The following is a 72,089-nucleotide window of genomic DNA, read 5'->3' as shown; positions in this document are numbered from 1 at the left end:
TTGGAGGGCAGGAGCATGACAAAGTTCACCACAAACCCGGCGTAGAGGACCAGGAACCAGGTCATGACGGCACACACGATGCCGCAGGTGTCCCGAATGAACCAGACGGGCCTCCTGGACGCCAGACACACCTCCTTTAGCCCCTCCTCCCCCTGCTGCTCCTCCTCCCCACCCAGCAAGGGGTGATGCTGCTCCACATCACGCAGCCGATGGCCCGTGGTCTGCATCCTTCCTTCCTTCCTTCACAGACAGGGAGGGAGGGATGAGAGAGAGAGAGAGAGAGAGAGAGAGAACGGAGAGAAAGACAGCCAGAGTAGAGTTACTTTATTAATCACAAAGGGAAATGAAGGTGTCAAGCAGACTACACATGGCACGCATGCAACACATTGACAGACAGGCACACAATCATACATTATATAAACACAGAAATAAAAAAATGAATTCGAGAGAGATGAGGGACTGGATGACAGTCAGAAAGATAGATAAATAGTGTGAGCTGAACATATGCAAAGAAAGTACTTATGTGGCAGATTTTCTGCCCTGCATGGCAGCATTTTTCATTCATAAATCCTCCTGACTGACAAAGACTTTATCAGAACAAAATGTCCACAAAGCACATTCTCCATCATTCTGGTGTGGGTGCCATAAAACACAAATCAATGACAGAGTGGCCCATTCCAGGAAATGGCTCCTGTAGCTAGGACTGGGTACCGAAATTCAATTCTTTGATGGAACCGAATTAAAAGCTATGGTTCTACTTGGTATTGAAACGTGCCTTGTCTGTCGGTTCCACGTTTCGGTTCCTGAAGTCTGACCATAGCCTTTCTACCTCTGGTCTGACTGTCAGAGCCATCAAATGTGTGTTTAAGCACGCGGCCATTTCAGCCAACCACGGTGTCACAAACTGACCACGCTCCTCCTCTTCCCGTTTCGCTAAACGATTGATAAGACAGCTGATTTTCAACCAGCTGATAGTACCACTTGAGAAACAAAAACATGCCGTCAAAAGCGTGGCTATATTTCAGGAAAGTAGAGGAGCGCGCTGCAATATCTGCGATAAACTAATATCATGCAAGAATGGCAATACACCCAACCTGTTCAAACACCTGCTCTTGCATTCGATTAACTTGCGTGCAGAGTTGCAGCATCTTTACAACGGCAACCCCGTCAACCTCAACTATGCCTGCTGCTATACCGTCAACCTCAACCATGACCTCGACTCTTCAGGAAGATGTCTCTGACTCCTTGGAAACATGTTTTTCCATGAAAAGAGCTGACTCAGAAATAACTGGTCCTGTGCTGGGTTTGGGGACGTACAAATCAGGCACGTGCACTCCAATACGGCAGGGGAGGCACGGCCTCACCAGCCAGATCTGAGAATGATGAGCTGCAGTAAATGTGAATAATAATAACAATAACAGCTATTGTTTTCGAGCATCTGCACCATAACTACCATTTGAGCAGTATTTAAACAGTTTCACTCATTTTCAATCATTTCCGTGGCCAAAATCATAATATTTGCCCATTTCATGTCAAATTGCTCCGAATACGGTGAATTTGGGGCAACTCTGAACTGGCCTCACCCCGGATTGCGCAATCCCTCCTTAACAAGCTTCAGCGCATGCGCCATTTTGCTCGTTCTGTGAATGCAACCTGGTAATATTGTATTAAACGTTTTTATACACTTAATAGAAGTATGTATGGTGTGCCCTCAATTCCTGATAATGTTCTACTATTTTCTACGTGTGATTATCATTTCTTTACTCTGAACGCTTTGGCATAACGCCCACTGAAATATACAATGGTGAGGCGAGGAGTAGCCTGGCCGCAGACTCCTTCTGGCATTGAGAGTATTGCTGGCCAGTTACGTCATAGCGAAGCTGAAGTTCACAGCCAGTCGGTGTTGTCATAGCCTTTCTACCTATAGCCGTCCCACATGCTATTCGCCTCATTATACAAAATTTGGCCGCAGTTCAATGGATTTGCATTAGGGGCGCTGTTCAGACAGAGCAGATTGGGGTTCCCCTATTGGGCTGGGGCTAATGGCCCACAATAAGTCCTCCCTAGCAACTGAAACCTGGACATATTACGGTCGTCTCTGACTGCAAATTAAACATTAAAATTTAAAACACAGTAACCTAGGAGTTATATCCGTCTAGTTTCTTACAGCTTCGACATTTGTGAGTCAGTCTTCACTAGCTTCTAGCTAAGGAAATGACGACATCAAATTGGTGAATGGGGAACTAAACCGGATGCTAACGTCGGCGAGACGTAGCCTAGCCACAAGCTAACTGACAAACGTGAGGCCAACAACTCGGCCGATCGTGATGTACGCCACAAATAGACCAATCGACCTCATATTTAGACACTACAATGTTGATTTCTGCCTTCGATTTTCATCAGTTAAGAAATCTAGCGTCGGATTAACACATTTTTAAGGTAGTAAAAGCGAGTTGGCGCCATGTTTGTTTTCCAGAACCACCCGGGTAGAGAGCTCACGTGCAGCATTCTGGGTAATTGAGTTTCACGTTATTCATGCACAAAATGCGTGTTTTTAAAAAAATGCAATGACTTTAAAAAATCAAACCAAATGCCATTTGGAAGGGCAATTTACACTTCCTTTAGGAAAAATAAAATGAAAACTGGTGACCTTCCATATCGGACACATCAGTTGCGTCTATTGTGGAGCTTCATAGGACCCCCATTCATTCTGACGGCTCTCCTCTGCTTGAACATCGCCGCCCCGTGGACAGTACCACCCGGAAGAAGCTGCCAGTTTGGCCTCTCCTCTATAAATCCTCTCTGGTGTTGTTGGCTAGCTTGTTCACTTTGTCTGCTACAAGTGGATTTCATAACGAAACTAAGAGCATTCTCAAAGTTGGATTTCCAAGAGGAAAATATGTGATAAAGAATGGAGGACCGACAGAGCTGAAGGGTTTGCTACTGCAGGTGGTCAGAAGGTTATAACTACCCGATCATTTCAAAGTGAGTTCTACAACAGAAACTATTTTTGTCTCCCCTGTGTCCCGTTTGCAACCGGCGAGAATGTGTGGAAGACCATTCGCATGGAATTGTACGACTTAACAATTTACTAAGGACTAAGGAGCCTCACGAAACACAAATCCTCGCGGCTACTCATATTCATATTCAATGCCAAATTGCTTTGGACGTTTGGGGCGTCTCGAATAGATGTGGCTTTGGATGGACAGCACAGGCTAAAGCAACGTTAGCATGCGCAACGCCAAAGTGGAAAAGAGCGGCGCATGGACCTGATGTACGAGATAAAGGTAAGATCAGTGTTTCCTATGTGTGTGAAGCCTGTGTTTGTGAGACCCGTGGGGATAGAGTGAATCCGCCGTGATTCTGTCTGGTGTGGTGGTAGCTTTTGTGATCTGAACAGGATTCTCATGTGCCCTGTAACTGTTTGTAAAGTTGAGTATGCGGCATACAGACTGAGACTCCCAACGGAGTTCGCTCCCGGACGTGCGGTCCCCGGTGTTTCTATCACTCCCGGACTTGCGGTCCCCACCCGATTATATTTCACGTATTATCATATACTGCCACATACAAGCAATTTAGGGTTAGGTTTAGGTTTAGGGTTAGGGTTAGGTTTAGGGTTAGGGTTAGGGTTAAGGTTAGGGTTAGGTTTAGGGTTAGGGTTAAGGTTAGGGTTAGAAACAAAAAACTAACATCAACAAGATAACTGGCTCCGTAATATGGCGGTGGTACCGTTAGTCTGGCTAGTGGGAGCGAGATGAAATGGGAGTGTAATGAGATGGGAGCGTGAATCTGGGAATCTGTGTAGGCTACAGGGTGCCGTTGANGTAAATCAAATATACCCGTGTAATTACAAGACTCTGATCTAATTCCAAAGTGTAGGCATAACATAAAGGACAGTCCCAAAATATTTGGTGACCATATCGAAGCTTGTGTAGTAATCTATGTTTAAATGTTGACATTCGCTTCCTGCCACACCTTTGTCCCACATCGTTTGCCATAGCCTCGTACAAGTAGATGTAGGCCTACATTTGCACGAGAATCCGGTGCTTATGTAACAGTGTGCTTTTAGCACCTTTCTTTTTTTTGTAGTATAATTACACAAAGATGGGTTTTTATTTTGACACACCCTGGTCACAGTACACTTACAGTAGACTTCTTCACTGTCATGGGTGTCTATGGAGCTTCCTGCCCCCCTCCTTCTATCCCCCTCTAATATTTCCGTTTCTCTGATTCATATTTCTATGCTTTCCATATCCTCTTCCCTGTCTCTGTATGCTGTGGGAAGAGGTATGTTTCTCCACTTTTCTCTTTCCCTAATCTTACTTAAATCTTCTTTCTATTCTGTCATCCACCAGTTTTATCCCTGTAATCCTAAACACTATTCCGTGTATTACCCCTTTTCTAATGTATTACATGAATATGATGCATGGTTTCCATGTACTTTGATGTGTTAGCGCCACCCGGTGTAATATAAGCCGGTGGCATCGTGACAATCCTTTAGCTTAGCGTTGCTAACGCTAGTAGTCACGAGTATTTAGCATTTCTTTTTATGGTCTCCTCAGGAGTGAGTGTGCAGCCCCAAGCCCCATGGTGATGATTGTACTGTCTGTGAAATTACAGGTGTGTGTTTATTTTCGTTGTCTCTGTGTATAATATGTTTAGAAATGGAAATGTGACCCTGGCAACTTAGCTAACTCACTTGTTATGCTAGCGGAGTTTTGCTAAGTTAGCTAGCCAGGGCACAGTGAGGTTTATAATGAGAAGCAGGCTAGGATTTTTGTAGCACTTCTATTAACTTAGTGAACTATTTGGTTTTATTAATATGTTTCACCATGTTTAGGGACACTGTTAAATGTTTATTATGCCCTGTCTCTGTATGCTGTGGGAAGAGGAGTGGCAGTGCAGCCCAAGCCCCATGGTGATGATTGTACTGTCTGTGAAATTACAGAGAATCACTAAAACATGGAATGAATCATCTGTCTCGGAGTCATCCTTTCTTGCAACTAAACACAACGCAGAGTGAAAGTCCAACCGGTTACACTTATCACAAACGCTATCACACCAGTTTGTTCGCCGTGGTGCTCAGCGGTCTATATGACACCATGTTTTGAATCCTGTGTGTGTGTGTGTGTCTTCCATTGTATTGAGCATCCGCCGTGATGTGGTTTATGTGAGACCACTGTTTGAATCCTGTGTGTGTGAGAGCAGTGGGCTGTGAAGGAGCGTACACTCTTCACTACTCTCCCCTCCTCCTCTCCTCTCCTCTCCTCTCCTCTCCTCTCCTCTCTTTTCCCATCTCCTCTCCTCTCCTCTCTTTTCCCATCTCCTCTCCTCTTCTCTCTTCTCCTCTCCTCTCCTCTCCTCCCCTCTCTTCTCCTCTCCTCCCCTCTCTTCTCCTCTCCTCTCCTCTCCTCTCCTCTCTTCTCCTCTCCTCCTCTCCTCTCCTCTTCTCTCCTCTCCACTACTCTCCTCTGCTCTGCTCTCCAGCTCTCTCAGCCGTGATGCTGCTGTTTGTCCACATTACTGCTGTGTGGTTTATGTGAGACCACTGTTTGAATCGTGTGTGTGTGTGTGTGTGTGTGTGTGTGTGTGTGTGTGTGTGTGTGAGAGAGAGAGAGGGAGAGATCTAATAGCATTTTCTCTACGGAAATGCAGCATGTTTTATTTTGTAGGCCTGCCTTATGTTAAGAAAGCTATGACATACGAAACTTATCGGTAGGCCTATTTGGTAAATTTACTAAAATGTACTTATACTGTAGCTGTAGTATTATATATTTGCCTCACCAGCCATAAAGTTGACCGCACCTCACTGGTACAAATGTATTTAGACCGTCGGTTTAATTCGAGGGAACAAAGAACACAGCGACAAAAAAAAATCCTCTCTACCTGGCTGGAGAATAACGCTATTGTTTACTTGAAGTAGCGGCCGCTTAAGGTTAAATAACTGTGGATTGAAAGAACATAAAAACGTTCCGTAAAAAACTGTAAAAAGCTAAGAATCTCAGCTTTCGAACAAGCCCTAGCATGTCTGTAGGTCTAGGTTAAGGAGATGGCGGGCTGTTAGGGAAAAAATGACGAGATAAAAAAAATGGTTGGAAAGCGCTATTTTTTCACTTGCAACAGCGGCCGCTTACAGTTCAATAACTTTTGATTGAAAGAACATAAAAACGTTCCGTAAAAAACTGTAAAAAGCTAAGAATCTCAGCTTTCGAACAAGCCCTAACACATGTCTGTAGGTCTAGGTTAAGGAGATCGCTGGCTGTTAGGAAAAAAATGACGAGATACAAAAAAATGGTTGGAAAGCGCTATTTTTTCACTTGAAACAGCGGCCGCTTACAGTTCAATAACTTTTGATTGAAAGAACATAAAAACGTGCCGTAAAAACCTGTAAAAAGCTAAGATTCGCAGCTTTCGAACAAGCCCTAACACATGTCTGTAGGAGAAGGACAGGTTGTTTTTACCACTAGAAAGTGGCAATCTTGGGTCTCTGTTTTGGTAAGCTGTCGACAGACTGGGTAGCGTAGGCTACATTAAAAAATCATGTCAGGCACGCTTGACATAGGATTGGTACCAGAAGTGAAGTTGCACCGTACAGCAGAACAATTTTAATCAGACATGAGTACATTTATCAGTATCAAAACCGTTTATTATACTTGCCAACCATGCCGAGAGGACAACTTGCAGCATGCAATTAATCACGAAACCGAAAATTGTCAATCAATACCCAGGCCTACCTGTAGCTTTGGAAATTACTACAGCAGATTATAAATAGGGTAGGGTGGGGTAAAACGCCCCCACGGGGCAATATGCCCCCTCACCTGTTTTCCCTAAAAAACCACTAGAGGGCTTAAATATACATTTTCACTGTTTCTATGCATTACGTTGACAACGGGGATATACAAATTGTCCAGAGAAAACGACTGAAACAAAGTATTTTTTGAAGGGAAACGATTTACATGGTATTGATCTAATTTTCAGATGTGAGTAAACACGTGTTTATAAAAATGTAGTTAAGCATTATATTGCAGTATTATATGATAGAAGAAGAGTGAAGTCTGTAGTTTCAGAGTATATAGGCTGTTTATAATGAATACAATTACATTTTAATAACTTGACCATTTTTTGAAAAAAAAACAGCTTGTGGGGTAAAATGCCCCCTATGCAGAGGGGCAAAACGCCCCCAGGGGACTATCACAAAATTAGGCTAATAACATTATTATTAACATTACTTTGTCAAAAAAACAACATTTTTTATATTTCATGGTGTAAACAGATGTTAAAGTCTGAATATTTGAACAAAACCTAAAATATTTAGGCTAAGTTACCTCATCTATTTAAATATGCTAGCAGAGTTAGCACAGTTAGCTCAGGCTAATAACTAGCCTATTGTATAATAGGCCTATTATATTTATTAATGCATGTATTCATTTTCATATATACATTTAGCCTAGTTATTGTGATATAGACCTATATTTATTCACAATATATGTTTATTCATGCTAAATTTAGCTTGTATTTTACATTTGACTGTTCAGATTTATGCATATTAGGCCTATATTTGTTAATTCATATCATCCTTAAATAAATATGAATACGATATACTGCACTGTTGAAAATATTACCTCTCTTTTCTTTTCAGAGGTTAAAATTCATACTCTGGTCACTTTGGTGATGATATATGAAGCAAACAGGCTAGTAACAAAGGGGGGCCTTTTACCCCATCTCAGGGGGCGTTTTGCCCCACTGGTGGGGTAAAACGCCCCCTTCACACCCAGTTTTGTTTTTGTTAAAATATGAATAAACTATTAATTTGTAACAATTTCCGTGATGGATTATTAATCATGTCACTGCCACCAAATACTGTGACAAAAACTAAATCATATGGCTTACTTCTGCTTAGAGAAAAGTTACACTTTCCTTAAGGGGGGCGTTTTGCCCCACCCTACCCTATCCCATCAGAAACAGGAGTGCTTTCAAAAGTGTACGTGTAATAAAAAAACAAGAAACATGGTTGCATGTCTGTGTATTGTTCAGTGTATGAGGGTGTAGGAGTACAAACACATTTAAACCTCCAAAAAGACAACACTCAATTTTTCTCAGTGAGTGCAATGATGCCGACAAGAGTCCAAATCTAAACGTAAATCTACGTAAGGCAAAAGTAATTTCATTGGGCTCGTTCGTGATGAAGCAGTGATGCTTTCTGATAGGCAGCTCACACTTTGCCAAAACTGACAAAGTGCGCAATGTGTAGCAAAAGCATCACTGCTTCATCACGAACGAACCCATGAAATTCAGTTTTATATGTGGACCTCCACATATACAGCTCCAGGCCACTTTATTAGAATAGCATGAAAAAGTTGATTTATTTCCATAATTCCATCAATAATGTTAAACTGTCATGGATTGTAGATTCATGGCCCAGTTGTTCAACTATTCCAATCATTCATTTTTTTCTTTTTACATATTTTGGCCTTCCAGCTCAAAAAAAACATGAATTGGGGAATTCCCATCATTAGACTATTGTAATAAAATCACAATTTTCTTCATCAAAATTCGGTTCACATCAAATCAGTTGAAATTTGGTACTTTCTACATAACATGCAATGTTCAATACTTGGTTAGGACTCTCTCTGTCTTAATCAATGCCATGATGCGTTTAACATTGAAGTCAATGGCAGAAACAGTGCATGGCAGTTATGGAAGCCCAGATATCCTTGATGCTTTGCTGCCAGCAGTTCTTGTTTGTTGACCTGGTGTCCCACACTTCACTCTTCAATATACCCGAAGATTTATATGCCACGTTTTGGCACTAACTCAGAAGTTTAATTCTAAATCACCAGAAATAAAACCCCATTGAAAATGAATGGGGTTTTATTTCTGGTGAGTTAAAAATAAACTGGTGAGTTAACACCAAAACGTAGCATGGAAATCTACAGGGTATATTGAAGAGTGAAGTGTGGGGCACCAGACAGTTTAACATTATTGATGGAATTATGGAAATAAATCAACTTTTTCATGCTATTCTAATAAAGTGGCCTGGAGCTGTAATAGAGGTTAATAGAGGATGAAGAACACTGGTCAAAAGTAAGTACAAATCAATACATGAAAAATAAATTCATTCCAGCAACAAAAGACTAGAAAAGTCTTATTATACCAGACCCTAGCCATCGATGGTGAGACAGTAGAGAGGGTGAAAGACTTTGAGTTCCTTGCTGTTACCATCACAGGTGACGTCACACTGATCTCATAGTCAAAAAAGCCCAGCAATGTCTATCCCACCTCAGGCGATGGAGAAAGTTTGGCATGCAACCCAAGGTCTTGAGGTCTTTTTTACAGAGGTACCACTGAGAGCATCTTGACTGGAACCATAAACGCATGGTATGGAAACTCATCTCTTCGCAACAGAAAGACACCTCAGAGAGTGGTGCCTACAGCACAGAACATTTGTGGTTGTGACCTACCCTCCATACAGTTTGTTATAAGGCAAGATGCATTTAGGAAGACCAAAAAAATCTTCAACGATCCTAGCCACCCCAACCATGAACAATTTGAGCCATTACCGTCTGGCAAACGGCACAGAAGACTGAAATCTCACACCACCAGACTACAAAGCAGCTTCACCAGGCGATTAGATTGTTGCACGCATGCTGAAAACAAACAAGGCACTTTTTTCTCTTTTCTCTCTCGCTCTCTCTCTCTCACACACACACACACACAAACATACACACCCACTTTCATTTATTTATCTGTTGAGGACACAAAACAAAGAATTTTACTCTATTATACACCTATAATGAGATGTAGTGAAATAAATATTGAATTTTGAATCCAAAAGGGATGAACCCTCCTAGAGGCCAAAATATTTTTTTCCCCAGGAGAATTTGTTTTTGTCATGTGTCAGGCTTTCCAGTCTAACCAGTCCCATTGAAGATGACATCATTGCTAGTGTCATTTGATGTCTCCATCTGATGCACTCCTGCAACTGCTCTCACAGAGTACACATTGGTGGTCAATTTAAATAATGCTTTCCATTCCTTTCAACTCAGCCTTTCAAAGTTTGCCTTTCAAATGCAGCTTTTCAGATGCAAATGTAAAGGACAAATTAAATGTTGCCCAGTACAGAGGAAAACTGGGACAACTTGCTGTGCTTGCCCTCCGAGCCAAGTCTACCCCTGGCCACAAGTCTGAGAAAAAGCTAAATGAGGTGGCAAATGAAGAAAAAACAAATTGTTTATCTTGGTGTCATCAGACCACAGCATGGTTCTAGCAGTCCATATCTTTACTCAGTCTCTGATGACACCACGATAAACACATTTGCTTTCAATTATGTCAATCACTTGGTAATCTGCAGAAATGTAAGGGGTGTACTCACTTCTGTGACATACTGTAAATATCAGTTCTATGGAATACATCCATATCTCAAGTCTTACTCCCAAGGTGGGTTGTATGAACAAAATCCATTATTAACTGGCTGTCTTAGCTGTGGTGACTGGCCAGTTCTAACAATGGTGCTGAGAAGTAGTAAACAAAATAACAACATAAAATCCTTTCTATTACCAGTAAGCTCTTTCCACAGGGTGATTTGCCACACCTACAGCAAGCTCTTGCTTAACGGATACTGAAGAAACTTCTACCACACACAACTCTTCGGTCTCTTATCTGACCACAATGATGAGAAGTAGATTTCAATTACCAAGAATCAATTCTGACTACATTTAACCTCCACAATACCACCAAAAAGTGTTTGTCACTAACAATCATATTCTGGGAATTTGGGTAAACGAGTATTTTGAGGACGGTTATCACTAGGGCTGTCACAATATTCAATAAGTCAATATATCGTACAATAGGCCTAACTTTTTATCAGCATGATAACTTTTTTGCCACAATAAGTTATTGCAAGCTTCTTTGTTTTCGGCGTCACTGTCTCTTAGACATAGACTTAGACAAGATTTGCATTTTTATCCCATTGCCATTTTATTTTTTGAAAATGACAAAGAAGACATTATCGTTTATCACAATAATTTCTAGGCCAATTTATCATCCAGCAAAATGTGTTATCTTGACAGCCCTAGTTATCACACAATATCTCTAACTCACATGCACACCAGTATGAACAAAACACATCTTGGTTGTCAATGGCAGTTTGGAGTAAAATAGCTAGAATCCATTAAAAAGTGTACGAAGTTTCTGTCACCATAAGAACAGAAAAGCGGTGTAGCTCAAAGGACGTGACATGAATTCTGATTTTATCCTGCATTTGATATGGCATACTCCAAAAGAAACATATTCAATATCTGGGGAAACAATACAATAGCATGTTGTGTGTGTGGTCAGACATCAGAGATGTCAAAAGTAAATTCATGGTGTAAGTACAACACTCGTACATGATATTAGATAGCTGTTTCACCAGTTAGTCCTTTCTAACCTAATGAGGTAGATAGACTGTTTTTGTTACAGAAAAAAACACTAGAAACCTAACAAGAACCCACCACAAATTTGATCCAACGAGTACAGAGTTAGCTGATCACTGACAGTACACAGGTCTACTGGTTACTCAGATAAGTTATGTTGAAAGTTTTTGATATCTCTGTCAGACATGAATTCTCACCTCTCCTTATCCACCCTACAGTCGCATAGTGCCTCCGATCCTCACGTCCTCATTGATGGGGAAACGTGTGGCACCCACCCCTCTCGACGGAACCACCTGCAAGAGATGCAAAGACGCACATTTTATAAATATGCACAGTTTGAGAGAAGACACAAGGGAAAACTATGTCAGTAGCTAGAGCAATGCTGCAAAGTTGAAGCGGCCTACCTACAGAAGTGGGTTGGCGTAAAATGCCCTAGACACCAGAATCAGCTTTTACTGCTACAGCTTTTACATACAGTAAAATGGATTCTAGTTCTGACTATGGAACATGTGCTTATGCTTCCTTATATACTTAGCCTACTTACCTGCTCTGCCTACTTCTAAAGCCTGGCTACATTCAAAATGCATATCACACTTGTTGTCAGAGCAAATAAGATTTGAAATTAGGCATCAAGACAAAGCATCAAGTATAACACAAATCAGAGGGTAAATAAAAAGTAAGATAACCTTAAGACAATAGACTCCAGACTGCAAGGTAATGACAACTGTGCATTGGTTTTCAGCTGTCACTTCTGCAATCTGCACCCTTCACTACTTGGCATTGGCAGTGAATATGTGTGACCATCCAACAGATCTATGATCTTAACTACAGTACACATTGGTACCTGGTCATCGACTGGTTTCAGAGGTCAGCACTTCGTTGTTAATCCTAATTAGTTGCATCCAATGACAAAGCGCTGAAAACAAAATGTAGCTGAACTGAATTCGACATTTATGGATTCATGAACTGAAATCGACACGGTTGTGACAAGAAGCCACAGGCCTATCGAAAATTGAGCATTCTCTAAACAAAATGTTCATTACACACGAATTGGACAGTTCAGTTAGCAATCATTAGTTCTACCTGAACAGTGCTCATGGAGTGTGAGACACAGACCAAAGAGACGAAACAAAAGACCTACTCATCCAAGTTAGGTTTCTACTTTGTATCGTTCACCTTCACAATAACAGAAGCCAGCTGTCATGTTGCCAACACCAAGCTAGTTATGTTTACCCTGCTGTCAATGTGGAATGCTACTGGCTAACCAAAACTCCAACAGACTGGTGCGAAGATCATACCCCGCACGTACAAGCATGTTATAAAGCATGAATAACTGTATCATCCTGGCAGCGACCTAACCTATATAATATTGATGTTGCCCACTGACTAGCTAGATAACATCCTACATTACTAAATGGATTAGCTAGCTAGATGGCTAGCCAATGTGCTTTGTGTGACTCCCTCCTTGGCTGGCACTCACCGCAGTAATTCCTGACCCACGCACAAGATTAGTCACGCTGTCTCCAACTGGGTTTCCAAGCGTTGCCGATAAACACAACATAAGTCGTACTACTAGTGTCCAGCACTGACAACATTTCAATCCTGCATAGTTGACTTTCTCCTTATCCAAATGTTTGACTTCCGGGAGTCCCCATCTCTTCCCGCACGCAGGTGTTGTCTCTTTGGTTTGCCCGTCAGTGAACACCACTCCTTGGTTTTGGATGTTGTACGCATGCGCGCGTCCACCCTACTGACCTCAAAAGGTTTGCCTGACTTTTATTTATTGAAATGTATAGATAACATCTGGTACACATGAGTCAATGCATATTTGAGGGTGAATTACACTAAAATTTGCACTCCACTGATTTCACCAGACACAACAATGTAGTGTGTCTTGTTGCTCTCACATCATACTAGCCTACTCATTATAGGCCTACATTTAAACATACTGGACTTCTTTATTGCTTATCCGTGAACTAAATTGTAAATATGCTTAAAATATATCTATTTGTAACCCTCTTAATGGTTATTTCTTTTAATATTATATTATTTAATATCAACAACACCATATGCCTAGTCTGCTGCATCAGCCAGGTCCCTGTATCAAAGATTCTTGTAAATCTAATAGACTCTCTGCCTGTATTCCACCTGTACCCACACGTATTCCTGCATCACTAGGTCTACAAACACATGAATAACTGTAATAATCCTACAATTTCTACAAGCCTATTATAGAAATACATTGCTTGCATTGTCACTTGCATTAGGCTATGTCAAACTGCATTGTGTTACCTTATGAAAGACTATTATATGCTATTTCTGCTCAGCATTTGGATATCTGACATTACCATTTTTTACCAAAAGGTGGCAGTATTTTCTGGAAATTGTTGACAGTAACCAAAAGTAGAGGTTTACCATCCAATTACTCTTCTTGTAAACACAAAATGTGAGGTTCTGCTACTGTGTATAAGTGACAAAAATCTTGATAGTGTGATACAAAATAGAACATTGACAAAATATTAATGTATCCAAATTAAGTTTTAGTTAAGAAAAATTAAGTTTTCTTATAAAAAAAAGTTGTAAAATTAAGCCTGTTCAAGTATTAATTTGCAGATGTTAGTAATGGTATAGTATTTCTTATGTGTGTAAATTATGCCTGAATCATTTCCTCTCTTCAAGTTATGCACATAGCCGTGCGCTAACATCACTGGCCCAGCAGGTAAAAAGGTTACCTTTCCTGCTCAGCAAAACATGTTTCACCCTCAAGAAATGTCACCATGTTGACGATCTCTTTGCTGTTGTTTTAACAAATGGGTGTTATTGTTAAATTGGCTACCTGCATTAATGTTTTAATCCGTCAACCTGCTTAACAGTCAGAAATAAAGACAACTTTAATGACAGGGAAACTGACACCAACAGCTGATAAGCGTGTATTTGCCTGTGAGCTCACACAATGGAGTGGTTTGAGCTATTTACCTTGTCTAAACAGGAAATACCTGTTCAGCAACACACCTTTTCTCATGTCATTTGCATTTGTAGGGCACTGAATCAACTAGCCTATTTTAGTTTGGAAAAAAAAGTTTCCCGGCCCGACTTCCTTTTTTTAGATTTGCTGTCTGAATTGCAGATAAACAACACAGGCCCCCATATCTAAAGATGAATCCTCTGAGGAGTCACCATACTTTTTTTTAAAATTCACCACTTGAAAGTGCCAAAGCAGTGGCAGATGACTGTAGTGTAAAAAGCTCACAGCATGACAATAACACCCGGCCTGCTGGGCAGACGTCTAAAGGGTGTGGTTAGTTTACCCATGGCTAAATGCCTACCTCACCCCAGGGGACTAATGTCAGGGCTGCCTCCTCTTCACTATTGTTGCTGATGAGTGGCCGAGGATTGCTGTCTGCAAAGTGCTGGGGGGGGGTAAAGGTGGTAGGCTACATGTTGAGGGACGTTATTTACCATCAACAAAGGGTGGTGAATGTGTGCCACTGCTGTGACACGGGAAAAGACAAACTGCTTTAGGGAACAGTATTCCATTAACACAAAAACTCAATCACATGCAACCTGTCACACACACACACACACACACACACACACACACACACACACACACACACACACACACACACACACACACACACACACGCGCGCGCGCGCGCGTGCGCGCAAAGAGAATGAGAGGAAGCGTCACTAGCATCTAGAAACACCCCCAGACTTGGAATCTGGAGTTGGATGACACTCTATTGTCTTCGCACTCAGTCCCGCTCTGTCGGACCCTGAAGAATGGTCCTGGAAGCACAGTTTCTGCGCCAGCAGCACTTTCCTGTGACATCACGGTCCAGTCGGGATGCACACACACTTTGTGGGTTGAAACTAAGCCCTGAGCCTGGAGCACCCGGTCACAAAACCATTTCATGTGTCTCTCTCTCTCTCACTGCCTCATTACACATTAGCCAGGGGGGAGGGAGGTAGGAACCGGGACTGTTTATGCTGTGCCGAGGGGAGGGGGCAGGCAGGCCGAGCCTAATAGCCCAGGTAGCCACACAGCTTTCTACAGTGGAGGTCCACCGCACATTCCAAAGAGGACACAAAAGCCCAGCTCAGGACAAGACAGGTCTTGTCTGACGGCGTCTGTCATCGGACTCAGTCACGTCCCTGACAGATCTGTACTTGCACCCTCGACCATTGCCAGCAATTGTGGGAGAAAGTGAGGCACTCACATGTGTACGGAAACACGACTCCATGAGCTAATACGATTTAGAGTATTATGCAAGCATAAACATTTCATGGAGCCTAACAGCCTAGCTTGGGCTTGATGGGCTTTTAAGGCAGCTGCTGGGAAGGGTCAAAGTCAATCAATGTACACTTAGTACATGCAGTGTTGCTGATCCCAGCATTTGTCACCCATTGCACTGTCCACAAGCATCTGATTTCTCATACAGATCAACAGTGCAATAATGGTCAAACTGAATATAGCCTGCAAATGGGAAGAAATAAGGGAAAAAACTGTATATAATTTTGATGCTCCTGCAGTAGTAATGGAGAAACCTTGGAAGTTTAATTTATTTTATTAAGAGTAGATAATTTCTAGAAATGCCACACGTAGGCTTGAAAACCAATTTTTGCCATTGGGGCCTCTTCTGCACAATACGAATGACTGCTTGCCTTACACAGACAAAGAATGTTTGCTTTTTTTCCCTGAGCTAGTTAATTTTCAACAGCTTTTCAGCCACAACCCTTTCCCAAAGCTAAAACATGCAGTCCTACTACTACTGCTTTGTCCGCTTATCTGCATGGCCTCCATCATTCATGTGGATGCAATGTGAAAAGTCTCATTTGGGAGACAAGCTTATCAATGCTAATGAGCCCACACACACACGCGCACACACACACACACACACACACACACACACACACACACACACACACACACACACACACACACACACACACACACACACACAACAGTGTCACAGGTAGGTCAGAGCCCCATAAATGAGAATACACAATGAGTCATCGTGTACACAAGACAACTGGCAAAATATCATCCACATACCAAAAATATATACAACTGGTTTGTAAACTCAGGAGGGACAACAATGAACCAGTGGATGACACTGGGCATAATGCACTTCGGCAGTGGACACAGGTGGGCACACACACACAACACCTGTGTTATAACATAATACAACAGTTCCTGTATTCGATTAATGTCTAATCTACTTGAATCTGTTTTTTTTATTGAAAATAGGGAGGGTGTTTTGAAAACATACCAAAGGCTGAAACCAGGCCATGTGGATTTCTTCTGATGACCAAGCAACGACATGTCTTCATAATTACACATCACACCCCCAGGCCATGCCTGTATGACAGCAGGCTGTGTTTGTAGTCACATGGTGTGCTGGCATGGTCATTTCCGCAGACACCCATAAATGTGCGTCATGGTTCATCATCCTCAAAACCAGTTAACAATTAATAGAAGATTTTCTTGGATTTTCTCGGACACCAACCTTAAGTAGGCTATGCTTATATAAATCATTTCTCATCATGTCCATTCCTTAATGCCACACTAGGTTTGGGCTTGTAGAAAATAGCCACAAAGTTAAACCACACTTTCAAATACATGCGCTGTGGGAGTTTGTTATTCATTCCCAAGAGGGAAGGGAGATACTGAAGTCTGCGCTGTCCAAGGAGGAATGTGGAAAAGAAACAATCACAAGGCCATTGCAACAAAAAAACGACAGCACTGAAGTCAATAGGCCCAAGACTACTGTGAAATATGATTTGCATAATGATGCTTTCCTGAATGTATGTAATACAGGCCTATAATTTAAAAATAATGGTAAAATAAATGGTTTATCCATGACTATCAAGGCACATTTTAACAAGCCGTTTATGTGGCAATGCCAGCTCTCTGAAAGAACTATTGTCCTAGTTGTTTGATATCTGTTAGATCTCAAAAGGCCAGGCCTCAATGCACTTTGAGTTCCTCTTAGTCATCCACTGTAAAATCTCCTCACTGAATAATGACACAATTCATACAGACCGGCATGTTGTCATGTCACATATGCCTGTTGTCTGAATTGTGTCAATGTCTAAGCAACATTTTTTAAATAGGCTATTACTTTAAAGGGACACTGTGCAGGAAATGGTCAAAAAAGGTAGGCCTACTGCAACTATGCTGCTCATTGAAAATGGGATGCCTATTGCCAAATTTGATCTTTTCATGAAAGTTTACTAACTAATAAATTAATATTTTCTAGTATGGTCCAAGTACACTCATTTTTGCAGCTTAAAATGGCTATTTTTGGAAATTCAAAATGGCGGACCATGGAGAAGATCCCCCTTTTCATGTATGAAAAGTTCCATTTTTCCACTCCTAATGAATACTTAGAATTTGATGGTGGTGATAAGCATTCATGAAAAAGTAACATTAGTGAATGGGCAGCATGAATTCTGGAAATAAACAAGTAAAAATCTCACACAGTGTCCTTTGAACAATGTTGCTTAGCCTTTTTTGTGCTCATTTAGTTGTCTATGTAAGTTCACATTTCATTGAATGTATCATTTTTATCAAATTAATTATTTTATTAAATAAATATTTAAAAAAATTTTTTTTAATATTCCCCCATTAGAGAAAACATTGTGACACTGACAACAATATCAATATCAATGGAATTACATTAAACTGTGATAAAATCTTGTAGAAAAAGTGGCGATATCAAGACCAGAAGTGGGGACAATCCTCCCCATCCCCCCCCCTACAAATCGCACCCTGGGCCTAAGTAACTTTGCCCATAGGATGTGACATTTGTGCAAACTTTGAACATAGGTTATACAAGTCAGTGGGCCTATCTTTCGAACAGAATTGATTTTATTGGATCTGACACATGAACCATTGCATCTGTACATAAATTGTTTCCTTGCGATATACCTGCCTAGTTTTCATAAAATGAAAAAAATGTGACAACCAACTCCAGTCTCTGCCAGTCTTGTCAACGTGAACTTGCACCCTGAGGGTGTTCCAAGTGGGCCTTGAAATAATTTTCTAAAAATCAAAATAATATTCCTGAGTGTGTTGCTTGTTGACTAGTGTTATTCTTTATTGGGCCAGAGGTGGGCCCCGAAAATTTTAAGTGGGCCCCAATTTGGAAAAGTTTGGGAACCCCTGGGTTGGATCATCCACCGACCCAGCTTCTTAGGAAAAAGCAAACCACATTCCAAATTATGTTCAGGTGCTTCTTCAACTTCAACTCAATGAAGAATGGAGCTGGTTGGAAAACCTTGAAGTTTCAAGTCGTATGATTATCACAGTTTGGAACCAAGGTACAAGGTACGTTTTGTTTTTAGGCCACCCACATTTAAAAACGAATCGTCTTGACCAACCGTTTTTGCAGAGATTTTGTTTACAGGAACTCTCTTTTTTGCAGTATGACGTCTTGCTATCACATTGAGTTAGCTATAGCCTTCTTCGGTACATTTCTACTATTAGCAGGTAGCCGAATGTATTAACCATGGTTTAAACATTTAATTCGGCACATCTGAAAGACAGGAGTTTTTCCATCCATTTTTTTCTTTTTTTTAACAAATGGGCCACTCACCGGTATTTTTTCTAGGTGTTCTTTATCCACATTGACCCCCATTTCTTGTCACTTAGCAGAGAAACTAGCCTAACACTTCCAAATAGTTGTCTAAAAAAATGTCTTTTCTTTTTTTAAATACTGATGTACTGGTGAAAAGCAATATATTATTTTGTTGTGATATCTGAATGTAAACACTGCGTACACGTTAATAGTAGTCTGACCGTTAACGAAAAGTATTGTGTAGATGGAGGAGTATTTGACCTAAAGATAATTTTGACCAAGAACTTGTCACCAGTTGCTGTCTACAGCTCAGCCCTCTCAAAACGCACTGCATGCTTTCTCTCTCAATCAGATGCTCATACATTACATACATTATCAGAGGAAGGATATGGCTATGCGTTGTGCAAGCACAGAGTTCATCCTCCTACATAAATAATTGATAAAGAACAAGGATGACTCGTCCAGTGGGCAGCTACAGATGAGTCTGATAAAGTGGTATTACTACTTCACTTGCAATTGCATGGATAGTTAGAAACCTATATGAACCATGGCATTTGGGTGCATTTGAGTTGATTTTGCACCGTGGACACAGCATAAAAATTTGGGAAGCCCAATTGCAAGAATCTCCGAACAGAGCCGTCTTCTTCAGGGGACTGCCGTTTGTGGTTTGGTCAGGGATGAATGACTCCTTTCAACGCCCCGGTCGCAGCCTGACAGCCTGAAGCTAGACTTGCGTGTGGGGGTCGTTGTAGCAACCCAATGTAAGTAGGCTGCCGGATGTGAGTGCCCGGATATCCGCCCGAGTATTTACGTCTATTTTACCTCAGCTACTCGATTTCGGTCGTGTATTTACGACAGTTTAACCTCAGCTATTTGATTTCGGTCCGATTTGAGTCTGACTGAATTTGGAAGGGACATAGGTGCCGACCGTGCGTAAACAGCCCACAGCACATCGCCGTTTCGGCGACACCAGAGAGTTCCTTGATCTCCCAATCAAAAGAATAGGCCCGGTGACCAATAACATCAAAATAATAAAAATTATATATAAATTGTATATAAAATTATAACTTAAAAACCGAATAGTTTTGGGTGTGAAAATTAAACTGTCTCAACCGGGCACCCAAAGGGAATCCATCAAAAGATAACGGCGTTACTTTCTCGTCGGCATTATTTTGTTTTTATTATCCAGGAGGACTGAGCTGAAAACTGCAGCAGTCACCTTCCACAGTTCTAGCTGCTCTGAAGCACGTGCGTGTCTAAGCAAATCATCCTGCCCATTTGCAATGTTAAATAAAAAGTTTTTCACAAGACTATAGCCCGTTTCGGAAGGCATTAAAGTCACGAGTTTACCCAGTCTAAATGTAGCTAGCACTCGAGAAGTTTCTGAGTTTTACTCCTTACATTAGTGAAACATAACATCAGGATATCCTACAAGTTAAAAGAATATCTGGGCATATCCTTCTCTCTGAGTTAGAAAACAGCAGCTATGCCGCATATTGTGTAGTTATTATTTTGGTGGTGCAAAAACAACACGCGAAACCATGCCGCATATTGTGCCATTATTATTGGTGATACCGAAACAACAATGCCAGATTGGAGCCTGCCTAGTACATTTAGACATAGCCTACTAATTTGATTGTGCCATGTGCATTTAAAAGTGTCAGTGCAGAATTAAACTGGGCGCTGAATATAAATATTGGAGCCATTCTCCCTCCGTGCAGTCAGAGGCGCGCGCGCACGCTCTTATTTCTGTATTATATGAAAATATCCCAAAACGGCCACAACATCGGACCTTCGTGGTGGAGGATAGCCTACTTGCGGCGGGGGCCGAGACCGAGTTGTTACGGGACGGGACACTCTTAATATTATTTAAGGGACAGACCATGCTCGATATTTTACCCGGTCTAAATGTAGCACTCGAAAAGTTATGCCATTGTGCAGATTATTTGGTGATGCCAACCACACGTGAAACTAGGCACATTGGAGACTACAGCATATAATTTAGAAATAGCCTATTCATTTGATTGTGCTATGTAAACTTAAAAGTGTCAGTACATAATCAAACGGGACGCTGAAATATTGGAGCCAGTAACTTCGTGTCCGATATTGTGCAGATGTGTGTGCGCGCGCACAACTAATTTCTCTCCCATCTCTTTGCTAATCAAGCCTCCGATCTCCAAAAGACACGGGCACTCAGGAAAACTGTTTACACGAGCTGTTTAAATAATGTGATGCACGCTTCATGACATGGCATGGTTTGGCCACCCTAAATTCAACATGACTGCATTCGCACATATCGTTTAGCCTAAACATCCATGATGGAATTGTCACTCTTAATGTGCAAGTATTGGATATGAAAAAAATATCCTAAAACGGTCACAACACCAGAGGACCCGTGGTGGTGTGGTGGATATTTGTTGCGGCGGGGGCCGAGGCGAGTTGTTACGGTAGGCTACAATCATATTAGGCCTATAGAAGGGACAGTCAGGCGACACAGAGCGACTCACATAGGGTAGCTGTGGTGCCGCAAAGCATTCCTGATGGTGGAAATGAATGCAAATGCATGCAGATACTCGGGCGGATATCCGGGCACTCACATCCGGCAGCCTACTTACATTGGGTTGCTACAGTCGTCATTACATTTTACTGTAAACTTCAGTTAAGCGCTGATGAACTGGTGTTCACAATAGCTCTGTTGTTATGATTAGGCAGAAGCCTATACTTTAAACTCTGGGTGTGGTTGGCGTCCTTAAACCACCTCATTTTGAGACGGGCTTATTTATTCTCTGTGCATTTTGATCCAGGATCCAGCTTTGCAATTTAGTATGTGAGTAGGCTATTAGGAATACTGACAAAAAGTAGGAAAATGTTTTTAAGTTCAATGCGTATTCAGGATCATTAATAGAGGTTAGTTTTATCTCATAGTCTCAAATGTGTGATTTTAGAATCAGTTCTTGTTTTCTGCTTTTTCCCCAGATATATTGACCGTGTTCACCTGTGCGCGCGCCCATTTTTTGACCCCATACCCAAACTTGGTCGGATTCCCTAATCAGCGAATGGGCGAGGCCACCTGCATGCATCTCATTTTATGTAGACCTCCTTGTCTTCAACGTCACCCCCTCTCACCGAAACTACCTGGTGCCGCTCATTTCCGCAATCGGCGGTTGGAGTCATTTTGAAGTCTTGCCTTGAGCAGACAGGACATTCTTGCGAGTGAAAGTTCAAAGGATTATATATTTGGAATTGTTAAAAACTGACGATTGTGAATCCGATGGAGGTTTGTGGGTGTTTGCGCTTGGGAACTATTATTCTCGTTCTCCAGGTAGGTTACCTTTTCATGGTGTCTCTAACTTCACACACCAGTTCGTGTTTTTATTATGCGTATTTTGATAGGTTGACATAAATGTTTCTTTACAACCAAAATGCGCACAGCATGGAACTATTGGATCAACACTTGAGCATGTAGTTGTAATACTTTTAACCACGTCAATGTAGGGCATTACAGCTTTATATTGTTACTGGCTAGTGAATGCAGTGAAATAGTGCAGATATGCTTACCTTTTTTAATTTGCAAAATAATTTCTTCCTATTTATCAAATTAGGCACTTTCCTGTGCACTTTCTGAACATACATCATGTGCACCTGGCTTTGACACGGATCTCTACATATTCGAAGTCGACAGAATCCATCTCCACATCGGCAGGAGGCTTGGGAAAGGTAAGGCCTCGCCCATGTTTTCGCATCAGAAAATATCTTGCTTTATTTCACATTAATCAAACTCGATTGCCACCGAATTTAACGGGTATTCAGTGAAACTGGATTTGCCATTTTGATGGGTACAACTATTGAACTGCAGTTGTGGGTGACCAAAAAATTAATCTTTTACCACCAAGTGAGGGAAAATGTGAAGCAGGTTTCTTCCCTTGTGCTTTGCCCTGTGGTGACTATGAGTCTAAATTTAAACAAGGTTGCACTTGTTTCAGTTATCAAATGTTTTCCAGCCACTCCATTCATTCACCCTAGAACCACAGAAGACCCAAAGCCTCCCTTTTCTAGATAAGGGGTGGCAGCAGAGATTGTGCTGGTGCAGCTGGCCTCATCCCGGTAGCGAATGTAACGCCATATCTCCAATGTTTTTTTTTTGTTTTTGCTGCTTCTGCTTCTAATGCTAATAAGCAGATACACACCAAGTCCCAGTTACGCCGTAAACCACACAGTTGTTTGAAGTTAGGATTTATGTGCCATGAGCCCTTTGGAATGAATCAGACCCCCCTCTAATACTGAGACTACCTGAGTTCAGACAGACGGAGAGGCTCTGCATGCTGCTTTAGGGTATATCTGAGCAAGTCTTAACGTGACCAAGTGGGACAAACTGGTTCTGCTTCCGCATGCAAGTTGTCTTTTGTGAGACCTGATTAGTGTTTGGGGGGAGGGGGTAAGAGTATTTGTGTGGCGTTTAAGCTGTGAAATGACACCACAATTGCCGGCCATTTCAAAGTGGACGTAGAAGCCTGGGGAAAATATTCCCACATGGTTAAATGCGTAAATGGCTTTGATGAGAAACTTTGCTGTGCTAGATGCGGAGTGAATCCTGTCATTTGACATCCAATCTGTTGTATGGTGGCTACTTTCCTTGTGTGACTATAGTATAGTGATCATTGCAAGTCTGCCATCTCCTTTTGTTTCACATTACTTACTAACTTTTCATCAAAAAAATGTTTTGGTTTAATCACTTGATATGTAAAACTGCTCTTTGGTCCTTTGAATTTAGTCTGTATAGGTTGTTCTATTATCATATTGGATATGATGCTTGTTTTCTTGCATTGTCATCTCCCCTCTTAAGAGCTTTACAAAGCAGCTAGAGTTGTGTGGCCACATTAAATCCATTTACTCATTTGGCTCATGGGTAACAGCCGCGATAGCCATTTCCTCCTCTCTCAACACTAATGGCTAGCCTATGGGTCAGAGAGTGGGACCAGTGTGTCCATTAGTGCTGGAGGAAAATCCGAAAGGGTCCTCACCCTCCCCTCCCTGTTTGTGTTCTCCTTCCAGTTGTCTTCGATGACTGCACAGGCCGCACCAGGATTCTCTTTGATTCAGCAGACAAGAGATTTAAAGTGGACACAGACGGGACGGTGAAGCTGAAGAGACAGGTGACGCTACACGATGGACACAAGAGGTTTGCAGTCCATGCCTGGGACTCCCAGGGAAAGAAGCACACGGTGGATGTACGACTGGAGCTTATCCAACCTCGCCACCACCACAAGCACCACAATGAGCATGAGCAGGAGAACCATCAGGGGCACCAGGTGGATCTGCCCAAGGTAAGCAGCATTGACCTCCAATACTCGAACCACACTGACCCCTGCTGTACACATTCCTACCTGCAGTTTAGAACTGTGACCACTGTCTTCTCACTCTTGTCACTTCATACCAGTAAAGCCATTTTAGCCTGGAGAGACACATATACGCTGCATTCAGGCTCTTGAGAGTTGATGGTTTTTGGTTCAAAAAATGTGTAAATGCTGAATGAACATATTCTAATGCAGAATGAGGGTCATAGCATAGTTTAAATGCAACTTATTTCATGTTTGTATGTGCTTCCGAGGGCGAGATATTTAGAATTTAATAGGCGGAGGGCAACCTTTCCCAAAAAGGGCTTAGGCTAAAATGGGTTAATGGTATATTTTATAGGATAAACTTTAAAGCATTTATTTGCATGTTTTTAACTCCATAGCCAGCCTCAACTGAAGCAGTTTCAACTGTGCCAGTCCTGCTGTTTCCAAAATCATCCGGTGGTCTAAAAAGAAGAAAGAGGGACTGGATCATTCCAGACATCAAAATTCCAGAGAACACGAGAGGTCCTTTCCCAGAAGCTTTGGTGCAGGTAAGTGTGTGTGCCTGGTGGAGGTTAAAATCAGTGATGTATTGAGATGATCAGGGTCGATTAACAGAGTGGCCTTGACTTGCATTCAGATTAAAACCAGCTTTGCAAAAGAGGTGACCGTCACCTACAGCATCACTGGCGTTGGAGCAGATGTGGAGCCCCGGGATCTCTTCAAAATTGATGCCAGGACTGGGCAGCTATACATCACCAAGCCCTTGGATAGAGAAGACATGGCCGCATATACGGTACCGTATCTGTCTCTGTCTGTCTGTCTGTGTCTGACTTTCTATCAATTAAATTTTTTTTGACTAATATGATTATTTTTTGCTTTTTGATTAATTATTTATTCATTCTGTCAATTCTTGCAGCTTCTTGCACATGCAGTGATTGAGGGTGGTGGTAAGGCTGAGGAGCCTATGGAGCTTAAAATCATTGTAATTGACCAAAACGATAACAAGCCTATCTTCAAGCAAAATCCCTTCCTGGGCAGTGTTGCGGAGGCAACAAAACCAGGTTTGTCAGTTCACTCTTTTGCTGTAGTATAGTAGAAATGGGAATAAATATGCAGTAAAAGAAATATCACCAGTTGCTGGTGACTCATCTATGTATTTTTAAGAATTCATGCAAGTTTTAGTTTGTGTAGAGGTTATGTTGCGCCTTTTTACGGCAAGTTCATGTGCAATTTGGGTGGACTTGTAGTAAAACAAACTTGCAGGGAAGGCATGTCGTGAACTTGAATTGTAACACCTTTGTTCTCTGGAGAGAATTTCTCTGATTTGCCTTTTGTAGGGCTCATGGTAGTTGTGCATCATGCATCAAGTATTACTGTCAGATATACTCTGTGGTCAGACATGCTCATGTTTTTCCAATGCTTATTTGGTCAGCCATTTAAGATCAAGATTTACCTTTAGGTTTACGTTTAGTGTTTGACTTAGGTCTGACTTGGGATGTTTTTTTGTATAGGCACTGAATTCATGGACATTGTTGCTACTGATGCTGATGAACCTGGAAATGCCAACTCTGACATCAGATATACAATTACAAGTCAGGACCCAAAGCTGCCAAGTGCAGGCATGTTCTCCATCAACCCTGTCACAGGGAAGCTCATGGTGAACTCTGCTGGCCTGGACAAGGAGGTAAACGTTGAAAAGGATTTGAATCTACTTTCATCCCTCAGGTTTTAGAATCATTTTACATACATCTTGCAGATCGCAGATCTAAGTCATTTTGTAATTTTGCCATTCCAGAAATTCCCCAAGTACACGTTGGACATCCAAGCAGCTGATATGGAGGGAAATGGACTAACTGCCTTTTGCAAAGCAATCATTACAGTGACTGACAGCAATGACCACGCTCCACAGTTTGAGCAGTCTCAGGTAAGTGGGACCAAAGTCAGCACAAGACATGACTTCTCTTTTGAGACTTTGTGGAAGTCCATCTTATCTTTTGACTTTCTGTTTTTCCCAGTACACTGCGTCTGTCCCTGAGAATAAGGTGAGTGAAACGGTGGTAAAGATGTTAGTGACTGATGGAGATGATCCAAACACTGACGCCTGGGCCGCCAAGTTCAAGATCATCAGTGGAGACACTGGAGGCATGTTCACCATTGAGACTGATATCAGCAAGCAGGCGGGCATCATCAAGACAGCCAAGGTGTCTGAGACTAATCTTATCTTTTTCATTTAGTTTTAATTTGCCCATTTTTTTTGTCTAACTTGGTGTTTCTCTTTGCCTTCATATATGCAGCCCCTGGACTTTGAAGCCATTTCCAAGTACACACTTGTGGTAGCAGTGGAGAATGAGGTACCTTTTGCTATACCTCTGCCAACAGCCACCGCTCAGGTGGTGGTGAATGTTGTGGACGTCAATGAGGCTCCCGTCTTCAGTCCAGCAGAGAAGAAAATCTCCACACGAGAAAATGACCCAGTAGACACCAAACTGGTGCTGTACTCAGCCACTGATCCAGACACAGCCATGAAGCAGACACTGACGTGAGTGTTTGCTAATGCTTCCAGAATACCATTCTCAGCTAATTAGATATAGGCTATTGAACCCTCAAGATCTTCCCAGTTAATCTGCCATCCCAGATATGGACATCAGAAAAATGCATTTACAAAAGCTTGCATCTCTGAAAACCGACTTGATGAAACCTAATGGGGCACCTAACTCTCCACCCCTTCCGGGCGGCTCGTGGGGCTGGGATCGCAAAAACTTTTGACTGGGCTGTAATGGACTGATCAAAGCTAAGCGATTTTTGAGTTATGTGTGTGCAAAATTTGTAATTATTTGGACTACACAACAGACGTCGCATGTCCGACGTGCAGCCACTTAAGCCGCAGTGCAGCGGTAGGGTTGGCTGTCCCTCGGTTCACGTCAGATATGCGAGGCGCACGTGTAGTCTCTAACACAGTTTTGCACAAAAGCTAAAATAACGTTTCTTGCGTGTCGAAAATGAGTGGTCTTACGACGCAAATCCAAACCTTTCAAATTCACTGTCATCATATGTGAAATCCGGAGCATATGCCAAATGGGATGAGGATTTAGCTTGACTCGCTCCATTAACTCTCATTCAAAATTTTGAGAGCTCCAGCCCCACGGATCGGAAGTAGAAGGGCGTGACTTAGGTGCCCCATTGTTCTCCCAAACATGAATGAATATGGCATGTATTCAGGGAGACTGAAAGTCCCTTATGCAAAAACATTCTTCCTGGAAGAGGGCAATATTTGGTTGGCTTGGATGAAGCGAGCTCCTATGGGCAGGGGTGGGGAACCTTTTTCATTCAAGGGGCCACTTCAAATTCATCCGAGTGCCGTAAAAGTCGTCCGAGGGCCATATTATGAACACAAACCAGGATTTTCCCCTGCACTTTAGAACAGACCCCACCTTCGCTAGGTCCCCTTAATATAAGTTTCCTTTACAAAATATGTCATATTTCATGTGAGGCTGCATGACATTAAAATTATATCGGGGGCCAGATAAAATAACCTCAAGAGCCGCAAACGGCCCTCTAGACATAGGTTCCCCACCCCTGTCCTAGGGCCTGTAATGCTTAAAATGTTGCATTATGCCTCGTGAATGTTAAGTTCTTTTGCTAAGTTTGACTTGTAGTGTAGTTGATGTTTCCAACTAATGAAGTGCCTAGACAACTGTTAGGATTGTTTAACGACAAGGTTTCTTCTTTTGGTTCCTATTGGTCCCGGGGGAAGATTACACACAAACAGACCCTTTCAAGATTTAGAGTTTCATGGCAAATTGTATTTCAATAATACAGTAGGACAATACAGTACGATTTTTTTCTAATTGAATGCTGTGCTGAAATTGCCCAATTTTGTTTGAAAAAGGGTGCTTTGAAAAAGGGTGCTTTGTAAATGCTATGTCAATGTTCAATACTTTGTTATGAATTCCTTTGCCTTAATCTCTGCAAAAATGTGCCATGGCATTGAGGCAAATTGTAGTGACATGGCATGTCAGTTATGAAAGCCCAGATATCATTGATGCCTGCTATTTAGGTCTTCTTTGTAACTTGCCAGACCCACAATGCCATTTAGAATCTATGGGTTATCAAGAACCTGCTGACAAGTAATCTCAACAAAACACAACATCAAAAACGCCTGTGTAAAACCACAGGAAATCAAGCCACCGCCAAGCAGTATGATGGCACGGGCAAATAAACCAGGGGTGGATTTCTCGAATCCGACCAAAATTAGCCTTCGGACCAAGTAAGTACGAACGAAGTCCGACACAAAACTAACTAACAACAACTATGATTTCTCGAAACCCTCAGACCAACGTGGTCCGATGTAGGTACGAAGTAAGTGCGATGAAATTCCAACCAAGTAAGTTCAGACGCACAATGAAGTTTTCGGAAATGCTCGGAGTGTCTCGCCTCAGCTCGGGTGCATTTGTCGCAAAGCAGTGACGCTGTACCACACAGTGCCTGTCAAATTCAGGCATTCATCTATCAAAATCCACAAATCTTTGTCAACACAATCATGTCCCCGACTTCACCCCTCTTCAACTGCAGTTACCAAATGCGACATTACAATCCACCATGTATTATTTTTACTTAGATTTTGCATATAATGTTTAATATTGTAGGCTATAGCCTACCACTAATATGGAAGCACGGTTGGTGGGTGAGTGGTTAGAATGTCGGAATTCCATACACGTTTGCCGTTTCCTTATCGGAGGCGTGAGTTCAATCCCCTGTGAATATTGCCCTAGGCTATATACGGTAATAACCACCCATCACATCTTTTTTCCAGAACGGCAAGCGAAGTCATTCTCACGCTCATGGGCAACGCAACACTTTCAACAGGTCATGGCCAGGCAGATTGCAGTTAAATGCTGCTTGAAATGATAACTGAAATTACGCTTGAGAATTAATAAAACATATCAGAATGTTTAATTTTCCAGTCTGCACACGTCTTTACGCGCAACGTATGGGTGGAACTGCCATTACTGCCGTTGTACATAAAGACGCGCAGGAAGGGACCTATGGAAGGGGCCGTTAATGTCTGTAAACATGGCACATTCAAAGTCCTTCAACGTCGGAAAAGACCTGTTAACACAATCATATCCCCAAAATCCACCCCATTAAATGCAGTAACCAAATGTCGGTCTACACATCACCATCAATGAAGAGCAATGGGCGGTGAATGGTAAGCGCGAAGGCATTTTCAGTGTGACAAGATTTCGATTCCCTCAGTAAGATAGGCCTACATTAAGCGCAGGTGCCTATTCCTCTGCGCAACTGTTTATCCAACCTCTGTGTGTGCGTAAAGTGGCTGATCCACGCGTGCTGTTGGGCGCGCTTGTGGAGCTCTGGCATCCGAGAGTCTTTGCCTCGCAGCCACGCACGCAGTCACATTAAGGCCAAGTCAAATTGCTTTTCACCTGTATTTTACAAAAACACAAAACGACACAGATAGAGAAAGAATGACACGATGCGCTGTGTTGTTTTCTGATCCCCCGACTGCACTGCACTTCGTGCGCCATGGGCCATGGCGCTATTTGGAGTGTGCTCACTGCTGAAACAACATTTGCTTTAACAGTAGCCTATTGGCCGGCTGCTTGTGACAGACTTGTATTACAATAGTAGAATTGAAATGAAAAGAAGAATATGAATACTATGACATAAGACCTAGTAACGCGAAGAAGTGTCATATTCTTGTCATCACGCTCGCCTTTCCGAGTGCCTTTCCATTACGCACTATTTCAACATACTAGGGCAGTTGCATAATGTCCATTTTTGAACTTGTTGTAGCCTACGATGTAGTTTGGAGTTCTTGTGGACTAAGGCATAGCCTACAATGCAAGGAATAGGCCTACAAGAAGGATCACCGCACACTGGTGCCTTTTAAAAATAATAGGCCTAGTGAACAGCGCATTTCGCAATGGCAACTTATAGGCTACACGTATTTCCATGTAGCCTATGCTTGTTGGAGTTTAATCAAAATGTGCTATTGGCTTTGTTATGTGTGGAGATATGTGAGCAATGAAATAATCTGCATTCATGCGAGATGCTGCTTTTGGTGTGGGTTCAAATCCCGATGGTAATCAAACGGTTCTTTTTTTGGCGCAGCTTTGATTGATCGGAGCTCGTGAAGCACGATAGTGGAACATATAATTTCCTACTATATTTGGACAATATTTTGTCCCCTATTTGAATATTGTGTTGGTGGGGTTTTTTTCAGCCCTGTTCGTAACATGACTAGACATTTGGTGTAGGGCAGTAATCGATCGATGTTGCTTGAACTCTGCCTGAACCCGCCCCAAACCACGAGCAAGAGTGACGTGCTTCCCAAAACAAAGGTGAACTAGCTAACCATGCTATTTGTTCCAAATCCGGCAGTAGTACTAACGAACAGCCCCTACTTCGTTTTGCAGGAACACCTGAGTCGTTCGCACCAACATCGGACGAACGACTAACTACATTACTTGTAAACATTGGGACTTTGTAAGTCCGAACGAAGTGTTCCAGAAACAGTTTTGTCGCAACTGGGTCGTTAGTTGCTACCTTAGTTAGCAACGAAGGTTTCGAGAATGTTAGCCCAGGTTGGGTAATAGAAGTGAATTTGGAAGGTTCATTGAAAAACATTGGATCTGTACCCTAATAATAATATAACTAGAAAATTATAATTGGCATTATTTTGTAGTGGTGTCAACAATAATCGATTCGGCAATGCATCACAATGCGGGGCAAGGCAGTTGAATTCAATGTGGCCAGTGCCATAATCGATGCGGGATATTTTTTCAAGTTTTAATTACTTCCGTGGATATTTCCGGAGCGATTCAATGTTAAAATAAATAAAAGTACTTCTAAGCATTGAAAACTGTAAGACTGATACAGAAAACGACCAATGAAATGCTGTTCAGTATCTGACTGCTTGTATTGCCTCATCGCCACTGATGAAAAATTAGCTTTGCTCTCAGTAGAAATGTAATGCATTGCAATGCATCGTAGAATTGAATCGAATCGCTACCTCCCGAATCGTAATCGAATCGTAAGGGCAGTGCCAATGCACACCACTATTATTTTGTTGTTGACATGTAATCATTTTTCTGTCACATTTCATTTCTGAAATCTGTCAATTACTTGTCCAATGTCTACAGTAAAAAGTTTAATTAGTAGCAGCCTAAACCTGGATGTTGAGAACTTTTGTCTTTGTAAAGTATGGATTCAAAGGCAACACTTAACTGTGTATTCACCGCTTTAGCGTTATCTTTTGTGTAAATTTACCACCACCATCTATTTTCAAATATTTCAATTCAATGTCTTTTTTTAGATCATATTTCCTAAGACACTGAATGTAAACACAAGTCTCTCAATTCTCACCTTTTCCAATGTTTTTATTGGATTACCTCTAAATGGATTGATGAATAGGTAAAAACTGCCAGAACAGCAAACTTGCCTATACAGTCATCCATCTTTTATTTTTTATTTTTTTACATTTTCCCAAATAAAATTGGAAATATAAATCATAGCTATTAAAACTTCTTTAAGTAATTGTACATTCATGCTTGGATTTCGCCATTAAAAAGTAGAAAGCAAAAGCACCAATAACCTTCCAGTTATTACCAAAAAACATAGTTGCATAATGGCATTAGCTTGACTATTATTGTGACGACACAAAATGTTACATGCTGGAACACACCATCTCAAAATGTAGATGTAGCATAATCTGGACCCTAAAATGAAGTTGAACCATTTTCTCATGTGATGTAGGGTTGCGCCTGGAAGATTGTTATTTCTGTTAATTGGATTCTTTTTTTCTTTTTTTGTCACGGCAGGTACAAAATTGGCAGTGATCCAGCTGGGTGGCTGAAAGTTGAAAAAGACACTGGCGTGGTTAAAGTAAAGGCTCCAATGGACCGTGAATCTCACTTCGTGAAGGACGGGCAGTACAAGGCTCTCATTTTGGCAATGGACAGTTGTATGTAAAGGATTTTACACTCTTGACATGTCTTTGTTCTGGAACCCATTTTTTATTTGTTGTTAACGTGGCCTTTTTATCTGATCAGATATGATTCCTGCCACTGGTACTGGGACTCTGTTGATTCAGCTGGAGGATGTGAATGACAACGCACCAGCTGTTGTGGAGAGGAGTGTGGAAGTGTGCAATGAAGACCCCCAACCAATCATGCTCTCGGTAACGGACAAAGACACTGGAGTCAATGGCGCCCCTTTCCATGTTTCACTGAAGGGGGACTCTGCCGCTAACTGGACTGCACAGATGAATGGCACAAGTAAGTTGCTTGTAAAGGTGTACACCCACGCCTGTTATTGCTCACATTGATATTCACCAGGCAAGTTTTTACTTTGATTTCACACATAGTCTGGTAGCTTTTTGTGTTGTTGCACTGTTCTGTTAAAAAAACTAAAAAAACAATTACATTTCTCTGTTTTTCAGAAACTGGCATTATACTCAATATGAGGACCAAGTTGAAGGAAGCAAAGTACAGCATCAGGTTAAGTGTTAGCGACACACATGGCCTGAGTCAGGTGAGCATCATTGACGCCCAGGTGTGTGACTGCAAGGGAGCAGAGGTCAGTTGCCAGAACAGACAGATAGGTGCCGCTGGACTGCCTCTTCCCGTCATCCTCGGAACCTTGGGAGCCATCCTGGCTTTGCTCTGTAAGTTTTGGAAAATGATGTATGAGTTGTATGTTGGCTTGTTCTAAATTGTTTTGTAAAAAAGTAAATGCTTGTCGTTATACAGTGATAACCAAAGTTTTTCTGCTGCGAGCCCCTTTTAAACCTAAGAATATTTTCGCAGCCCCCCCCCCCACGTCTCGTTCTCCAAAGCAGAAATGTGTTTTTGTTAAAATTGAATGTAAATCACCTGAAAGGTAAATGCATTTATGACTCAATAAAGTGAATATTGTTACTAACAATGTATGGAAAGGTTATAAAAGCATATATTCAAGGTTTTATCCAAACAGTCCCTTCTATCTGCAACTCCCCTGCAGTACCTTCACTACGCCCTTAGGGGTGTAGACACGCAGTTTGGGAACCACTGCAGTAATATAAGGTGTTGCAACGCAAAAGTAGAATTTCTCCAACTATGGGGATGGCCCATTTAGCTGGAGTGCCCACCCATTGCTCTGTCCTGTTCATTGCTCTTGTGACAAGTGTTTTTAAAGAAAAGTGTTGTGTTTCCCCAGTGCTGATCCTGCTCCTGCTCATGTTCGTGAGGAGGAGGAGCAACGTGAAGAAAGAGCCCCTGCTGCTGGACGAGGATATCAGGGACAACATCTACTACTACGATGAGGAGGGCGGGGGAGAGGATGACCAGGTCTGTCCACTTTTACATTTACATTTGGCAGACGCTTTTGTCCAAAGGAACCTTCCAACCGAGGACCAATTTATAGCATACATCACTTGCAGATACAGAGTTCACAGGAAATACACTGCTGAGATTCTGGCTCCCAGGAAATTATAAATTAGCTTATCGTAATGCGGCTGTCTCAAGTGCTCGTAAGTAACGCCCCAGTTCTCGACATGAACATCCTGCTTTGACAAGTGTTCCAATGCATTTCAGCGAGTTGGATGTGAGAAACATCCTAGTAACGGTACCTACCTACAGTTCCACTCTGGAACGTGCCATGAGTATTGTCAATTTGGCAGACAATTGCTCATCAATGTCTTGCTTTGACTATAAATTTGCCCCATCCAAGTAGTCATCATAAATTAAAAATAAAAAACATCAAAAATTGCTCATCAATGTCTTGCTTTGACTATAAATTTGCCCCATCCAAGTAGTCATCATAGCCTGACTCTCGCCTGATTCTTGTGACAGGCATGCAAACTTGCCACTTTTCGGCAAGCGAGGAGAAAAGTGTAGACCCTACCGCAGAAATGTTCATACAGCTCCCACTCTAGTCTGTTGTAATGGTTAATTACTGGAGAGATCCCACCACCGACAATGACATTTGACCAATCACAGTAGTATTTGTTTGTCGGCACAGCCAATAACAAGAACGAGCTCAATGTAAGTCCCGCCCTTCATACTTTTGAAAGAGCGCAAAACTGCGTCTCTAGGTCGGCTGGGCTGGCGGGCAGTTATACCAAATTTCTTAGTTCCAAGAACGTTTTTGGTTATATGAAGATGTCCAGACGATCAGTCACAGATAGACGTTTCCTAGAGAGGTGTGAGAGTTGTGTCCGAACTTTCCCCCCTTCCCAAATCCTGAAGTGTGCCCTCTGTGGAAGTCTGCATGGTTGGTTAGTGAACAGGTACCCCACACCTCACAGTTGGTTCAGTTGTTTTTCCTGATAATTTGACTCCGCAGCTTCCCTGCCCTAGTGAGAAAGCAAGAGATTCGAAAGCTTGGTTACACCGTCACATGTTCGGTATTATGTTGTTTCGGTTAATGGTTTGAAATGTCCATTTACGCTACAGTAGAATATAGCTTCCGTATTTTGTTCTGGTTTTAGTCATGCAAAGGGCATCTGATTTCTCAGCGAGTGTCGAGTGAATCCAACCGGGGAGGTTAGCGGGAGAGTGCGCTACAGGGGAAAAAGGCTAAAGTAGCTACCGGGTGGAAAAAAACACGCAGGTGAAGAAGCGCATGTACGCGAGGCAGGCAACATCGTCAGTATCAAGGGTCCGAACGACCTTCGGATTCGCCTTGTTCCCAGACCAACATGCAGTAGAATGAATCAGGATCGCAGGATAGTCAATATTTTAAACCTAGTGGAGAGAGGCTCTAATGGAGGAAAAATAAGTGATGTGCAAAAGTTGTTTCTGCATCAGTGGCATGGACTCACTCATCTGCATTGATTCTGTAACTATAGCTGTATTTTAGTTACAGTTGCAGCTCATTTAACTGTCACAAGTGTTTCCCCAATCGCATGCAAGGATTAATAAAAAAAAAATGGCTCCACATGGATGTTTCATGAAGCAAGGTGGAACCCATTCATCTGGCAAGAGTCAATTATAGTCATTAAGCGTAAACATGGATCAGTCACAGTTAAAATTATTCTTTCTGGCTTTTGGATGAAGATTCACGCTAACATACAATAAGCTACCATCATGTAAAGCTACAGAGCAGTGAACACTGATGTGCCTCATGCCTAAATTTAAGAGAGAGTTTAATATCTCCCAGTCTGGTGCTTGTCTTTTTTGCCAGAAGAAGTGATGCAATTTCTAAATCATGTCTTTGTACTCATTGCTTTGCTTGAAGTTCTAATTCAGATCATTCTGATGAGGATTGTTCTTCAATGTTGATTTGACTGTCTTGTCACAAACCGAAAGGCAGCTCCTTATAGTCTAGGAAATGGGGGGGGGGGTGTTGTCCCCTCGCATGTTGTTGTTGCATCTGTGATGATCTCCAAAGTGCTTCATATCTGTGAAAGGCATCATTTGTAGGCTGCGGAAAAACAGATCCACACAAGGCAGGCACCAGGGGAGTCATTTTCCATTAGTGACCAGTGACCACACCTTCTGTTTAAATTTCCCATTTGGTGAGACAATGTGGACTTACCCAGTGGCCAGATTGCTGATGGTAGCATAAAGGATGCCTATACTTGATCATGGGAGGATGAGCGTAGTGCATATACAAGTAGTTTAGAGTTAGTCACCAGCTGCAGTTGTGCTTAAATGGAAATGGATGAAAGACCACAAAGATGAGTGTGTAGATTCCTGGAACTGTGCTCGCGTTCGGACATCTACAGTATGATGCAACATCATTGTTCTCGCAGTAGAGAAGTTCTTTTATTAATCTTGAAGGAAATTTTATGTGTCTGTCAGCTTACATAAATACAAAATACACAAAAACCTATACACATTATTGCACAATAAACATATAGCACAGGCTTGAGTACAATCAGCCTTGCAACAGTTTACGTACATGCATTAGAAAGTTAAGAAAATATAAAATAGACGAAAGACAACTACAAACACAGAGCTGTTCAGACGTGCTTCCTCACTCATCGGCGCATGGGAAGCTGACTGGTGTTTCTGTTTTTGTTTCCCAGGACTATGACTTGAGTGTGCTGCACAGGGGCTTGGACAACAGACCTGATGTGTTCAGGAACGACGTCATCCCCACCTTCATGCCCGCACCACAGTACCAGTACAAACCTCGGCCTGCAAACCCTGAAGACATTGGGAACTTTATTGACGATGTAAGTCCACGTTTGTTCTGTCAAGCCCGTTTGTGTGGTTTCTTGTCTATCTCTCGCATTGTTCTTTATGTCACAAGTTTAAAACTAGAAGTTCCTTTCTAAGGTTTCTTGCCGTCAGATGTGTGTTTGGGTTTTTTGGTAATTAATTGAACCATGAATGTTCCATGCATTTCAGGGTTTTTTTCCCCCCTAATGATATTTCTTTGCTCTGTGTGTGTGTAGAATCTGAAGGCAGCAGACAATGACCCCACGGCCCCACCGTATGACTCGCTGCTGGTGTTTGATTATGAGGGTGCTGGTTCTGAAGCCGGAACCCTTAGCTCACTCAACTCCTCCAGCTCTGGAGACGACCAGGACTATGACTGCCTAAACGAGTGGGGCCCGCGCTTCAAGAAGCTGGCTGACATGTATGGAGGAGGAGAAGATGAACTGTGAAGAGACTGGATCCTTTTAAAGGGAAACGACTATTAATGTGGTCTAGAACCGATGCCAATGTTACAGGCTGGTGTTCATTTTGCAGCCACAAAGAAGTTTGCTTTTGTTTGACCTTTCCACCATTGTTGGGCTTGATGTTAAACATTTAGCGTTGTTACATTTTGAATAATACTAATGACAGTATGGCAAAGGCAAGCCTGTTTGCTTAGCACTGATATGCAGAAGATTTGACACCAGGCACTAAGTGGCATCGTTCCTCCAGTGGTATACTTGTAAGAAAGTTGTCGTTTTTTGTATCGTTTTTGGTTCCCTTTTTTTTTTTTTTGCTGTTAACACTTTTTTGATAGAAATGACACATGATCTGTCTAATGACATTAGCGGTATTAAAGCCAAAAATGCTTTTTTAAAATTTGGTTTTGTATCTGTGAAACTGTTTTTTGTCACTAAGTTTGTACAAGTCCTGTTTTCAGATTTATTATTTTTTTTCCCCATAATGGTGTATTGCTTCTTTGAAGCACATGCTATGCCTGTACTGTGATGATATGTAGAGTAAGGGTGACCTTGTAAATATTTTATTAAATAAACACAAATCGCAGCGTTGTTTCGTTCTTTCATGGAACTCTATAGGCTTTCATTCAGGGCTGGGCAACATTTTTCACTTGATGGGCCTCTTAATAAATCCTCCAAGGGCCGGACTGGAAACACAAATCAGGATTCCCCTTGAAAGCAGAGGCCATATCAACAGACCCAACCTTCTTCACAAGTCATGTGAAGATGTCAGGATTTTGGCCTTGGTTCCCCATCCCTGCTTTAATGCTCAGTATGAGAAAACTGCTGTCTACTTTGTCCACAGGGTGGCAGTACAGCATTGTGCCACTCTCCCCACTTGCCAAGATTGTTAATAAAAAAACAAGATATTTTAAATGTTTCCGTGAAAAAAAATCAAGGTTTGTTTGGATGCCATGAAGTTGTAACCCAGGGTACTCATCAGCTTGACATTCACAATTCCAACAACTGAGTGTGGAAGAAGTTGTGACATGTTGCAATAAGGATGAGTGAGGTGAAGTGGCTATTTTCAGAGGCCAGCTTGGACATTACCATGTTAGGTGTGAGTTATCCATTTACAATACTCCTATTTAAAATACATGTGAGTGTTACCCAGACATAGAACTATTTTAATATATTGTGCACTTTGTACTATACAAAATATTAAGATGGAAACCCTCCAACTTTTTTAGGTTGTTTAGGGCCATTTAGTTAACAAGATGACTTGTTTAAACTTTGATTTTTTTTTTTCGCACACCTCAGCTGGCTGGTGCGTCGGAGATGGCCCATGGGTCACTCAGTAGACGATTTGAAAAAACTCCCGCACACTAATCATTTCGCTGTTTTACTTTTCATGTACACTAGCTATAGTACATGAAAAGTAAATCAGCGAAATGGTCAGTGCGGGATTTTTTTTTCAACTTGTCCAACAATAGACTAGTGACATGAGAGGAACCACTTCACATGGCAGAGTTGACAACACACTGTATGCATTCCAATATGCAGGCTTCCGTCCTCCCTTGCTCACTTGCCTGCTTGTGGCCTCATGAGATTATATCACTGATGAAAATGAATTCAATATCTTGCAAAAGCACAATTGAAACCCTGAGACGAAAAACCATACAAGTCCACATTTTCACATTTTGAACATAGGCCTATGTTTTTTAATTTGCGGTTTGAACATTACATTTTTTATTTAGATTTTTCTTGAAGTCAGAAAACAAAATAATGTAAGATGTTTTAATGTCAATGTTAAAAATCAAATGTTACCAGGTATTTACAATTCTGGACATTAACAATTTTTTTTTTACTTGACATTTTCTCATTTACAATTGGGACGGTGAATCAAAAACAGTTCCCAAAATTGTGGTGGCTAGGCTGAAAACTGGGAAATGTTATTGTTTTCTCCATGGAGGCGGGGCGAGGCCACAAGCACAAGTGGAGGATGGGAGTGTGCACATCGGAATTACCAGTAATCACTGACACTGAACTGTTTGATTTATCGGCTCCTCATTCTTTTTTATTGAGTAAATGCCTGTTGTGGACTATATTTCCATCATCATGTAGGCTAACTGTACGCCCTCATGATACTGTATGTATGCCCAAATGGATAGCCTATTTCTCTTGGGTCAAGTAATTTATCTTTATTATAGCATGATCATTGCACAATGCAATAGTGGCTTTTAATATGTCTGTCTTGTTACATACTGTATGTGTGGCTTTTCATTTCCGTATTGACAGTTTAGGCCTATTAAAATTGAAGACAATTGAAGGTTGAGGTCATTGTTGAAGTCTCAAGTGAATTTGTGTTTAAAGGCCTCTTGAGGATACTTTGGAGTATTTCAGCAAGGAGCTTCAGATTGATGGAGTTCCATCTGTGCCTTGGTATTGCTGTCTTTCTCCAGGTGGGCATTTGATTTTTCAGCCAAGATCATGTATTTATTTTCAGGTAGAATTCTGAAATTGTCCTAACTTAATTTTCTTAAGACTTTTACCTTTTTTGACTGTTATCTAATGTTGCACAACTTTTTTGTGAAAATTTTGATTTTTGCCACCACAGAATTCTGTGAAATATCTTGCAGTTTATAAAGAGCGATTTCTATCGATTATGATTGACCTAGTATCGGCCCTTCATCTTTGACTTGATGCATAAATGTTTTTTTTTTATGTCAAAAGGAAGTGAAGGTATAGAAAGGCCTATAAGCAATACCTCACATCCGAGCCCTATCTCACTCCTTTCGTAAAGTCTTCACGAAAATAATATATTAATTTTCGTGGTGCATTCACGTTATTGCCCACCTGTCGTAAAGTCTTCACGAAAATAATAGATTAATTTTCACGCTGCCTATTCACTTGAATTGCCCCACTGCTGCTATGGTTATCCAAACGTCTGCCGGGGTGGGGAGGGGGTGCTGACAGAACACTGCTGATACACTTATGACTCACTAATTCGACGCCCTTTCGGTACTTATGCCTTATGTCCCCTAAACCTAAACCTAACCCTACTTAACCCTAACCTTAACCCTAAACCTAACCCTAAATTGCTTGTTTGAAATGTTTGATTACCATGTGACGGTAGGCTACCGAAAGGGCATCAAACTAGTGGGTCGCTAGGCAACAGTCGGGCAATTCAAGTGAATAGGCAGCGTGAAAATTAATCTATTATTTTCGTGAAGACTTCACGAAAGGCGGGCAATAACGTGAATGCACCACGAAAATTAATTTATTTTTTTCGTGAATACTTCACGAAATGAGTGAGATACGGTTGCACATCCACATTGAAGGATAACCTCAGCCAATTTTAATATGCTGTTGTATTGCTCACGCTACCCTTGCCTTGTCAGTGGTGATGCTGCGTTTTTTCCACTCTGAGCTATTCTAATGGGGGCAGACTTTGTTTACATTGAACACTTTCTTAATATAGGCTTACTCCTAATATTATCTTAAATGGTATCGCTGGTTGTGAGTTGTCTGCAGATGTTGCATAACCTTTTGGCTTTTATTGAGGATAAATCAATATTATATATATATATATATATATATATATATATATATATATATATATATAAACAAATGCTTGCCCCCATTACAATGACCAGGATCTCAGAAAGGCTGAATGAGAAAAAAAGGTACTGACAAGTCCAGGGTAGTGTGAACATTACAACTGCATGTCAAAATTGGCAGAAGTTACCCTTTAAGTTGTATAAAACCATGCTCTTGAACATTTGCAAATTCAGAGTGAACCAACATAGTACTTTCTACATCTTGGTAAAACAGGCATGTGCCACTCTGGGCTATGCCCCATGCACACCTGGCTTCAATTCAGAGCTGTATGTTTTTCAAGTCAGCAGTGCTCATCTCCCCATTCACAGACTACTTGGTAAAGGTAAACAAAATGCCTTGGTATTCTTATCAACATGTATTTTTTCAAAAATAATATGGCCTCCTCAGTGCATCTATTCGTGAAAACTCATAAACCTGCTTTCATTATCTCATAAACCATCTACCCCTGCTTTCATTTTCGTTTAGTTGTCTTCATTGACTGCGCAGGCCACACCAGGATTCTCTTCGATTCAGCAGACAAGAGATTTAAAGTGGACACAGACGGGATGGTCAAGCTGAAGAGACAGGTGACGCTACACGATGGCCACAAGAGGTTTGCTGTCCATGTCTGGGACTCCCAGGGAAAGAAGCACACGGTGGATGTGCTTCTGGAGCTTGTCCAACCTCACAAGCACTGCAATGAGCAACACCAGGACCAACAAGTGGATCTGCCCAAGGTAACCAGAGGGAACACGGCTCTCTACTGCTCAAACTCTTACCTGCACGGAATACGGTGCTTATATTTGTGTGTTTAAATGGTCTATTCACTGTAATGGTATGATATTTGTTGTTTGAGGTGGTAATGGGGTGATTGGTGTGGGAATGCTGGCTGCCCTCTATCAGGGAGTCATAGATGTATATATATAACGGCTTGGCTGATGTGTTTCTCTGTATGTAGGCTACATATAAATTGATATGCTACAGCAGGACTAGATGGTTTGCTAGTCAGTTGACAAGCTTATTCTGAAGGAGGCTTCTGCAATGCATTGTTTATATGTGTACTTTAGGCAGGACATGCTGGGATCGCTATTTCTTTGCACTGCTTTATACATGAACAGTACACTGCTTGTTTTTCCTTTATTCCACTTCAAAATGACACATATCAGACACCAGTGCTTTTAATGTTTTCCCTCCACAGCCAGATGCAACTGAGGTCGCCCCTACTGTGCCAGTCCTGCTGTTTCCAAAGTCATATGGTGGTCTGAAGAGAAGGAAGAGGGACTGGATCATCCCAGACATCAAAGTATCTGAGAACAATAGAGGCCCCTTCCCAGAGCAGTATTACCAGGTACAAACCCCAACTCCGATGAAGTTGGGACGTTTGGTAAACAGTGAATAAAATCAAAATGCTATCATTTTCAAAACATTCAATCTATTCATTAGATGGAGAATAGTGAAAAGACAACATATTAAGTGTTAAAACCGAGAAAAAATATTGTTTTGGGGGACATATGTACTCATTTCTAATTTGATAAATCCAACACGTCTCAAAAGAGTTGGGGCGGGGATCAGTGAAATTTAGTAAACATCCAAATAAGATAAAACAACAAAGAAGAACATTTCAAAATGAATTGTACTGACGGACAATATAGGTGTCCAGGTATAAGATCATCACAGAGAGGCTGAGTCACTCAGAATTAAAGATGCAAAGGGAATAATTACCATAGTTATTACATACATTATTGAATTCCCTTTGATTTACCACGATTGAGTGTATATAAGACATATTTTTGTTAATAAAATCATTGTATAGGTTCATGACATCATGAAATATATATTGGCTATAGTCTCACTCTAATTCCTGGAGTGCTAGAGCTATTGAAAATTGACCATATTAAGAATGCTTAATGCATGAAAATGACACAGGGGTTTAACATTCTCCTAAGCACCTGAGCTCACTTGAAATAGACCCAGAAGACATGGGAAACTGTCCTTTGCTTACAGAAGTCAGCAGAAGTTGTAGAAGTCCATTCTTTTTGACAATAATAGAGCATTGCACATCCTGTGCTACAGTGAAAATGGACCATCCAACTTGTGTTAGTGCTAGCTTCAAAAGTCAGCCTCCATGATGGCATGCGGATGCAGTAGTGCATTGGTTAAGATGTTCTCACTCATCTGTAGAGTTAAATACAGTGCTGAATGGTATAAATGGGTTTTAAACAGCATGAAAAGCCACTCATGCATTATATTTTGAAGGGAGATCTTCGATTACTGCCACATAGTAAGGCCAAATTGCATTCTCTACTATGTTTTAACAGTTTGGCTCCATCATAAGGACCAGCATGTGATAAAATGGTGGGTTTTTGGTCAAGACCTGTCACACTGTAAGCACTACAGAAAGGAAAACATTGCAAAACATGACAAGGAATACACCCACCTTTTAAGCTGGTGAAATCATGTCCAAGATAGGAATTAACACTGTTTTTTATATAAAATCATCTCATCGGTTAATGTATTTAAGTGTTGTCTTTTGTTTTGTTTTTAGTCTTCCTCGACATTTGCTGCCATTTATTGTCCCCGTCCCAACTCTTTTGAGACGTGTTGGATTTCTCAAATTAGAAATGAGTACATATGTCCCCCAAAACAATATTTTTTCTCGGTTTTAACACTTAATATGTTGTCTTTTCACTATTCTCCATCTAATGAATAGATTGAGTGTTTTGAAAATGATAGCATTTTGATTTTATTCACTGTTTACCAAACGTCCCAACTTCATCGGAGTTGGGGTTAGTACATACTGTATGGTTGGTGGAGGGTGTATTTTGGATAGATTTCAGGGAAGTAAGCTCTTCATGCTGCACGAAACGTCATATTAACCGAGTTTGGAATGTACTCATGGAGATGTTCAGGGCATTTTTCAAATCATGATATATATTTTAAACTGTGTAGATTAAAAGCAGCCATGCAAAGGAAGTTGGGATCACCTATTCGATTACAGGCCCAGGAGCGGATCAGGACCCAAAGAACCTGTTCAGAATTGACAAGCTTGGCTTTGTGTACGTCACCGCACCGCTGGACAGAGAAGCACAAGCAGAATATCCGGTAATTTTATGAATATTTTTGACTCTTATATACAATATTTCAGTCTGTTTGGTATGCATATGAATGACAGCAGTAAAGAAAAACATTTAAACTGTGGTGTAATTTTGATTGTGGTGTAATTTTGATGGAAGTTGCATTCAACAAAATGTTTTTTTTTAAATTCCATTAATTCCCTCAGCTCTTTGCTCATGCAAAAAGGGCAGATGGTAAAAATGTTGAAGACCCCACGGAAATCGACATCGTCGTCATAGACCAAAATGATAACAAGCCAGTATTTAAACAAAATCCATTCCTGGGGAGTGTTGCAGAAGAGACAAAAATAGGTTCGTTTCTTTTAGTGTGGTGTAAGCTTGCCCTCTTACTCTGTAGAAAAAGATTTCTTAATTCTGGCTTTTTATTTCTGGACTTTGCATTTTGACAAGTAAAACTACAGTATATCTATATTGTTTCACTGTATTTCATAGAATGGCTAAATACATCATTGGAGTTTTTTTGCCCTTCTATGTTTTTAAGTCTACTTTAATAATTATTATAATAATTGTGCAGGAACCGAGTTCATGGACATTGTTGCTACCGATGCCGATGAACCTGGGAATGACAACTCGGACATCAGATATAGTATTATAAGTCAGGACCCAAAGCTGCCAAATGCGGAGATGTTCACAATCAACCCTGTCACAGGGAAGCTCATGGTGAACTCTGCTGCCCTGGACAAGGAGGTAAACCTATTTCGAAAAATAAGAATTGTATGTCATTTTACAGTCTTTGGTGTAAGTGCTAAAGGGAGAGAGAAGCACTATGGAATTGGTATTACTTGAATTTATTTTTGTCTATTTTAGAAAATCCCCAAGTACACTTTGGACATCCAAGCAGCTGATATGAGGGGAAATGGACTAACCGCCTTTTGCAAAGCAATCATTACCGTGACAGACAGCAACGACCACGCTCCACAGTTTGAGCAGTCCCAGGTAATATAAATGGGAGTGTCAGTTGAACAATAGATATGTGAACGCAAACATGTTCAGTGAGTATTTTTGTGTTTGCTAAACTGACATGACACATTGTTTGCCAGTACACAGTATCTGTTGTGGAGAACAAAGTGGGGGAAACGGTGGTGAAGATGATAGTGACTGATGGAGATGATCCAAACACTGACGCCTGGGCCGCCAAGTTCAAGATCATCAGTGGAGACACTGGAGGCATGTTCACTATTGAGACTGATATCAGCAAGCAGGCGGGCATCATCAAGACAGCCAAGGTGTCTGAGACTAAACCTGTATGTTTCATTTAATTTTAATTTGCCCATATTTTCTAATTTGGTGCTTCTCTTCACCATCACCTACGCAGTCTCTTGACTTTGAAGCCATTTCCAAGTACACACTTGTGGTAGCAGTGGAGAATGAGGTACCTTTTGCTATACCTCTGCCAACGGCCACCGCTCAGGTGGTGGTCAATGTTGTGGACGTCAATGAGGCTCCCGTCTTCAGTCCAGTGGAGAAGAAAATCTCCACACGAGAAAATGACCCAGTAGACACCAAACTGGTGCTGTACTCAGCCACTGATCCAGACACATCCATGAAGCAGACACTGACGTGAGTGCCACTGTCATTTCCAGTTTAATTATTATCAGAATTGATGCTTTGGGTAATAATCAGGAAGATAATCCATTTCCCCTGTAGGTTGCTTGAATGTCAACATCACAACCATTTTAATTTCAGTCCTACAACCACCATGAAATCCCATTAACTGACTGAGTTGTTTGTCTGGTTGCAGGTACAACATTGGCAGTGATCCAGCTGGTTGGCTGACAGTTGAAAAAGACACTGGAGTGATTAAAGTAAAGGCTCCAATGGACCGAGAATCTCCCTTTGTGAAGGACGGCCAGTACAAAGCTCTCATTTTGGCTATGGACAGTTGTATGTAAAAGACACTCACTTTTACACTTACCCCTGATTTTTTCTGTATGTTTTCTTAACACGACCTATTGTCCCATCAGATATGATTCCTGCCACTGGTACTGGGACTCTGTTGATTCAGCTGGAGGATGTGAATGACAACGCACCAGCTGTTGAAGAGAGGATGGTGGAGATGTGCAATGATGAGCCCAGTCCAATCCTGCTCACAGTAACAGATAAAGATACTGCAATAAATGGTGCCCCCTACCGTGTGGAGCTGAAGGGGGATTCGGCCAGTAACTGGATTGTGCAGATGAATGGCACAAGTAGGTTTTTAATAATTTTTCAGGCAGGTGCTCATGACATCCGCGAAATGTATGAACTTTCCATTTCATGTATCAGTAATTGTAATTCCTCTAGTTATCTCTCATTTAGACTTATACTGTAAAAAATCAGAAGATCATCAAGCAACCCTCAGATGGTTTGTAGGTTCCCCAGGGGTTCCTTAAAGAACCGTTAGCCCTTAAAGAGTTTCTGAGGAAGCTTTTAGAAAATCTTGAGGTTCTTCCAAACATCTATAGGTTTATAAAAGAGCCTTGTGGAGTTCCCCAATGGCAACTGAGTGTTCTACAAGGAATATTTTCGTTCTAATGCTGTATGTACTACTGTATATGTTTATCTCCCCTCAATCACATTGTCTTGTTTTCCAGAATCTGCCATTATGCTCTTGTTAAAGAGTGTGTTAGACCAAGCAAACTACACTGTCAGGCTAGAAGTTTCTGACAGGCACGGCTTGACTCAAACAAGCACAGTAAATGCCCACGTTTGCAACTGCAAAGCAGTTGACTTCCACTGTCCCACAACACTTCCTTATATTCTGGGGATATTAAGAATTATCTTGGCTCTGCTGAGTAAGTTTATTTCAATATTGAATTTTTCACTTTCCTGTTCATAAACTGTTAAAGACATGCACTCTCTTGTGCAGCATTGGTGCCACTGGGGCTTGTGAGCCACCTCCTCTGGAGGAAGAGGAGCGTTGAGGCAGCAGTTCCAGAGATGAGGATGTCCTCTATGCTGCAGGAGGAAAGAGAAGAGGACCACCAGGTGAGATTGTCGTCTTATTATGAGATTTTCTTCTTGTAACACATTAGGCCAGAACTGGTTTGATGAAGCTGCAATCAATCTCGGCAGTTGGTTAAAAAATTAGGTTGTTTATAATCTTGATAACGCTAACTGCACCATTTTAAATTATGCTTTCCTCTTCTGTTGTGTAGCATGTAGAATATGAAAATGATCAACAGTGACCCCACAACCCCACTGCATGATCCACATCCAGCAGCATGTCAGCTCTCTCAACTCCTTCATCTCTGGAGACGACCAGGACTATGACTATGACTGCCTAAATGAGTGGGTCCCACGCTTCAAGAAGCTGGCTGACGGCCCAGCCGTGGCTCAATCGGCTGGGCACTGCACTGCTATGCGGGCGACCCGGGTTTGACTCTGGCCTGAGATCATTTGCTGAGCCTTCCCTATCTCTCTCCCTACTCACTTCCTGTCGCCTCTCTAACTGTCATAACCTTTTGAGTTGTCCTGCTGACAGACAGACAAACAAACACACAAACAAACAAACAGGCAAACCAATGTGACTGAAAACATACCCTCCTTGGCGGAAGTTTAAAAAATAAACTAGCTGACATGTACGGAGGAAGAGAAGACGAGTTGTGAGTGGTCAGGATCTTCCTCTTTGCTTACTGATATGCAGATACTTGACAGCAGGCACTCAGTATAGTATTTGTGATGTAGCCTACAGGCTGTGCCTTGACTGTGGTGTCATCCAGATTGATGGTAACCTTGTTGATATACTGTATGTGTTTTTTGTAACTGGATACATTTTATTATATATTTTAAGAAATACAAATAAAAATGGGGTATTTTGTACCTTTGTTATTGGCTAGGACAGTAGAGAGAATAAATTAAATGATTGAAATATACAGTATAGGGGTGGGAAATGACCCAGGCCAGATTTGAACCTGGATGCCCCTCTGCAATAGCCTGGTGAACCAGCGCCACCAGCTGGACGGAAAAATGTTCCCACATTTAGTCTGGTTTATCAGGCTACCTCTGCAATGTTGCCCATATAACATTGTGGATTAGCACAGTGCATCACAACAGTCACTTTTATGATACACTTTGATACTTTTTTCTACAAGAAGGCAACATTTTTCTTCTCAGTAAGGGTTTTTGGTATCGCGCATAAGCGTGTTTAAAGTATTATGTGTGATGGCTGAAAACTGTAACACCAATAGTTGTTGATGATGATGATGATGACTCATAATGCATCACAATGCAACATCCTGATATCCCCGGTCCAATATATAATTATAGTGTGTGTGTGTGTGTGTGTGTGTGTGTGTACACGCCTGCCTGCGTATGCATCTGTGCATGCAATAGGCTATAGAAGTGAGAGCCATTAATAAATTAAATATTGAAGTGTTGAAAGGAAGTGGGGTGGACATGAGGACTGCTTGATGTGCATAAGGTCCAAGTGCTACAACAGCAACTGACTGACCATTAAAGTGCAGGAGCATCATGCTTCTGCAGAGCATGTGAATGCTACTGTAGTGGAGCCGCGGTGTCCTGTGGCTATGAAGAGAATAAACAGAGACAAGCTGTGGTAGAATTAGGCTTCAGTGCAAGTTTCAGTTCCTAAAATGGTTCTGCAGCTCGAGCTTTTCAGCTGATCTTGTGGCCATTCGTGGGATTCAATTAAAGTTTAGCTTACAGCCTAAAGTAGGCAAACCTGCCTAGCTGGAGAACAGTTTTAATATTTTAATGGAAAAGCAAGGTGAACTTGAATGCCAGCATGTTGTAACCCAGGGCCAGCAATTATCAGCCTGAATTCTTGTGTTCATGAGTTTAATCAGGAATCTGAAGAGTTATATAGGGCCTTCTGTAAGTGGTGTGAAATAAGCTTCCTTTTGAGACCAACATCAGGAACAGGAACCATATGAGAAAAAAAAATAATGAAGGAATATCACACTTTCCCACGTATCTATTCAAAATATAGACACACACACAGAGAGAGAGAGAGAGAGAGAGAGAGAGAGAGAGAGAGAGAGAGAGAGAGAGAGAGAGAGAGAGAGAGAGGAGAGAAGAGAGAGAGAGAGAGAGAGAGAGAGAGAGAGAGAGAGAGAGAGAGAGAGAGAGAGAGAGAGAGAGAGAATGTTTGTGACTATACAGTACATTATTATTTCAACAGCAAATCAAAGTCCCCTTGATGACCTCATGTCAGAAACCTTCCCTGCAGACTTGAGTAGGCCTTCACATGACCTGTCTCTGTAGCTGTAGCATGTGTTACATGAGATTAGTTTCTGTACTCTGCTATCGTAGCGGGTTAGTTGAGAACATTTAACATTTGCATACATAACACACCACACACATTACATATTAAATACTTATTGCAAATGTAACAGTGCTGAGAGGTGAAGCACACTATTTTAAGCAATTTGTTCAACCCAAATTTGATTCATGACAAACACAGGTCAGAGGGTATGGAACGAGAGAGACAAGGGTTCTGTATCAAACGAGTATAAAGTCTTTTTATTTTCTTTTTTCTTTCCTTTTTGTTCACATACACAATAATCTTAAAATACTCACAAAACGGCAACTTCCTTCAATTGGATGTCACACGGGCCCTAATTGGAATGAAAATTCACAATTACTTGACTGCAACATTTCACCACAATTTTCAGGAGAAAAAGGAGGTGAGAGCCTACCGGGTTGCTGACACAGTCACGAGAGGCACCCACTTCCACATAGAGGCTTCACTTGCCAGACTGTCTGCTGATGCATTCTGCAAGCCAATGAAAAGGTCACCACATTGCCCAACTGAAGTATTCAGTGCATATCGCAAGAACGTTTTGCATAAACTCACCAAGGTTAGAAGCAGCAAGTGCAAGAGAGTGGGAGAAAAGAGGATGAAGCTGAACCACTAAGCAGTTAGCAAATGGCAGCCAGAGCGAGCAGTCACTGGCAAGAACACGATCCAAGGCATAGCCAATCATTTTGAGCAGATCCACAGAGGAGAGCCCTCCGGGACAATGCAACGAGGATTGGAGCGGCAGAGCTGTGGCCTTGTCTGTTCCTCTCCACAAAAGCAAAAGCATGTGCTCAACCACCTGGTTTTCTGTACAGGTGTGGCTCCTAATATCACAATCACAACTCAGTTGAGACAGAGCTAAGGGAGCATCACCAAATTGCCATTTAATTTAAAAACACACAGGAGGAGAAGACACAGTCACAGTAGCCGGGTTAGCAGTACTACTGCTACACATATAAGTACAATGTCAAGCAAGTGTATTGGTACCAGTGTAAGATTTAGGCAGTGTTTACATTAATTCTTTGTTCAATCAAGGAATAGTCAAGTCAAGTCGGCTTTATTGACATTTTTTTTACATGCACTGGTCATACAAAGAATTGAAATTATGTTTCTTACTTTCTCATGCAGACATAGACATAGACTTAAGGTATGGACATAGACAGTTAACCATAGACAGTACACATACTGTACATTACACCTAGAGTACCTACAATACACATACAGACATATAAAGTGCAAGACTGGGCAACAGAAGACATACATAGAACATATTAAAAAAAGGAATTGTTGTGCATTTTCAATTTATGTCCTATTGTGACAATTCAGACATAGTGATAGTAGCATTGTGCAATAATAATAAATAATAAGTAGGCCTAAGCAATTTGCAATGAACAATTGTGCAATATTTACATTGTCCTATTGTGACATTCTAAAACTGGTGGTAGTATTGTCACATAGAGATAAATAACCCAGTTTGAAACAGAGCTGAGAAGTTGGATGTGTGTATGTTTACCTTTGGGTTGGCAAGTAGTTTTTCCAGTACAGTCATTCAAGTAACAGGCATGTAGCAGCAGCAACGTGTGCGTGCGTGCGTGTGTGTGTGTGTGTGTGTGTGCTTTTGAGTCAGTGCAGTAGGCCAGTGTGTGTGTGTGTGTGTGTTTTGTGTTAGTGCAAGTAGTTAACGATGAAAAGTGATCGAGCTGTAGGCTACATATCAAGGGTTTGAAAGTATAATTACAAGGGGTCATGTATTATTATTATCATGATTTTTTTTTTTTTGATTTTTTTTTTTTCAGGGGTCATGTATTATTGAATTTTGGTTTGAGTTGTCGTTTTATTCACATTTGAGTGATTCTCTGATTCGGCTACACTTTTTAGTCCGTGGATTTTATTTGCCAATTCCACTAACTATTAACTGCATCCAATGATGTTTTGGACATTAGAAAACATTTATCTTTCATATAATACAGAAAGTGTAGTGTTACGGAGGGATATTGTAGTTGCATGTAGACTAGACAACACACTACCACATCCACACCACATGGGGGCACGACTACCTTTTGAGGCTCTGTGCCTTTAAGAACAGTGGAAGCCTTTTTGAAAGGGAAGCGGGAGAACACCTGGAGTGCGTTTTAATATGTGACCTTGCCTCCTCCACTTGCCTCCTCCACTTGCTTCTCGTCATGATGACATCACTGACAACAGCATTATATTTCAATATCTTGCAAAAGCTCAATTGTAAAGTCTTTTTCTCATTTGCAATTGGGATGGTGAATGAAAAACAGTCCCTCAAAAGTTGTTGTGGCGAGGCTGACAGCTGGGAAACTTTATCGTTTTCTCCACGGAGGAGGGGCCAGGAGGCGGGACGAGGAGACAAGCACAAGTGGAGGAGGCAAGGTCACATATTGGGATGCACCCCTGGGAGTTGGTGGCTGGTGAACTGGTGAGCAAGCTGCTCGCATGCTGGAGCTTGTTTGGCCAGCATTGGAGGTACCCTGCTCACAGAGCTCACGGATATATGGACCCTTATCGCACTTGGGCATTTATGGATATTATGGACCTTTGTATTTTATGGAATATCGTGGGGTTTCCCTCACAACGATGAATGCTGAAAGAGAGCCAGCTGGAGAACGGCTCTGGAGATTGAGCTGACCGTCAATGAAGACATGAGTTTGCGTTTGCCCGGGGCTCAGAGAAGGTATTCTTGGTTGCCTTTTCACCACATCCACGCACTTATGATCTTACATACTGACTTACACGTTTTAATGCACACATATTGTTAGGAGAGTTAACAGGGAGAGAGTTAACCTCGTAATAGTAGACATGGCATTATTTCCCTCAGCAAGAATGAATATTTAATACTGGTTTTGGGCGTTTTCATGCCGTCCTGTTTTCCAAATGTCAGATTCAGTCTTCATATTAGCATGTAAAGAAACTTGTTTTGCCCAGGACGATTGCAAATGTTGATTCACTGTAATCATCGCAATATGACAAAACTGTCAGAAAGACCACTGTCCTTTCCATTATACATGAAATTTGCCATTTTGTGTGTGTCCACGAAAACTGTGTTAACCGTGTCACGGTCTGAAACCCCCTCCATAAATCAGTAATGGTTTGGTCTTAGGCCATACGAATAACATCACGTGATGTCATAACCTCTTTGGCAGGATATGGGAAGAGTTTTTGGTAAGTTTTGAGCTCCATCCTTCCATAATTTAATCCATTCTTTTTCATGTTCTCATAGCGGGAAAATTGCCTGTCAACTGTGTTATCAACATATTCATAAGAATCTGAATTATAAATCACATGTAGAAAAACACAGATAAAGCATACAGATACATTAATTGATTAAGGTGTTGTGGTGGAACTTCTGAGGTCCTCAGTTAGCACAACACCATAAAAATGGCTGAAATGTCAACCGTGTTACCGTCAATGGTGTTACAATTAGCGATGACAGTCAGGGTTGCCAGATGAGGCTGATGATTTCCAGCCCAAAAAATGTTCAAAATCCGCCTAGAAGCACAAAATCCTGCCCAATTCTATTGATTTCTATGGCAAAAAGTGGGCAGGTTTTTCTGATAGATGCCATTTTTACCCGCACACGGCCATCCTAAGCAGCCCAATTGGGCGGGAACCAGCCCAATCTGGCAACACTGATGACAGTTGAGGAGGAGTATGTTTTTGCCACTTTATGTCCATATTGACAGACAAACAAAATAATTTGTGTTCTAGGGAGATCTGTTTGTCTGCTCTGTTTTTTCTCCTAAAAAAGTGCCGACTTGTTCCCCTGCACTGTTGACCATAACACAGTTGAGTAACACGGTTGACTGTTTTGAAAGTGTTTTTGAGCTATTGATCCCTTATGTGTTGGAAAAATCCTATGAACAGACACTAGGGATTATCTCTGGAGAAGGAAGTCTTGTGTAAGGAGGGTGACTAAATTCAAATCAGATGTTACAGGGATTTATAATGAAAAATGTGTCAGTCTGTATCACAGTGAATCATAAAATCCTACTTATGAAGCTCAACAATCACATTTTCTATATCAGTTGCACAGATTAATGACAACATTATTGCTAAGGGACATAAGCACTTTCAAACGTATATTGTTTCAACTCTGTAGCATTTTTATATATGTTTGAAATGACATAGTATTTGTCCATAACACTGTTGACAAAATAATTAAGCAAATGTTTGCTTTCATTAGAGTATTTATCAAATGATTTAAGATTAAGCTTGGCAATTTGTTTGTTTGGAAACTTAAATATATACACTATGTAAACATCTAGGTCATTTAGTTGAAAAAAAAATACTGATAATTGACATTTTGCTTTTGCCAAAAGCGTAGGGGAATCGTAGAATCACTGATTTACTTGCTGAGACAGAATAAGCAATGCAGAAAGTACGTGGTCACGTAGGCTATGTCTGAGTGTTGTTCTTAATATCATACCTGCAAAGTCAGGAGGGTTGAAAAAGGTGACAAACTATCGCGAGCCCCAACGCACCCGACCCCCCCCCCCCCTAAAAAAAAGACAATATTTTATTTACTAAATTTAATTATTATTAATATTTTATTTTCTTTGCAATTTTTAAATGTGCCCCTTTCTGCCCATGCTCTTCTCCTCCACCACCCTCCTTTCCCTCAGTGCTGCCAAATTAGCCTGTCTCTGTGCTCTATCCCTATTTCCAGCTCCACTGACATGAGCACACAACCTCCTGTCTAGTGTCTACCTCTCAACATTTCACATCATCCATTTTAAACATTTCCACCCCAGTTCTATTTATTCCATTTCATTACCCCCCCCCCCCATTATTTTCATTATTTGCAATGTAGTTTTATTCTATTCCATTGTATTCCATTCTATTAGTTTGTATTCCATTTCTTCTGAAAACAGTGAATCACATCACACATGCCACATACATACACAGACATTTAGCATACAGCCAAACACAGACAGACAGCCAAACACTACAAAACCTCACACGCCATCACTCAAACCTCACATACAGTAGGGCCTATAGGCCTACACCTCACACAAACACAGCATGCCTTCAACACGCGTCACACAAACTACACCTCTAACAAAACACATCTCAACAAAAACACATAACCACACTACAAAACTTCACATCCTCCACACAGCATCATTCAAACTTCACACACAGCATAAGTCAAATACCATGGACAATGCACAGAAGAGAGGGAGGAGAGGAGAAGAGAGGAAGGGAGAGGAGGACAGGAGAGAACGTCTGGGTCATGACTGTGACCTCGGTTCCCTTAGCAGGGACCAGATCTAACACATGGGACGTGACGTATGCACGGATCCAATCGAAGCACTTTCTACTCACGCCGAATGGCTGAGAGGCTGTCAGTCATCCCCTGGGCCCGCCCTTAGGGCATAAATAGCTGGGTATGACGCAGCCTCGGCCTCTTTCAATACTGAGCATTATGCCCAGCAAGGCACTGTAATCGCCACGCAGTGTTAGATCTGGTCCCTGCTAAGGGAACCGAGGTCACAGTCGTGACCCAGACGTTCCCTATCGCAGTGGACTGCGATCTAACACATGGGACCGTATCCCATCACGCGTGAATTACAGTGGAGGCCTAAGCACCCACCTTATGGGCTTATTATTAATAGGGGTAAATGCAGGGATAATATGTGGTGATTAAGCACATTAGAGACCAACATGTTATGCATTTGTTACACTTCCAAATGGGTTGTAAATCTGGGTAATCACATGTTCCCTGCTCCCAGAACACCCTGCAGAAAGCTAGGCTCACTCACTTCTAACATAATAACCAATGAATGTGTGATGAGAATTCCAACTGGCTGCTCTACATATCTCTTCTATGGAGACACCCTTCAGTAAGGCCCAAGAAGAAGAGACTCCTCGAGTCGAATGAGCGCACAGTCCCTCTGGAGCTTCCAGAGACTGGCTGCTGTAAGCCAGCTCAATAGTTTCCACTATCCAGCGTGATAGGCTTGGTTTTGACAGTGGCCTACCCTTAGCCTGAGTGCCAAAACACACAAATAACTGATCAGACTGCCTGAAAGACCTGGTGCGCTCCCCATAGCAATGGAGAGCCCGCACCGGGCACAGTTTGTTCAACTGCTCCTCCTCTGCTGATGCAAAGGGAGGCGGTGAGAAGCTGACTAACTCAATGACTTGATTACGGAAAGGAGTAGATACTACCTTGGGCGTGTATGCGGCATTTGGACCTTATCACCTGCTCCGGAGAACTGCATACAAGTCGAGCTCACTGAGAGAGCTTGAATATCACCTATGCGTTTTGCTGACACCAGGGCCAGCAAGAAAGCCGTCTTTAGGGAAACAAGCTTCATGTCCACCTCACTCAGGGGCTCAAAGGGAGGCCCAGTAAGAGCACGTAACACTACTAACAGATCCCATGAGGGCACCAGCTGTTTGTGAGGGGCCCTGAGCCGTCTCACCCCAGCCATAAATCGTGACACCAGAGGGTGGTTACCAGGTGTTGCACCACCTATGCCCACATGACAAGCAGAGATAACTGCCACATACACCTTTAGTGTAGAGGCAGCCTGACCATCATCAAACATGTGCTGCAAAAAATCTAATATGACACCTACAGCACAGTTGATAGGGTCATGACCCCGTGAGATACAACACTGCTCGAATAAACGCCATTTCAGCGTATAGAGAGAGCGAGTTGATGGAGCCCTAGCACTCTGAATAGTATTGACTACTGCCTCAGATAGTCCTGATGCTAACAGCCTTCCCCTTTCAGGTGCCAGGCCATGAGCTGCCACAGCTCCGGCCGGGGGTGCCATATGGATCCTCCCGCCTGTGACAGCAGGTCCCTCCGTGAGGGCAACTCCCACGGCGGCTGTACTGACATCCTGTTCAACTCTGCGACCCATGGCCGGTTCGGCCACAGGGGGGCTATTAACAACAGTTCTCTCCTCTCCTCCATGACTCTGCTCAGCACCTGAGGAATTAGAGGCACTGGAGGAAATGCATAAAGACGTCCGCCCGGCCACGGGTGTGCCAGTGCGTCCACCCCCAGAGGTGGGTCGTCTCCCCCCCAGAGAGAACCAAAGCTGACAGTGTGTGTTCTGTCTCGTGGCAAACAAGTCCACTTCGGCTTTGTAGAACCGCCGCCATACCAGGGGATGGCGGCGCCAGTCTGCTGCCTGCGGGTTGCCCCTTGAGAGGAGGTCTGCTCCACAGTTGAGGTGACCTGGAATATGAACTGCTCTAAGAGACAACAAGTGATCTGCTGCCCATAGCAGTAAACTGTTCGCCAACCGGTGTAAAGCCAGGGAGCGCACGCCCCCCTGGCGATTTATGTATGCCATGGCCGTGGTGTTGTCGGTCCTCACCAGAACATGATGGCCTTTCACCACTGACAAAAAGTACCGTAGGGCTAGAAACACTGTCTGCAGCTCCAACACATTTATATGAGCTTTGGCCTGGGCTGCAGACCAACGACCGTTCACCGATCTCCCGTTGCAGACTGCCCCCCAACCAGTTGTAGACGCGTCGGTCGTAATCACCACTCGGTGCGTCACTATGCCTAGAGACGTTCCCGCACTGAGAAATTGGGAGGATCTCCATATTGTGAGGGCCTTCCTGCACTTTGAATTCACTACTATTTTGCGGTATTTGTCTCTGGAGGGGTTGAGCTTCAGAGACAGACACCACATTTGAAAAGGCAGCATGCGCAGTAGCCCCATTGGCAGGGAGACTGCTGCAGCTGCCATCATTCCCAGCAGCCTCTGGCAGAGGTGAGATGACACCAATTGGCCTATTCTGAATTGGGCCACACATGCCTTGATTGCGGCTGCTCTCTCCAGAGAGAGGTGAGCTGTCATAGTCACAGAATTCAGTGTCATGCCTAGGAACTGTGAAGTCTGACTTGGTTTGAGAACACAGTTCTTCCTGTTTATCACAAAGCCCAACTGGCCTAGGTGTGCCTGCACAAGACTGGCCTGCTGTGCAGCTAACTCTTGCGAGTGGCAGCAAAGAAGGCAGTCGTTTAGAAAGTTGAACAAGCGCACCCCCTGCTGGCGTAATGGTGCGACTGCTGCTTCCAGACACTTTGTGAACAGAAAAGGGGATAGGGCTAGACCGAATGGGAGACGTGAAAACTGATATGCTTTCCCTTTGAATGCAAATCTGAGAAATTTCCGATGCCTTGGCACCACCTCTATGTGAAAATATGCATCCTTCAGGTCTATGGTTACAAACCAGTCGTTTGGTTTCACAAATTGAAGGAGCTGGCGGTTGGTCAGCATCCTGAATTTTCTTTTCATGAGTGATTTGTTCAGCCTCCTTAAATCTAAGATTGGACGAAATCCCCCGCCTTTTTCGGGACAAGAAAATACCGGCTGTAAAAGCCTGCGTTTTCTTCCCCTTGTGGCACCATCTCTATTGCATTTTTCAACAACAAGGAGTCTATTTCCTCCTGTAGGAAGGGGACCTGACCCTCCGGAACTACGGTTTGAATCACCCTGCTGAATTTTGGTGGGGGGCGAGCAAACTGAATTGTGTAGCACACTGAGACAGTCTTCAAAACCCAGGGTGATGCCTGTGCGCATTTGCGCCAGTTTTCCACGCATGCCTCTAGGCATGGCATGGAGTATTTTCATTGGTCGGGGACGCTCCCGCTCATCGCCAAACCTTTTAATCTTTGATCTAGACTCAATTGGTCGGGGTTTTCCCCGCTCATGGTCAATTTGTCTATATTCGGCTTTATTCCCGCACCGTCTAAGGAGGGGGTCAAGCTCTGAGGGCAGCTTGTCACACTGTTTAGGTACACATGGGTGAGAGAATGCTGTTTTAATATTGGATACAGAGAGGGGGAGAAAACATTTTCTGTTTGTGTGTATAGTGCTTGTGGAAACTGGCACAACGTGCTTGACATGAGTGGTGCATGTGAGCAACAGGCAGTCCTTTTTCGCTGAGGGGAAAACTCCTCCCCCCCCCCCCCTCTCTTCAGGACGTGATCCTCAGGTCCGCGTCCTGTTCGCACCACCACGGCGGGCAGTAGTCTGGCGCGGGACGAACGGCGCTCTCTGCTGCTGCTGGGGTGCTGGCTGTGGGGCCTGTGGCTGAGGCTGGGGCGGCGGCCTAAACGGGTGTCGCTGCCATCCTCTCCTTGCCGGCATCTTAGCTGGAAGAGCTGGAGAACGGGATCCACTCCCCCGCTTCATGCCAGGAGCTGGAGCTGGTCCACCCGGGGGGCATCCAGGCCCTCTGCTGCGTGGCATCCAGGCCATGAAAGCCTCCCGGCTTTTCTGCTCCACCTCAAATTTAGCAGTCATTGTCCCCACAGCATCACCAAACACTCCTTCAGCACTCACCGGGGCATCTAGGAGTGGGGCCTTCTCCCGTTCCGACAGCTGTTCCAGGGACAGCCACAGAGAACGCTGTGTTGCTACTGCCACCCCCATAGCACGGCCCACTGCCTGAGATGAACAGCGCGTGAGGCGGAGAGACAGGTCAGTCGCCCTGCGCAGTTCCACCACCAACTCACTCTCAGCATCCAGCGTATTAGACAGCTCCGTGAGTAGCTTGGCCTGATATCTCTGCAGCAACGCCGCTGTGTTGATGGAGCATGCTGCTTGTCCAGCCGCCAGGTAGGACTTTTCAGCGAGAGTGGCATGGAGCCTGGCCACTGGAGACGGCAGGAGAGGTTTGCGGCCCAGGCGCAATGCAGGTGAAGAGGGCGACAAGTAACTCGCCACCGTATCCTCCACCGGTGGGAAGGAGAGATATCCACACTCCTTGGCCTGGTCCATATGCATGTAGGCAGCAAAACCTGGGACTGGGGCACGGGCCGAATAGGGGTTGCTCCAGGTCTTGACTAGCTCCCTGTGCACTTCCGGAAAAAACGGGATCGGGCAGGGCGCCGGTGTTTGGGGCCCAGCGTAGTATTCACCATCGAGCAACGACATCTCTGTGCTGGGGGGGGTGGGGAGAGGGAGGCCGAGTTTGCTAGCTGCCCTGGTAGCCACCTCGTGCAGCTGCAGACCCAGTGTCCTCGAACCTACCGGGGGAGAGGATGCCCGGGACTCTTCGACCACCTCCTCCTCATATTCACCATAATACCCCTCTGCATCACTGAAGTCCTCTGGCTGTTCCTCCGACTCCTGCCCAAATACCAGTTCTGGCAGGGGCTGGTTGTGGAAGCCACGCGGTAACTCCACCGCCTCGTGGTGCGACCTCACTCTTGCATGTGGGGCTGGTGCAGCTAGCTCCCCCGCTGCCTCGTGGTGTGAACTCCCGCCAGATGGCAAGGTGGGAGAGGGGTTGGCTGTGGCGGGCTCGCGACAGTCATGCCCCTCCATATCGTGATCTGTGCTGCCTTCGGCTGTGGGAATCGCCTCAACCTGGGCAGCAGCTTCTCTCGCCTCTCTGCGTTTCCAGTAAGCCGAGTGCTTAGTGATTTTAGAGTGTCATTTCAGCACAGAATTCGCAGGTAGAACCGCCCGACAGCGCTGCCTCGGCGTGCTCTCTGCCGAGACAGACAATGCAAAATCGGTGCCGGTCCCCTTGTCCACTGCTGTGCGGGCACTCCGGGTACAGCAGCCTCGACATCCTAGACACACCAGAGAAACAGTTAACACTCACAATCGGTCCGAATTCTAAAGAAAACTACCGAGTGAATGCTCCAGTTAGCTAACGTAGCAACCACTAGCAAGCAGAGCTGACAGAAGTAGCAAACTTGCAAGCTAGAAGCTAAATAGCCAAATACAAAGAAACAAAAATCAACTCGTAGCACCCAAAGCCTGTGACCAGAGAAAATCCACTCACCGGCTTGAAAGAGTTGAAGCACACGGTTGAAAACTCGAATCTGAGATAAAGTCGTAAGTTGCTTGACGGATCACTTCTATCGAAGTATTGAAAGAGGCCGAGGCTGCGTCATACCCAGCTATTTATGCCCTAAGGGCGGCCCAGGGGATGACTGACAGCCTCTCAGCCATTCGGCGTGAGTAGAAAGTGCTTCGATTGGATCCGTGCATACGTCACGTCCCATGTGTTAGATCGCAGTCCACTGCGATAGGGAACACACTCACAGACACAGACACACGTGTGCAATAACGTGCATGATGTCTTATCTTATGCGCGTTATGCTGTTGCTTTAGGACTTTAAACTCCTCCAGGATTAAATATACTACCATGTGCTAGGAATGACAAGTAGGCTACTAGCCTACACTATATGTCGAAAATAAACAAACAATAACATCACGGAGAACTTACTTTCATAACGTCGGTAGTTTTTTGTTTTGTTTTTCACTTACTCGCACATCCATGTCAAATCCATGCAGGGTATTTGCGATCGCATGGGCGTTAGAGGAAACGGCAACTCCATCGTATGCATTTGCGAGGACTTGGCAAATGTCAGACGAGGAATCTGACAGCTACGCTGACATTATTCTCCCAGCGCTGTCCTGCTCTGTCCAGCCCAAGCCGTTTTCGCTCCACCACCACCACTTCATTTCAGCGTCACTACAGTTATTACTTGCATTCACCGACACCTAACCTTGCATTAACTACTGCCACATTCTTTATCACCCGTTGAAAACCTACAAAACCGAAGTAATCCGCGCTCGTCCTCTTATTGACATTTTATTTATCAACACCGGTTCTAGGAATGGCACAAACCGCACCGAAAACCGAAACCGTACAATTCACACACATACCGAACCGAAACGTGCAATCAGTCGCAAACCGCAATTCATGTACTGCCCAGAAAAATATATAAAACAGATTCAAAACAGAGATTCCAGGAGTATCTTATCCAGTCTCTCTGATTGAAACATTAGCGTATAAGACCAATCAGAGGATGACACAATTACAATCACACCCTTTTCACATTATAAGCCTATATAAACCATAGGATATTTAGTGATAAGTCTGATTCTACACTCGCCTCCAAAAGAGTTGTCGCCTACCCATCTGTTTGGAATAACAGCTAATAACCTGACTTTCAATTAATCACTTGGCTTCAGAAGTCACTCATATGAAAGCTACAACCCTCCCGAATGAAAATGTATGTACAAAAATAAATTTCATGCACCAAAGAAAGATTGACCCTTTATTGAACACAGACAGGGCAGATATTCACAAGACAAAAGTTTTGTCGCCTATCGAACATAATGTGAAAATGAGCAGATAAATCACTTCAAAACACTTAAAATAAGCAGATTGGGTGTCATACTTAATCACTGAATCACTCTCACCTCTCCAGAAAATCGACTTTGGCCTTAGGTGTATGTTTAGGGTCATTGTAATCATGGAAAGCAACACAATAAAAATCAATGGAGTTCAATGAGAAATGGTGACATATTTGCTATTCGTAGAGCAATACATTTTTAACTTCATGATGTAATCAATGATAAAAGCCCTCACACACCAGCAGCATGCATGCAGCTCCACATAAGAGCTGTATCCCTCCCATGTTTGACTTTAGGCACCATGTATTTTTTCCAAATTCTTCACCTTTAACACCAAAGAAGTCTCTCCCACTGTCCTGTCTCAAAAAAGCCAGCCAAGAGTATGTCAGGCCAAATTCTGACAAAAATGAAGGCTAATGGGACTCATACTCTGAAGTCAAGATCCCAAGATCAACCATTTTACAAACTGTAGAACTGATAGCATCAAAACTATATGGTGTTGGAGATGAAGAATATGAAAAAAGAGAAATGGTGATTACAATGACCCTAAACATACACCTAAGGCCAAAGTCGATTTTCTGGAGAGGTGAGAGTGATTCAGTATGACACCCAATCTGCGTATTTGAAGTGTTTTGAAGTGACTTATCTGCTCATTTTCACATTATGTTCGATAGGCGACAAAACTTTTGTCTTGTGAAAATCTGCCCTGTCTGTGTTCAATAAAGGGTCAATCTTTCTTTATGACATTTATTTTGGTACATACATTTTCATTCGGGAGGAAAGGAATTACATTTGCAATACAATAAGTTTCCGTTCCTGAAATGGCTATGCAGTTGATGGTCTCAACAAGGTCATGTGGCCATTTCTGTGAATCAAATGGTTGGTCAAATAAACAGTTATCGTTACAAGTCAATGTACATCCACCCTTTCTTGCCTGAGAAATGAACAGGCTACATGGTCAAAAGGGGCAACTCCCGTCCTCTTCTCTATGAATGTGTCCGATGTCAGAGCTTTGCCTGGTAAACCAGAGTATACCATGAAAAGTTAGATTGGCACCGTATCGTTCAAAAAGTTGAAGGCTGTGGGTGGGAACAAGCTGTTGCCATTCAAAATGTCAGCCCATTGTCCATTAACTGTCTCTGCAAGCCCTGGTTTAAACCATTAAGACTCCTGTGCATTTTCTGGTGCATTTTAGTGGCCAAGACCAATTGCTACAATACTCCTAACCTGTCCTCACATCTTCACAGACGTTATAACTCATAAACTGACGTTAGAGTTGTGGAATGTGTTCAGAAATAGGCATATTTTGGAGCCATAGGTTAGGGAGTTGATCTCGCAATTGAAAGTTTGCAGGGCTGATTCCATCATGGCTGAAATGTCCTTGAGCAAGGAACTTCATGTTGCTCCAGGGACCTTAACCAACACCCAGTTCTTAACTTGATTTTGGACCACCTGACCAATACATGTGGGCATGTGACCCTCACAAAGTTCCAGTTTGTATTGAGGTGCTGTGTCCTCAATTCCTCAAAGCTATGAATATGCATAAAAGCTTCACAAGGCGAGGCAGAAAGCTCATGATGCAAACAGATTGGCTGTATTGTTATCTTTATCTGTGTCTGTACTGAGAATTTCATCTGTTTTTGATAGAGAAGTGTATGTTTGTTAGCCTGGTTTTACCACCCCCTGATGTCTTTGTATTGGTCTTACTATACAAATATTTAGGCTATATCAGTAGAAATAGTAGTTAATGTCAAGTGAGAGCGAGCGAGACCGCTTAACTGTGGATCTCACCCCAGCCAATGTGTGAGACTTGAGATTGCAACACTCCAGACCAACACGATACTGATGGTTAACGACTATGCACATTGCTTGGCACAAATGCTGATCTGATTCTCAGTTCCCTATTCCATGAAATCCACATTTGGATGTGAAACCTATTCTTGAAATGACGCTATAGTTGATGTTCAGAAAAACCATGCCAAGGTTAGCTTTATATTGCTCCAATGTACTGTCAGCCTGATGGGGGTCTGTTATTGCCTGCTTGGTATACTTGGCATTCTTCAGGTGGGTTGTTTGGCATTTGATTTTCAGCAGAGGTTTGGGAACACTGTTAAATATTGCACGGATGTTTGTCTTGTTTTTTTTAATGGGTATGAGTATAGATTCTATATTAGAACTGAAAGACATACAAGGTGGGAGGAAAAGATGGCATATTTCTGTCCACTGGAAGTTTGTAGAACTTTACAATAAGTTCCATTATCTTCCATATCAATATAATTATTTTGCAACTATTTACAGTATACTGCACCAAGTATCTCTTGCACAATGTACAGCACAATAACTTTTTTTCTCGTTAAGATATACTACCCTGCCAGAGCCTTCACCTTGTGTATATAGCTTTATATTGCTCCAAAGTACTGTCAGCCTGATGGAGGTCTTTTTTTGCCTGCTTGGTATAATTGGCATTCTTCAGGTGGGTTCTTTGGCATTTGATTTTCAGCAGAGGTTTGGGAACACTGTTAAGTAGGCCTAGGTGCCCTTTTGCCAATATATCAGAAATAGGTCTCTAATCCCCTAGAATATTTTACCTTGCACCATGCACTTTGCTCAAAATTGTATTTGTTTGTGGGAGATAAAATATTGTATGTAAGCATATAATATTGTTGCATGTTCAGTGATATATTGCTTTGGGGGTAGGCCTACCTCATCCTACTTGGGCTTAAATACCAAAATGTGTTTTGGGAAACACAGTCCTGTCCAGTTTTGAAGCAACACTCCATTTTGAAATCCATGAATCCATTTTTGTATTTCTCATTGAGCAAACCCTGATTTGTCACTGACCCATACAAAACCGTTTTGAGCAGAAACATGCACATCAGTGGCCCGTGAAGCTCATTTTGCAGGGCTCTGGCAGTGCTCTTCCTGTGCACAAGGAAGGAGATTGTGATCCCACTGCTGGACCATAAACTGTCCTATACAGTATATGGTCTCCTCTACATCGTCTGGTGCAGGCATCTATTTCATGCCCTGGACACTCTTGGAAATTAATTTAGGGAATTACACTGCTTTGTACCTACACGGGCGTAAAACTGTCATAATACTCATGTGATCAAAACATTTGCCACAAAGGATTAAAAAAAGAGAAATGGTTTGTGACACTACCTGACGAATAACTATTTTGGGGGGCACATTTTGGTTATTACCTCTAATTTCCTTGTGAAATCTGCACAACAGCGGGCAACAATTGATTCACAGTGGGTGTTACTGGACAAACTCGTATCACAGAAGAATGATTGACATGAAGTTGCATTGTGTTTCTTAGTGTTTTGCCAGTAATGTATATTTGTTTTGTTTTTGGGGCTTTTAATGAGTTAAATGGACACCCTATTTCACTCTGCTTTTGAAATACAAACAGTAGGCTATGTCTAAGAAGTACTTACAACAAAGATTAGGTACAATCAGTCATGAAATATTTCTGTATTTGATTTTGGTGTTTTAAAATAAGATCTGGAAGGAATACACTGTAAAAAGTTGTTAAGCTTTTTAAAAACAGAGCAGCACAGATTCCATTTTCTTTAATCATGTGCACCAAATGGCTAAGGTTGCAATGTTCATATCATCTTCATCAGAGTCCATAATAAAATGTCTCTGACGATACTGAGCTTGTTGTTGTCTTACTGATGAATCGGAAGTTGTGCAATTTTAACGGAGCAAACAATACATTTTCACCAAATGGTTAGGCAGGAGAAAAAAAAGAAATCCCAAAGAGACGCAGATAAAACATCTGTCATGTCAAACCATGGGAGGACAAATAACTGCAATTTGTTAATGATTTGTTAAAACATGGCATGTTAAGGTGTGTTCACACCTACGTATTTCGTATTTCGCTCACACCTTGTTTGGTACGAGCGCTATCCTCCATGGCCGCCTTTTACACTTTGTGCCTGGAGCTGAACGAACTTAGGGTGCGGTGCTTTGTTAACAGATTTTGGTCCACTTACCGAAATGTAGGCTGCAGTGTGAAGGTGAACTGCACGAAAATGAAACACAAAAAAACAAGCAAACACCCCCCAAACAAACAAACAAACAATATAAAAACAAACAAGAAACAAACAAGACATTTGGTTCGAACCAAAGCAAGTGAGCTAATCAAGTAAGCTAAGTTTGTTAATTTGTTTCTTTAAATACTACAGTCATGTGCAGCTTTGGATCGTTCCCCTTGCACACCTGGCTTTAATTCAGAGTTGTACATTTTTGAAGTCGATGGTTTTCTTCTCCCCATTCACAGACGACTTGGAAAAGGTAAATCTTTAATAAAAGCCTCACAATTATTTTGTTTTATGAAATATTTGTTGTGATACTTGCATAGTGCATCTATTTATGATTCATAAGTCCACAGGGGTGAGTCTTGTCTTAAAAGTAGGCCTAATTGTATCTCAAGTGGAATGTCTTGCTGCACCAGTGAAATGATTTGCTGTTTGGTAGTGCTCTCTGTAGCTGGTATTACAGAATGTTGTTTTATAACCCATTTCTCCTCTCTGCTTGTGTACTTGTTCCAGTTGCCTTCGATGACTGCACAGGCCGCACCAGGATTCCCTTTGATTCAGCAGACAAGAGATTTAAAGTGGACACAGACGGGAGGGTGAAGCTGAAGAGACAGGTGACGCTACACGATGGACACAAGAGGTTTGCAGTCCATGCCTGGGACTCCCAGGGAAAGAAGCACACGGTGGATGTGCTTCTGGAGCTTGTCCAACCTCACAAGCACTGCAATGAGCAACACCAGGACCAACAAGTGGATCTGCCCAAGGTAACCAGAGGGAACACGGCTCTCTACTGCTCAAACTCTTACCTGCACGGAATACGGTGCTTATATTTGTGTGTTTAAATGGTCTATTCACTGTAATGGTATGATATTTGTAGTTTGAGGTGTCTATGTGGCAATGGGGTGATTGGTGTGGGAATGCTGGCTGCCCTAATCAGGGAATCATAGATGTAGCCTATATATAACGGCTTGGCTGATGTTTCGGCTTGGTGTTTCTCTTTATGTAGGCTACATATGAATTGATATGCTACGGCAGGACTAGATGGTTTGCTAGTCAGTTGACAAGCTTATTCTGAAGGAGGTCTCTGCAATGCATTGCTTATATGTGTACTTTAGGCAGGACATGCTGGGATGGCTATTTCTTTGCACTGCTTTATACATAAACAGTGCAAAGCTTGTTTTTCCTTTATTCCACTTCAAAATGACACATATCAGACAGCAGTGCTTTTAATGTTTTCCCTCCACAGCCAGATGCAACTGAGGTCGCCCCAACTGTGCCAGTCCTGCTGTTTCCAAAGTCATATGGTGGTCTGAAGAGAAGGAAGAGGGACTGGATCATCCCAGACATCAAAGTATCTGAGAACAATAGAGGCCCCTTCCCAGAGCAGTTGTTCCAGGTACATACTTTATGGGTGGTGGATGGTGTATTTTGGGATGTGGAACAACAAAAATTAAGTCTGCAACACCAGGCCCCTGTTTCTCTTTCTTTTATATGACATTTCAGGGAAGTAAGCTCTTCATGCTGCACGAAACGTCATATTAACCGAGTTTGGAATGTACTCATGGAGATGTTCAGGGCATTTGTCAAATCATGATATATATTTTTAACTGTGTAGATTAAAAGCAGCCATGCAAAGGAAGTTGGGATCACCTATTCGATTACAGGCCCAGGAGCGGATCAGGACCCAAAGAACCTGTTCAGAATTGACAAGCTTGGCTTTGTGTACGTCACCGCACCGCTGGACAGAGAAGCACAAGCAGAATATCCGGTAATTTTATGAATATTTTTGACTCTTATATACAATATTTCAGTCTGTTTGGTATGCATATGAATGGCTGAAACAACAGTAAAAAAAACATTTAAACTGTGATGTAATTTTGATGGAAGTTGCATTCAACAAATTGACCGTCTATGTTTTTTTTTAAATTCCATTAATTCCCTCAGCTCTTTGCTCATGCAAAAAGGGCAGATGGTAAAAATGTTGAAGACCCCACGGAAATCGACATCGTCGTCATAGACCAAAATGATAACAAGCCAGTATTTAAACAAAATCCATTCCTGGGGAGTGTTGCAGAAGCGGCAAAAATAGGTTCGTTTCTTTTAGTGTGGTGTAAGCTTGCCCTCTTACTCCGTAGAAAAAGATTTCTTAATTCTGGCTTTTTATTTCTGGACTTTGCATTTTGAAAGTAAAACTACAGTATATCTATATTGTTTCACTGTATTTCATAGAACGGATTAATACATCATTGGAGTTTTTTGCCCTTCTATGTTTTTAAGTCTACTTTAATAATTATTATATTAATTGTGCAGGAACCGAGTTCATGGACATTGTTGCTACCGATGCTGATGAACCTGGGAATGATAACTCGGACATCAGATATAGTATTACAAGTCAGGACCCAAAGCTGCCAAATGCGGAGATGTTCACAATCAACCCTGTCACAGGGAAGCTCATGGTGAACTCTGCTGCCCTGGACAAGGAGGTAAACCTATTTCGAAAAATAAGAATTGTATGTCATTTTACAGTCTTTGGTGTAAGTGCTAAAGGGAGAGAGAAGCACTATGGAATTGGTATTACTTGAATTTATTTTTGTCTATTTTAGAAAATCCCCAAGTACACTTTGGACATCCAAGCAGCTGATATGAGGGGAAATGGACTAACCGCCTTTTGCAAAGCAATCATTACCGTGACAGACAGCAACGACCACGCTCCACAGTTTGAGCAGTCCCAGGTAATATAAATGGGAGTGTCAGTTGAACAATAGATATGTGAACGCAAACATGTTCAGTGAGTATTTTTGTGTTTGCTAAACTGACGTGACATATTGTTTTTCCAGTACACTGCGTCTGTCCCTGAGAATAAGGTGGGGGAAACGGTGTTAAAGATGTTAGTGACTGATGGAGATGATCCAAACACTGACACCTGGGCCGCCAAGTTCAAGATCATCAGTGGAGACACTGGAGGCATGTTCACCATTGAGACTGATATCAGCAAGCAGGCGGGCATCATCAAGACAGCCAAGGTGTCTAAGACTAATCCTATCTTTTTCATTTAGTTTTAATTTGCCCATTTTTTGTCTAACTTGGTGTTTCTCTTTGCCTTCATATATGCAGCCCCTGGACTTTGAAGCCATTTCCAAGTACACACTTGTGGTAGCAGTGGAGAATGAGGTACCTTTTGCTATGCCTCTGCCAACGGCCACCGCTCAGGTGGTGGTCAATGTTGTGGACGTCAATGAGGCTCCTGTCTTCAGTCCAGCAGAGAAGAAAATCTCCCCACGAGAAATTGACCTAATAGACACCAAACTGCTGCTGTACTCAGCCACTGATCCAGACACAGCCATGAAGCAGACAGTGACGTGAGTGTTACTGCCACTACTATTTACATATTTCAAAATAAGGCCAGTAGAAAACTACATGAAACATGTTGCATTTGTAAACAATACTAAAATAGGAATGGACAGAACTTATCAACAAGTCACGTGCTCCACACAAGTTAGTCTGATGCCAACATTTCTATATTTACTATTTTATCAACCAAGCTACTAGGATTATCAATACAGTAAAACAAAAATGTACTTGTACTATGCAATGATTGTCTGTATGTCATGACAGGTACAAAATTGGCAGCGATCCAGCTGGTTGGCTGACAGTTGAAAAAGACACTGGAGTGATTAAAGTAAAGGCTCCAATGGGTCGAGAATCTCCCTTTGTGAAGGACGGCCAGTACAAAGCTCTCATTTTGGCTATGGACAGTTGTATGAAACCCTCTTCACACTTCACACTCTGCTGCTGTGCCTTTATTGTGGCTCCTGTTTTTTTCTGTATTTGTTCTTAACGTGGCCTTTTTTATATGATCAGATATTATTCCTGCCACTGGTACTGGGACTCTGTTGATTCAGCTGGAAGATGTGAATGACAACGCACCAGCTGTTGTGGAGAGGATGGTGGAAGTGTGCAATGATGAGCCCAGTCCCATCTTGCTCACAGTATCAAATAATAAAACTGCAACAAATGGCGCCCCCTACCGTGTGGAGCTGAAGGGGGAATCAGCCAGCAGCTGGGCTGCACAGATGAATGGCACACGTAGGTTTCCTGCAAGGGTGACACCTGTCATTATCACTATTCAATCAGATGTTCATCAGACAATTTTCAAACTTTACATATTAGTATGTACTTTTACATTCCTTGGAAACCCAATTCTTAATGATCATACTAACAATCTCAAATTGTCTTGTTTTTAAGAATCTGTCATTATGCTCTTTTTAAAGAGCAAATTGGATCAAGCTAACTACACTGTCTGGGTAGAAGTATCTGACAGACACGGCTTGACTCATGCAAGCACTGTAAACGCCCATGTTTGCAACTGCAAAGGAGTTGACTTCCACTGTCCCACTGCATATCCAGTGTCCCACAGTACTTTCAACTCAAGAATATTAAGAATCATCTTGGCACTGCTTAGTAAGTTCATCTTCCTAAAAACACTTCAGTGTTATTATTTCTGTGACTGGTGGGCCTACTGAATTCAATGACTTTTCATTTCTATAAATTGTGAACTAGAATGGGCACTCGGTAGAGCGCAAACCTTTGCCTACGCCACTTATTTTTTTCTGGCCATCTTCAGAGTGTGGGGCATAACATTCTCCAAATTTTGGTGTTAGTTTCATTTAAATCGGACCGGAATATCGTAATATTACATTTTTGGCCCAGTCCTGACCTCTTATTCAATTCAACACGCACACGTTGTTCTGGCATATATTGCTTGGCAAAGAAAAACGTTTTTGACCTTTTCGTGACTTTGACCTTGACCTTTGACCCAATCACTCCCAAAAAGTAATCGATTGTTCCTTGGGTCATGACCAATCATCCCACTAAATTTAATAAAAATCGGCTCAATTTACGTTTTTGACCTTTTCGTGACCTTGACCTTGACCTTTGACCCAATCACTCCCAAAAAGTAATCGATTGTTCCTTGGGTCATGACCAGTCATCCCACTAAATTTCATAAAAATCGGCTCAATTTACGTTTTTGACCTTTTCGTGACCTTGACCTTTGACCCAATCACTCCCAAAAAGTAATCGATTGTTCCTTGGGTCATGACCAATCATCCCACTAAATTTCATAAAAATTGGCTCAATTTACGTTTTTGACCTTTTCGTGACCTTGACCTTTGACCTTTGACCCAATCACTCCCAAAAAGTAATCGATTGTTCCTTGGGTCATGACCAATCATCCCACTAAATTTCATAAAAATTGGCTCAATTTACGTTTTTACCTTTTCGTGACCTTGACCTTTGACCTTTGACCCAATCACTCCCAAAAAGTAATCGATTGTTCCTTGGGTCATGAACAATCATCCCACTAAATTTCAGAAAAATCGGCTCAGTTCTGTCTGAGTTATACGAAGTACAAACGAACATATTCACAAATAAATACACAGCGGTCAAAACATAACCTTCGCCGACTTTGTCTCTTATAATTTGCAACACAGTCTACTGACTGCCATTTCATTTCTATAGCACCATGCTCATTGCGAAATGTGTCCTCTTGTGCAGCATTGGTGCCACTGGGGCTTGTGAGCCACTTCCTCTGGAGGAAGAGGAGCGTTGAGGCAGCAGGTCCAGAGATGAAGATGTCCTCTATGGTGCAGGAGGAAAGAGAAGAGGACCACCAGGTGAACTCACTGTCTTAATGGGTCAGGTTACTGTTATTGTTAGTACCTAGTATTACTCTATTTTTCATGAGTGTGCTGGGTTATTTGTTGATCCTCCTCGCCATGACATTTGTAAGGACAAACAACTGACCTTTGGTTCAAATCAGGCCATTTATTATTTCAGTAATACACTTACCTTAGTACTGTAGTAACTGCACCAGTTTATGTAATGCTTCCCTCTTCTGTTTGGACCTCTAGCATGTAGAATATGAAAATGGCCAACAGGAACCCTGTGAGCCCACTGCATGATCTACATCCAGCAGCCTCTCAGCTCTCTCAACTCCTTCAGCTCTGGAGACGACCAGGACTATGACTGCCTAAATGAGTGGAGCACGCGCTTCAAGAAGCTGGTTGACATGTATGGAGGATGGATGCTATCTCTAAAACCAAAGCCAGATAGACATGTATTTAGTTTGAAGAAATAAGGATGATTGTGAACACTTTCCTGAGCCCAGTCTACATAAGAATCGGCAATCATAGTCAATCTGTAATCATAGTCACTGTGCCATGTGAACCTTCTATGGTCTTTTTTTTAACTTCCTGGTGGTTATTTTAAAGAAGTTATTGTTTCTGATGCACTTAGATCATGATTTATTAAGATAGTATTTTTACATCCCCTGTCATGAGTAGGCTATGTGTGATTTTTTTGTCAGCTATTATAAAACTTAATAAATACGTGTTCATACAACTCTTACTCTTTTGTGGCTCACACATATATATTGAGGCTCTTTACCATGCATGGTTTGCTTAACGTAAGGGTTAACGTTCGGCGAAAAGGTCGCTACCGTGGAATAGCAGCACGACAGAGAGAATCTTTAGACCCCGACGCGGAGCGGAGGGGTCTTGTTCTCTCTGAAGTGCTGCTATTCCACAAAGCGACCGACTCGCCGAAAGTTAACCCGCTTATTATATGGATATACTTAAATGATTCACACATGGCGGGGACATTTATTTAGGCCTATTTAATGTTAAGATTGTTGCTGCGCAAAACAAAACAGTGCCGTTGTGGAACACCGCTAGGCAACAGCTAGGTAGCCAGGACAACAGGTGTTGTCTATCACAGCAGCTGATTAGAGTCTTGTTGAAAAGTCGCTTTAGCAGTGAAAAGTCTTGTTGCCATTGACAGCGGTCTGTTATAGACCAACCCGTCCGTTATCGAAAAATAACAGACGTGCGAACGTTGGGGAGCCCCGTTGAAATGAATGGAGCATTCGACCGATGACGTCACACCATATAATAATTTGTTTTAATG

At 42.3% G+C, this 72,089-nt stretch overlaps 2 protein-coding genes and 1 long non-coding RNA gene across 4 annotated transcripts in view; 2 read left to right on the top strand and 1 right to left on the bottom strand.

The window, feature by feature from the left end:
• The window catches only part of zdhhc7 (zinc finger DHHC-type palmitoyltransferase 7), a 17,968-nt gene extending 4,861 nt beyond the window's left edge, over positions 1-13,107 (bottom strand). Inside the window, exons 1-3 of one of the 2 annotated variants that reach the window (XM_063187941.1) lie at positions 12,895-13,107; positions 11,612-11,707; positions 1-240 (exon numbers count right to left, since the gene is read on the bottom strand). The exon at positions 1-240 is cut by the window's left edge and continues 94 nt beyond it. In XM_063187941.1, coding sequence (XP_063044011.1) covers positions 1-227 — 227 coding nt within the window. In that variant the 5' untranslated portion in view covers positions 228-240; positions 11,612-11,707; positions 12,895-13,107. The remainder of the gene's footprint in view (positions 241-11,611; positions 11,708-12,894) is intronic. The other variant, XM_063187942.1, reaches the window with a different exon arrangement.
• An 8,649-nt stretch (positions 13,108-21,756) lies between these two features.
• LOC134439321 (uncharacterized) lies at positions 21,757-71,519 on the top strand. Its single transcript, XM_063189226.1, has 48 exons — positions 21,757-21,824; positions 21,974-22,319; positions 22,600-22,714; positions 24,050-24,321; positions 24,735-24,884; positions 24,974-25,129; positions 25,253-25,397; positions 25,848-26,020; positions 26,132-26,260; positions 26,352-26,537; positions 26,631-26,875; positions 32,178-32,320; positions 32,409-32,633; positions 32,798-33,022; positions 33,553-33,683; positions 36,368-36,517; positions 36,740-36,948; positions 41,058-41,333; positions 41,714-41,888; positions 43,490-43,642; positions 43,821-43,965; positions 44,189-44,361; positions 44,482-44,610; positions 44,715-44,918; positions 44,990-45,234; positions 45,416-45,555; positions 45,639-45,863; positions 46,523-46,641; positions 46,874-46,996; positions 51,532-51,614; positions 55,683-55,783; positions 55,881-55,963; positions 58,071-58,160; positions 58,492-58,616; positions 59,065-59,192; positions 65,637-65,887; positions 66,370-66,519; positions 66,739-66,891; positions 67,068-67,212; positions 67,434-67,606; positions 67,727-67,855; positions 67,961-68,146; positions 68,238-68,482; positions 68,739-68,881; positions 68,985-69,209; positions 69,369-69,584; positions 70,680-70,798; positions 71,036-71,519. The coding sequence occupies exons 2-48, from the start codon at positions 22,269-22,271 to the stop codon at positions 71,084-71,086; spliced, it is 7,608 nt and encodes a 2,535-aa protein (XP_063045296.1). The 5' UTR covers positions 21,757-21,824; positions 21,974-22,268; the 3' UTR covers positions 71,087-71,519.
• LOC134438814 (uncharacterized) lies at positions 46,529-47,407 on the top strand. Its single transcript, XR_010032670.1, has 2 exons — positions 46,529-46,641; positions 46,812-47,407. It is a non-coding gene; the product is annotated as an uncharacterized LOC134438814 (long non-coding RNA).
• Positions 71,520-72,089: the final 570 nt, after the last annotated feature.

Source organism: Engraulis encrasicolus, chromosome 22 (assembly GCF_034702125.1).
Source record: "Engraulis encrasicolus isolate BLACKSEA-1 chromosome 22, IST_EnEncr_1.0, whole genome shotgun sequence".
Lineage (NCBI taxonomy): Eukaryota > Metazoa > Chordata > Actinopteri > Clupeiformes > Engraulidae > Engraulis > Engraulis encrasicolus.
Note: the sequence above shows the minus strand (reverse complement) of the source record. Positions and strands in the feature narration are given on the sequence as shown.

Bases quoted from the DNA above. Each gene is read 5' to 3' on its own strand.
- LOC134439321 (XM_063189226.1), top strand. From the start codon at position 22,269: ATGGAGGTTTGTGGGTGTTTGCGCTTGGGAACTATTATTCTCGTTCTC. The intron at 26,021-26,131 runs GTAAACGTTGAA...TTGCCATTCCAG, and splicing joins CTGCTGGCCTGGACAAGGAG to AAATTCCCCAAGTACACGTT. The intron at 70,799-71,035 runs GTGAACTCACTG...TTGGACCTCTAG, and splicing joins AAAGAGAAGAGGACCACCAG to CATGTAGAATATGAAAATGG.